The sequence below is a fragment of the Cupressus sempervirens genome, chromosome 1, assembly GCF_028749045.1.
Source record: "Cupressus sempervirens isolate cs-2001-9-10 chromosome 1, ASM2874904v1, whole genome shotgun sequence".
NCBI lineage: Eukaryota > Viridiplantae > Streptophyta > Pinopsida > Cupressales > Cupressaceae > Cupressus > Cupressus sempervirens.
This window is the reverse complement of record NC_143118.1, coordinates 117,977,137-118,049,225: the sequence shown is the minus strand read 5'-3', so window position 1 is coordinate 118,049,225 and position 72,089 is coordinate 117,977,137. Positions and strand designations below refer to the sequence as shown.

General features: G+C 30.6%; 1 protein-coding gene across 1 annotated transcript; it reads right to left on the bottom strand.

Annotated features, from left to right (window-relative positions):
* Window positions 1-28,321: 28,321 nt before the first annotated feature.
* LOC149576476 (uncharacterized) lies at window positions 28,322-28,774 on the bottom strand. Its single transcript, XM_089794487.1, has one exon. It carries the CDS (start codon window positions 28,772-28,774, stop codon window positions 28,322-28,324), a length of 453 nt encoding a protein of 150 aa, XP_089650613.1.
* Window positions 28,775-72,089: the final 43,315 nt, after the last annotated feature.

Sequence of the window (72,089 nt, the reverse complement as noted above, 5' to 3'; positions counted from 1 at the left end):
ATTTATCCTTGATGATGTCATGTTGTGACATGTTTGACTCAACCATTTTTAGAGTCTTCGATCAGTGTGTTTGAGATATATTTTGGTTATTGAGAACCATTGGATACTTTTGATTATCAATGATGCTTCAGTTGCCAATAGAGAGTTGTTGTGGTCATGATTTTCTATGGATGTTTGCTAATGGAGATTTGATTCTTTTGCATATTTGATGATTTTATTATGAATTATTTTTGTGATTTTGAGATTTATGATTCTATGAGCATTAGGGTAGGATATCTGCATGTAGTGACAGGAAGTGGCTTGCAATGGGGGTCGGGGCCCTAAGAGGCTGCCAGGGTAACTCATTATAAGTTGGATTAATAAGTGATAACATTCACACCTAATACTAACTGAATGAACCTAAGAAGATAAGATTTTTGGTTCTCGCCCATGCCTTGAGTGCTTGTATAGGCTAGGATGGGAGTAGTGAGAACGCATGGTTGTGACCTTGCATTTCATAGTATGCCTTGTCAGTATAAGAGGATACTAGTGGCCGCATGAGATAAGTATGGACCAGTGGAGTTTAGGTAAATGCCATGGTAACTTGTACGTGATAAATGTGATGACACTTTTCTGCTTGCATAGTAGGTTCCTACATGTCATTGTGTGCCTCTGGGAATTAGATGTCAAATTTTGTGTTTGGAACCTTTGAGTTAGTATATTTTTAGGATTCCTAGACTTATGGAGATTTGTGCTATGTGGTTTTGATAGCCTATTTTGGGACTTGAGATTATCTCCTCAGCACGGTGGGAGTGGACCACTTAGGTACCACACAGTCGGGTGGTAGTGTATTTTCCACTCTTATCATTGTGAGATTTATTGAGACATCATGGTTGATGCGTCTTTCATGATGGTGGATATGTATACTTTTTCATTAATGATTAGCATATGTTAGATGATTTTATCTTATGCTTTCATTACTTTCTACATATGATGATGTATCATATGTATCATGTGATTATCTTTACTTTGATGTATCATGGATTAGAATAGGATGATGTACCTTATTCTATGTATGTATATTCTTTTGAGGTCGTCATACCCTGTGACATGTACAAAGGATGATTGAGTATCTGGAATGTAATGTATAAACATTTCACTTATCATTATTATTTCCTGTGGATGTTGTACTAGATAGATTTATGTATGTAATTCAACATTAAGGGATTTTAAAGAATGTAATCTGTTATGTATGTTATGCTTACTTTCAGATGGACATTGCTATTACTTCCGTTATTGTGCATTGGTTATATGTGGTGTTTATTTTCATGTTTTAAAAAAAAAATGCTACCAAACTTAGTGAAATTCTAGGTTAATTCTTTGGATCCCTTGGCAGGGCATTACAAAATGTATGTAAAAATATGAGCAAATGTGAGTATGAATTCCAGCAGCGATTTGATGCAAATTTTTCAAATTCATCATCTCCTAAAATGAAGAGATGAGGGTCTCTTAAATACACTTTACAAGAATCCATCAACGGTTGAGATCAAATTCACTCAACGGTCAGGATTAAAGTTGAAGTTTAGTCATAAAGGGAGACTGTAAAATTAAAAGGAGTTAACAGATTTAATTTGAGTAAAATAAAGAGTTAACTGATTTAATTTGAGTAGAAAAAGGAGTTAACTCATTTAACTCATTTTTTATCAATAGTGAACTAAAAATTTCCCTTTTTGAACTGAAGAGAGATTTTGTTGAGATATTTAATTTAATAAAATGATATATGCTCTCATAATTACTTTTTCTATTTAATTAAATAGTATTTTAATTAATTAAAGACACTTTTCTTATTTAATTAAATAACTTCATTTAATTAATTAGGAATGGCTTCCTATTTAACTAAATAACTTTGTTGAATTAATTAGAAGTAAGTACTCCATTTAATTAAATAATTTCATTTAATTAATTAAAAATACCTTTCTCATTTAATTAAATAATTACATTTAATTAATCAAGATAGTCCTATTTATTAAATTTATCTAAAAATATGAGCAAATGTGAGTATGAATTCCAACAGCTATTGGATGCAAATTCTCCAAATTCATCCTCTCCTAAAATGAAGAGATGAAGGTCTCTTAAATAGACTTTTTTGGAATCCATCAACAATTGAGATCAAATTCAATCAACCATCAAGATTAAAGTTGAAGTTTAGTCATAAAGGGAGACTCCCAAATTAAAGGGAGTTAACAAATTTAATTTGAATAGAAAAAAGAGTTAACTCATTTAACTCATTTTTGGTCAATAGTGAACTGGAAATTTCCCTTCTTGAACTGAAGAGAGATTTTTTTGAGATATTTAATTTAAAAAAATGAGATATGCTCTCATAATTACTTTTTCTATTTAATTAAATAATCTTTTAATTAATTAGATACATTTTTCTTATTTAATTAAATAATTTCATTTAATTAATTAGGAATGGCTTCCTATTTAATTAAATAACTTTGTTTAATTAATTAGAAGTAAGTACTCCATTTAATTAAATAATTTTGTTTAATTAATTAGAAAGATCTTTCCTATTTAATTAATCAAGATAGGTGTATTTATCAAGTGTATGTAAAAATATGAGCAAATGTGAGTATGAATTCCAACAGCGATTCGATGCGAATTCTGCAAATTCATCCTCTCCTAAAATGAAAAGATGAAGGTCTCTTAAGTAGACTTTCTTGGAATCCATCAACGGTTGAGATTAAATTCAATCAACGGTAAGGATTAAAGTTGAAGTTCAGTAATAAAGGGAGACTCCCAAGTTAAAAAGAGTTGACAGATTTAATTTGAGTGACATAAGGAGTTAACTGATTTAATTTGAGTAGAAAAATGAGTTAACTGATTTAACTCATTTTTTATCAATAGTGAACTTAAAGTTTTCCTTTTTGAACTGAAGAGAGATTTTGTTGAGATATTTAATTTAATAAAATGAGATATGCTCTCATAATTACTTTTTTTATTTAATTAAATAATCTTTTAATTAATTGGAGACACTTTTCTTATTTAATTAAATAACTTGATTTAATTAATTAGGAATGGCTTCCTATTTAATTAAATAACTTTATTTAATTAATTAGAAGTAAGTACTCCATTTAATTAAATAATTTCATTTAATTAATTAGAAATACCTTCCCCATTTAATTAAATAATTACATTTAATTAATCAAGATAGGAGTATTTATGAAATGTATGTAAAAATATGAGCAAATGTGAGTATGAATTCCAGTAGCGATTTTATGCAAGTTCTCCAAATTCATCCTCTCCTAAAATGAATAGATGGGGGTCTTCTAAATAGACTTTCTTGGAATCCATCAATGGTTGAGATCAAATTCAATCAACGGTTAGGATTAAAGTTAAGTTCAGTCATAAAGGGAGATTCCCAAATTAAAGGGAGTTAATAGATTTAATTTAAGTAAAATAAGGAGTTAACTTATTTAATTTCAGTAGAAAAAGGAGTTAACTGATTTAACTCATTTTTGATCAATAGTGAACTAAAAATTTCCCTTTTTGAACTGAAGAGAGATTTTGTTGAAAAATTTAATTTAATAAAATTAGATATGCTCTCATAAGTACTTTTTCTATTTAATTAAATAATCTTTTAATTAATTAGAGACACTTTTCTTATTTAATTAAATAATTTCATTTAAGTAATTAATGAATCTTACATACATTTAATAAATACACCTATCTTGATTAATTAAATATACTTATTTAATTAAATGGGAAAAGTATTCCTAATTAATTAAAGAAAATTATTTAATTAAATGGAGTACTTACTTCTAACTAATTAAATAAAGTTATTTAATTAAATAGGAAGCCATTTTTAATTAATTAAATGAAGTTATTTAATTAAATAATTAATTAGAAATACCTTTCCCATTTAATTAAATAATTACTTTTAATTAATCAAGATATGCATATTTATTAAATGTATGTTAAAATATGAGCAAATGTGAGTATGAATTCCAACAGCGATTCGGTGCAAATTTTTTAAATTAATCCATACTTAAAATGAAGAGATGAGGGTCTCTTAAATAGACTCTCCTAAAATCCATCAACGGTTGAGATCAAATTCAATCAACAGTCAGGATTAATGTTGAAGTTCAGATTCCCAATTTAAAAAGAGTTAACAGATTTAATTTGAGTAAAATAAGGAGTTAACTAATTTAATTTGAGTAGAAAAAGGAGTTAACTAATTTAACTCATTTTTTCTCAATAGTGAACTAGAAATTTTTCTTTTTGAACTGAAGAGAGATTTTTTTGAGATATTTAATTTAATAAAATGAAATATGCCCTCATAATTACTTTTTCTATTTAATTAAATAATCTTTTAATTAATTAGAGACACTTTTCATTTTTAATTAATTAAGAATGGCTTCCTATTTAATTAAATAACTTTATTTAATTAATTAGAAGTATGTACTCTGTTTAATTAAATAATTTCATTTAATTAATTAGAAATATCTCTTCCATTTAATTAAATAATTATATTTAATTAATCAATATAGGCATATTTATTAAATGTATGTAAAAACATGAGAAAATATGAGTATGAATTCTAGCAATGATTCAATGCAAATTTTCCAAATTTATCCTCTCCTAAAATGAAGAGAAGAGAGTCTCTTAAATAGACTTTTCTGAAATCTATCAATGGTTGAGATCAAATTCAATCAACGGTCAGGATTAAAGTTGAAGTTCAATCATAAAAGGAGATTTCCAAATTAAAAAGAGTTGACAGATTTAATTTGAGTAAAATAAGGAGTTAAATGATTTAATTTGAGTAGAAAAAAGAGTTAACTCATTTAACTCATTTTTTATCAATAGTGAACTGGAAATTTTTTGTTTTGAACTGAAGAGAGATTTTGTTGAGATATTTAATTTAATAAAATGAGATATACTTTGATAATTACTTTTTCTATTTAATTAAATAATTATTTAATTAATTAGAGATACTTTTCTTATTTAATTAAATAACTTTATTTAATTAATTAGAAATGCCTTCCTATTTAATTAAATAACTTTTTTTAATTAATTAGAAGTAAGTACTCCATTTAATTAAATAATTTCCTTTAATTAATTAGAAATACCTTTTCCATTTAATTAAATAATTACATTTAATTAATCAAGATACGTGTATTTATTAAATGTATGTAAAAATATGATCAAATGTGAGTATGAATTCCATCAGCGATTCGATGCAAATTCTCTAAATTCATCCTCTCTTAAAATGAAGAGATGAGGGTCTCTTAAATAGACTTTCCTAGAATCCATCAATGGTTGAGACCAAATTCAATCAACGGTCAGAATTAAAGTTGAAGTTCAGTCATAAAGGGAGATTCCTAAATTAAAAGAAGTTAACAGATTTAATTTGAGTAAAATAAGGAGTTAATTGATTTAATTTGAGTGGAAAAAGGAGTTAACCGATTTAACTCATTTTTTATCAATAGTGAACCAGAACTTTTCTTTTTTGAACTGAAGAGAGATTTTGTTGAGATATTTAATTTAATAAAATGAGATGTGCTCTCATAATTACTTTTTCTATTTAATTAATTAATCATTTTAATTAATTTGAGATACTTTTATTATTTAATTAAATAACTTCATTTAATTAATTAGCAATGGCTTTCTATTGAATTAAATAACTTTGTTTAATTAAATTGACGTAAGTACTCTATTTAATTAAATAATTTCCTTTAATTAATTAGAAATACCTTTTCTATTTAATTAAATAATTACATTTAATTAATCAAGATAGGTGTATTTATTAAATGTATGTAAAAATATGAGCAAATGTGAGTATGAATTCCATCAGCGATTCGATGCAAATTCTCTAAATTCATCCTCTCTTAAAATGAAGAGATGAGGGTCTCTTAAATAGGCTTTCCTCGAATCCATCAATGGTCGAGATCAAATTCAATCAACAATCAGAATTAAAGTTGAAGTTCACTCATAAAGGGAGATTCCCAAATTAAATTGAGTTAACAGATTTAATTTGAGTAAAATAAGGAGTTAACCGATTTAATTTGAGTAGAAAAAAGAGTAAACTGATATAACTCATTTTTTATCAATAGTGAACTGAAACTTTTACTTTTTGAACTGAAGAGAGAATTTGATGAGATAATTAATTTAATAAAATGAGATATACTCTCATAATTACTTTTTCTATTTAATTAAATAATCTTTTAATTAATTAGAGACACTTTTCTTATTTAATTAAATAACTTCATTTAATTAATTAGGAATGGCTTCCTATTTAATTAAATAACTTTTTTTAATTAATTAGAAGTAAGTACTCCATTTAATTAAATAGATTTGTTTAATTAATTAGAAATACCTTTCCTATTTAATTAAATAATTACATTTAATTAATCAAGATAGTTGTGTTTATTAAATGTATGTAAAAATATGAGCAAATATGAGTATGAGTTCTGGCAGTGATTCGATGCAAATTCTCCAAATTCATCCTCTCGTAAAATGAATAGATGAGGGTCTCTTAAATAGACTTTTTGTAGTGCCTGGCCCTAGTTCGCATTTTTGCTAACATTGTTGAACTCTTTTACGAGCTAGTTTTATGTTGATGGTTAATAGCATTGTTATGAGATTATCAGATATTGTGCTATGGATTCAGTTTATTATGTGATGAGATTACTTAGACTCTACATTTCACGTATGTATGATGATTATTTTTAGTGTTCACAATTATTGATGATGATTATTACATTACTTTCAATTATTAATGATGATTAGTAAGATGATTTATTATTATATATGTTTTTATTATGGATACTTACCCCATACTTGCATGTGTATGGTGTGCGTGTTTGCTTTTGTATGGCGTGTCTGATGTGGTTAAGGAAGGGAGTCGTAGTCACCTGCTAGTCGAGATCTACACGATGCACCACTTTCTGTCATTGTCTATTTAGTTTAGTATATATTGTGTTTGTACATGCATGGTTTTTATGCAAGTTGCAGGTACTGAGTATCGACTTTCCTGAATTGCCAGGATGAGCGTACCTATTACATTATCTCAATGATAAGAGAGGGGAGATAAATTCTCAAGTCCAAATTCCAACCCTTTAAGCCATTTGTCCTAATTAAAAATTAGGACAAGTATCTGAGTTGAGTACCTTTTAAATACGTTGGATAACGTAATTCGTGATATTAACCCTTGGTTTGATTCTATATGTATTTTGGTTATGATGGATTTTCATATTTTTACCTTGAGAGTCTTTGATGTATTTTCTATTAATTAAACCTAATTAAAAGATTTAATTAATGGTTTAATTAAATTGAAAATTAATATGATATTTAAATATTTATTTTATTTAATTAAATAAAATAATTAAATTAGAAAATAAAAGTTTAAAGTTTAAATTTGGAATGTGACAATATTTATTTTAATAATAATATATTTGAAGCTCATTTTTAAATAAATGACTAAATAATAAAATTATTAAAGCTAATAAATATTTTAACAATTAAGTTTTGAAAAATAAAATTTAAAAGTGGAAAAATATATTTTCAATTATTAAAAAATTCTAGATTTCATGTGATTAAAATATAAATATATTAAGATTGAAAAGTGGAATTATTAAAGTAAGTGTATAAGATTTAATAAATAAATTAATTAAATTGGAAAGAGTAAATTAAATATTATATTAATGATTGTGCATTATTTTAATATTTAGAAGTTTGTAAATTTTTGAGAGTTGTCATGTAGACAACACAGAAGTTTGCACTCTAATAATTCACTAGTTGTCTACACTTAGGAGTTAGCATTTTATTTGAGCACATGCTGTCTACAACCTTAAGACTCATCTAGAAGGTTGGAGAAGACTCATGCTTGGTTGTCATGCTTATCTTCTAGTTGTTTTTAGAGACACTCTAGATGCATCTTAGAGGCCTTTAAATAGAGGCTCTCCTAGTGTGTTTGGACAAGCTGAATGGAATCTACAAGCTACAAGCTTCAAGCTTAAATGGAAGCCTCAAGCTTCAAGCTTACATGCATTGGAGAAGCTCACATGCTTATATGTTTCTACATGCTACTATGCTTCTTCTAGCACTTCTAGTCACTTAAAAGATTTGATTGGCTTGGATCCTTGGAGGAATTGTGAATGATGGAGAAGGAAAAAAATTTTTATGGACTTATGAGGCATGGCAAATTTAGCATCAGTGTCTAGGTGCACTCATGATATTCACATATTCTCTTTGCACTCTTTCTCTTCCTGTCTTCATCGTGTTTCTTATATGTGTCTAAATCTTCTCTATAATTGAATCTATAATATGAATTAGAATCTAGATATTTTATTTGGTTTAGAAGAAAATAATAGAAAAACTTTAGTTCCAAATGAGAAAAAAATTAGATCTTAATCGGGTTTGGGTTCAAATTTATATTGTGAAATTAGATAGACAAAAGTTGAAATAAAAATAAAAATTCTATGTTGAGAATTTGAATGGTTAGATGTAATCTTTCTATCAAATTATATTTTCAAATGCGTATGGACAAACCTATTCGATGGATGAATGGGTAAATTTAGAGAACAATTATCTTTTAGGAGAAATTCTTAATTCATCGCAAATTGTCCTGTCACTGCCCCTTGGATAGACTCGAACTCAATCATTCATAACTTTTTATTGTGATTGAATTTATTCGATCGCTCCAGTCTGAATTGGCGCAACTTGCCCCTCTCCAACATATTTCAATTTCAGCCTGATCCAACAGTTCATTAGGGAGATATGGCCATCATACTGAGACTATTTTATTCAAGGACATATATTTCTCCATTTCTCATAACCAAGAGTTCTTTATGCTTAAACTTCACAAAAATAATATATCAAAGCATGGAATGAATTAAAAATATTATTGCAATCTTTTTTTATTAGAATCTTATTAATATGCATTAATTTTATATGATTTATTATCTAATATAATTAAATCAAATTTAATTAAGACTAGTTAATAGTAGAAGAAGTGTAATTAATTATTAGTCAATCTAAGTAAATAGATTTTTTAATGAGAGAAAATTAAAAGAAAAGAGATTTTAATATAGTTTATATAGTGAACTTTTTATAATGTATATTGAATACTATTTAATATATATTAAACAATTTTAGAGTTGTTTAATGAAGATGATAATGTTAAGAATTTGAAGATTATTCATGTTAAAATCTACAATGAGTCTTATTGATTTGTGATAGGGATCTTTTTCAAACAATGTTTATATAGACAAAATATTATTAGAACAATTAGAAAATGGAGTCTAATGGTTGATTTTAATATTGATTTTATTTAATGTATATTAAATACTATTTAATATATATTAAATAATTGTAAGATGGTAATTTATATTATGTTGATTTAAATTTAGAAACTCTGAATGATATTGGATTAAGACTGAATTATTATGTTATTGGTTAATATGTTTGAATACCTTAATAGAGTTAAGAGTTAGCCAAATATTAACTAATGAGTTTATGGAGGCATTCTATAAATTGAGTATTTATAGTTTGAGAAGTTTATTATTTATTAATGTTTGTAAGGACTAGCAAACTATTAATAAATAATGGTTTAAATAGATATCAACAAATTTGATTAGAGTTAATCTAGTGGAGATTATTTATTGATTGAAGTTTTGTAAAAGATAATAATTTTTGAAATTGTATTATAATTGATTTTAATCAATTGATATTCATTGAGTTGTGATCTATTAATAAGATTTTCAATATATCATGTTATTAATATTAACAAATTATTATTATTGAATTATTAATGTGATCATTTGAGTATTGAATTATAGTTGACTTTTAACTTACAGAATTTTAATTAGTTATTAGTCAACTGATATTAATTGAAGCATTGCTATGGTTATGCAATTATTAATTAAATCTATTAATGAGAGTTAATTAGATTTAATTAATAATTAAGTTATGTAATAGAGATTTAATGGATATAATTCTTTTAATGAGATTGCAAGAAATATTGATATCAAGTTGATAAGTCTTATTCTTATGACTTGAATAACGACTTTAAATGTTTTAATGGTGAGACGTAGTAATATTGAATTGAAAACTATTAGAATGATAAGAGTCATAGAATTGTGTACCTATGTTAATTTATTGATTTAATTGATCATTTTAATAAAGTTATAATCTTCTTACTCGAAGATTGATAATTGGGTGTCTTATAATTTAATGAATAATGATCTTTGATTATGTTAAAAAGTTGAAGTAACATTAAAAAAGAGTTAATCAATTAGAATATGGATCATGGTTAAATATAGAGAACAATTTAATGATGATCAGTTTAGTGAACATATATCTTTGAGTTATTCGTAGAATGTAATTCTTAATAATGAAAGGATAATGCTATTGGGGAACAAATGGGTTGACTTGTAGGTCAAATAATGAAATTTAAGACATTTGAAAGTATACTTGCAAATAGAAAACTAGAAACCCCTACACATTATTCAACTATGAGATTTTAGCAAAACCAAAACATGTGTTTGCATCATGTATTTTATATGCTTCTTATTATGGATTTTGGGTTGACTAGTGTTGACCAGTCTTAGGTTGTTACCAGAAGCTCGGGAGTTATGAGATATGATGGCATGTTGATCTTATTTGGTCTTGATTTTTATAAGCCCAACCATGGTAATGTGATCGTATGCTCTATGAAATGTTTGTATTTACTGATTGTTATAGCTGAGATTCTTATGTATCTAAGACACTTGAGCTAATCATTTTTGAGTCATCGATCAGTTATCCTTAATTTATTTTTTAGTCATCATGATGGGACTGAAATGTTGATTTATTGATAATGTCATGTTGTGATATGTTTGACTCAACCATTTTCAAGTCTTTGATCAGTATGATATTGAGATATTCTTGGTTGCTTGTTGAGAACCAATGGATATTATAATTTATTTTGAGATATATTCTGGTTATTGAGAACCAATGGATACTTATGATTATCAGTGATGCTTTCAGTTGCCAATAGAGAACTGTTGTGGTCATGACTTTCTATGGATGCTTTTCAGATGCTCATGGAGATTTGATGATTCTTATCTTGGAGATTTGATTATTCTTATTATGGATATTTTATGCTTTTATCATGGTTATTTGATGATTCTTTTTATGGATTATCTTTTGAATTTTCTTTATAGTCACTTGTACAGGACTGTGGTGATTTTATGATTCTATGAGGTTAGGGTAGGTTATCTACTTGTAGTATCGAGAAGTGGCTTACAATGGGGGTCGGGGCCCTAAGTGGCTGCCAGGGTAACTCATTGTAAGTTTGGTTAATAAGTGATAACATTTACACACTAAATGGGGATTAAATGAACCTAAAAAGATAATTGTTTTGGTTCTTGCCAATGCCTTGAGTGCTTCTACAGGCTAGGATGGGAGTAGTGAGAATGCATGTGATGCAGGAGCATCCAGAGGTATAAGGGCAATCCTGTGTCACCCAAAAAAATGTACTTAGACTTAGTTTCTATTTCATGTCTTTTCATTTTTGGATACCCATTTGGGTCAAATAAAAGTTCCAACTCTCACAGTTCAACTATCAGTGTGCTAGAAAATCCCAAAAAAATAGGAGCATGCAGTTTGGCCATCATTTTGGTGACCTAGAAGGTGTGAATTGGCTAGATGAATGTAATTGTGATTTAGAGCATTCCATAAAAAGAATTAGGTCAAAAGATCTCACAGTTTGAAAGTTATTGCAATTTTTTGGATTTTGGAGACCTCCTAAGAATACTTCAAAGTCAGGTTAGGGGTATTAAATGACCTCGAAAAGGGCCAAAAATGGGGGATGAGTGAAGCTTGTCCATCAAAATATAGAGCTCTTCGAGAGCTTTTTGAAAATGTAAACAGTTCATCAATCGAAGCTACGGTTCAAAAGTTATGCCTCCCAGAAGTTCGGTTACCATTTCTGGATTCTTCTAGATTTGCATAGACTTCTAACACAGCTTTTGGAACCTTCTATTTTGTTGGTGGATGCTTACTAGCACTTTCTAGAATGTACTCCTAGTCCTTAACCCTTTGAGGTCTATTTAAGAAAATTTTTGGCATTGTAAAAGGCAGTTCGGAGTGGAGTTTGAGAGGAGGTACTGAAAGGAGAAATTATCTCTAGATTAATGCTATTGTAAGCCCTTAGGGCATGTTTCGAAGTTTATTTTCTTGTACTATTTGTACTAGCTTATTTTCTCAGTTAATATAATTTTCCCTTTCTATGGTGTCTATTTTGGTTCTTGGGTTGTGTCCCCATCAAGTGGTATCAGAGAGGGTTTTCCCGAGTGTGTAGACAGAGCGCCGACTGTGAGGTAGTTTGCACCAGGACTGTGTGGTTGTGGGTTCAAGTTAGAAGATGCCTCCACAAAGAGAGTGTGGTGGAAGGGCCAGAGCTATTAATCTTGAGGAGGTTAGAGCCCTCCAAAGGCAGGTATAGGCATTGCAAGAGGAGCAAATGTTGCTACAGGTGACAACAGTGAGGATGACAATGAAGAAGAAGTAATGGGACCAGAAGAAGAATTTGACAGGGAAGTTTTGAATCATGCAGAGGAAAGGCTTTTTATGGCCATTACTAAGTTTGGAAAAAGACCTACAATTGAGGTGGGTGTATTTTCAAGAAATTTGAAACCAAATGAGTTGATCGATTGGATCAATGAACTGGAAGAATACTTTGAGTATAAGGATATCAGGGACCCAGATAGGGTTAAGTTTGCAAAGGCCAAACTGAAAGGCCATGCCAAAATCTAGTGGCAAGAGGTTCAATTGGAAAGAAATAGAAGAGGAAAGGAGAAGATCACAAGATGGGATCGCATGGTGGACAAATTGAAGAAGCAGTTCATTCCTATGGACTACGAGCTTGATTTGTTTAAGAAGATGCATGGATTAAAGCAAGCAGGAAGATTAGTCCAAGAATATACAGAGAAATTTTATCGAATCTTGATTAGAGTGGGGCATGTAGAAGAAAATAAGGAGAAGGTTGCTCGTTATATCAGTGGGTTGCGACCTAGCATCCAGGAGGAATTAAGTCTGGTAAGAATGACCAGCGTTGAAGAGGCATACCAGTTTGCCCTACAAGTTGAAGAGAAGCTAAATAAAAGGTTTGAAGGAAGACAAAGAGGGCATGGTCAAGAAGGAAGGAGAAGTGGTAGGTCATCTGGAGGCTGCAATGAAACCCAAAAGAAAAATGAAGATGAGGGTACTAGCAGGAACTAGAGGAATGAGGGTTTCAACCACTCTCGTGATCAAGACTTTTGAAATCAAAGAGGAAGAGGTAGAGGATGTGGACAAGGAAGAGGAGGCTTCCATGGTACCTATTTCCATTGCAATGAAGAAGGTCATCGTGCCTTTGAATGCCCTTAATGACAAGGAAGGAGAGCTGAGGGCCAAGCTAGGGTTTCTCATGTGGATGAGGATGCACAATCATCACATTCAGAGGATGTAGAAAGAGGAGAGAACTTGGTAAATGAAAGAGCCCTACTAAGTGGTGAGATTGAACCAGGACAATGGAGGAGTTTTTTCCGTACCAGATGCAAGTGTGAGGATAAATGTTGTGACGTGATCATTGATGGTGGTAGCACTGATAACTTGGTATCAGAAGAGATGGTCTCTAAGCTAAAGCTCAAGAGGGAGAAACATCCCCAGCCCTGTCGGATTGCTTGGGTAAAAGATGATCATAAGGTCCTGGTAAGTGAACAATGTTTAGTGAAATTCAAAATTAGGAGTTGCCATGATGAAGTTCTCTGTGATATTATTTTGATGGATGTTTGCCATCTATTGTTGGGTAGACCATGGCAGTTTGATAGACATGCAGTACATGATGGACATGCAAACACATACTCTCTGACAAAGGATGGAGTTCGCCACAAATTGAAGCCCATGAAAAAGGAAGGTGAAAAGGTATGTAGTAGTGCTAGGATTTGTCTTGTTGATGGAAGGAAGTTTTTAGATGGGATGAAACATCAGCATATGTGCTATGCTTTGATTCCTAGGAAAGATAAAGAATGTAGTAGTGAAATACCACTTGAAGTTTCAGATTTACTAGGGGAGTTTGGAGATATTATCTCTGATAATGTTTCAGATGGATTGCCACCAATATGGCAAATTAGTCATCATATAGATTTGATTCCAGGAGCTAGTTTGCCTAACAAGGCAGCTCATAGGATGACTCCTACTAAAACAGAGGAGCTAAATAGACAGGTTCAGAAGTTGTTGAGGAAGGGCTTGATTCGAGAGAGCCTGAGTCCATGTGCAGTACCTACAGTACTTACACCAAAAAAAGATGGAGAATGGAGGATGTGTATAGATTCTCGAGCTATAAATAGGATCACCATCAAGTACCCATTTCCTTTGCCAAGGATGGATGATCTTATGGACTGCTTGAGTGGAGCTCAGTACTTCATAAAGATAGATCTGAAGAGTGGTTATCACCAGATATGGATTTGAGAAGGAGATGAGTGGAAAACAGCCTTCAAGACCAAGGAGGGTCTTTATGAGTGGTTAGTCATGCCCTTTGGATTGACGAATGCCCCAAGCACCTTCATGCAGCTCATGAATAAGGTACTTAAGAAGTTCTTGAGAAAATTTGTTATTGTCTATTTGGATGATATTTTAATTTTCAGCAAGATTTTGGAAGAACATTTACTACATATTTGTAGTGTCCTTGAAAGGCTAAGGGAAGAGAAACTATTAATTAATCTGAAGAAGTGTATCTTTGCAAAAAGGGAATTAGTCTATTTGGGGTTTGTTATATCACCCGAAGGTCTCAAAATGGATCCAGAGAAGGTAAAAGCCATCTTGGAATGGCCTACTCCAAGGTCTGCTACTGAGGTAGGATCATTTCATGGTCTGGTTAGTTTTTACAGAAATTTTATTAAGAATTTCAATGGAATATGTGCACCCTTAACTGATACAATAAGAGGGAATAGAAAAGAGTTCAAATGGACTACAGCAACTATGAGAAGTTTTGAATTGCTGAAGAAGAAGGTAACAGAATAGCCTATGTTGGCACTTCTAGATTTTAGAAAAGTTTTCTAGGTGGATTGTGATGCTAGTGACAGTGCTATTGGGGCTTTATTAAGCCAAGAAGGTAAGCCTATTGCATATTTTAGTGAAAAATTGAATGATGCAAAGAAGAAGTATTCTATTTATGATCAAGAGTTCTATGCAATAGTTCAGGCCTTAAAGAAATGGAGGCATTATTTATTGCCAAAGGAATTTATTTTGTATACTGACAATCATGCATTACAGTACCTAAATAGCCAAGGTAAATTGAATCAAAGGCATATGAAGTGGGTAGAGTTCTTGTAGAGTTATACATTTGTGTTGAAGCATAGAAGTGAAAAATTTAACAGGGTTGCAGATGTACTAAGTAGGAGACAGTTGTTGCTTATAGTAATGCAGGTTGAAGTAGTTGGTTTTGATGAACTCAAGAATTGGTACCCCGAGGATCCTGATTTTGCTGAAGCATGGAAAGCTTGTAAAGAACCTATTACTGTAGATAGAACCAAGTGGTTAGACTATTTGATTTAGGATGGCATATTGTTCAAAGGTAGTCAATTGTGCATTCCAAGGAGTTCCATGAGGGAAAATTTGATTAAGGAGAAACATAGTGGAGGGATGGCAGGACATTTTGGTCGAGATAAGACCATTGCCATTCTTAGAGAACATTATTTTTGGCCTCAAATTTCATAGGATGTGAAGAAGTTTGTACAGAGTTGTCAGGTTTGTCAAGTTGCCAAGGGGTTTAGTCACAATATTGGCCTATATCAGCCATTGCCTGTTCCATCAAGGCCATGGGAGGACATAAGTATAGATTTTGTTCTTGGATTGCCAAAGACACAAAGGGGTAATGACTCAGTATTCATGGTGGTTGATAGGTTCTCCAAAATGGCACATTTCATTCCATGCCATAAAACTCATGATGTTGTCCATATTGCAGACTTGTTTTTCAAAGAGGTGGTAAGACTACATGGTCTTCCAAAGAGCATAGTTTCTGACAGAGATACTAAATTTGTGGGGTATTTCTAGAGGACATTGAGAACCAACTTGAAATTTAGTTCCACACATCACCCACAAACTAATGGCCAAACAGAAGTGGTAAACAGAAGTCTGGGCAATTTGCTGAGATGTTTAGTTGGGGATAAGCCCAAGGGATGGGATTTGATTCTACCACAGGCAGAGTTTTCTTATAATAACTCCATAAATAGGAGTACTGGAAAATCACCATTCCAAATTGTATATGGAAATAGCCCAAGGACTGCATCAGAATTGAGGAAGATAGAGCAAGGGGAGAGGACAAGTGCTAAAGCGAAAGAATTTTCTGAACATATCAAGTGTCTACATGAGGAGGTTCAGGCACACATTACCAAGATGAATCAAGAGTATAAAGCTAGGGGTGATCAAAGGAGAAGACATAAGAAATTCCAAGTAGGGGATCTAGTCATGGTGCACTTACGAAAAGAAAGATTTCTAGCCGGTACTTATAACAAGCTGAAAATGAAAAAATTGGCCCCTGCAAAATTTTGAAAAAACATGACTCAGGAAATGCATATGAAGTGGAGCTGCCAGATGGTATTCACATTTCTCCCATTTTCAACATTGCAGATTTAATAGAGTATCATGATGATGGTGCAAATGAGGAGCTGGTGTTAGAGCCATGTCCAATTCCTGCTTCTAAGAAGGAGGAGATAGAAGACATTCTAGATCATCGTGTGGGTAGGAGTACCAAAAACAGGCAGTATGAAGAGTATTTGGTCAAATAGAAAGGACGACTGATCGAGGACTCAACTTGGATTTCAGCAGCTGAGGTTTCCCATTTGGGATTTCCTCTACCATCCATAAAGTGACAGGGTCACTTTTCAATCTACCCTGGGTGTCTGATGCAGGAGCATCCAGAGGTATAAGGGCAATCTTGTGTCACCCAAAAAAATGTGTTTAGACTTAGTTTCTGTTTCATGTCTTTTCATTTTTGGATACCCATTTGGGTCAAATAAAGGTTCCAACTCTCATAGTTCAACTATCAGTGTGCTAAAAAATCTCAAAAAAATAGGAGCATGCAATTTGGTCATCATTTTGGTGACCTAGAAGGTGTGAATTGGCTAGATAAATTTAATTGTAATTTAGAGCATTCCAAAAAAAGAATTAGGTCAAAAGGCCCCACGGTTTGAAAGTTATTGCAATTTTTTGAGTTTTGAAGACCTCCTAAGAATACTTCAAAGTCAAGTTAGGGGCATTAAATGACCTCAAAAAGAGCCAAAAAATGGGGGATGAGCAAAGATTTTCCATAAGACTATAGAGCGCTTTAAGACCTTTTCGAAAATGTAAATGGTTCATCAATCGGAGCTACGGTTCAAAAGTTATACCTCCCGGAAGTTCGGTTACCATTTCTAGATTCTTCTAGATTTGCACCAACTTCTAATGTAGCTTCTGGAACCTTCTATTTTGTCGATGGATGCCTACTAGCACTTTCTAAAATGTACTCCTAGTCCTTAACCCTCCGAGGTCTATTTAAAGAAATTTCTGGCATTATAAAAGGCAGTTCGGAGTGGAGTTTGAGAGGAGGTACTAAAAGGAGAAATTATCTCCAGATTTATGCTATTATAAGCCCTTAGGGCATGTTTCAAAGTTTATTTTCCTATACTATTTGTACTAGCTTATTTTCTTAGTTAATATAATTTTCTCTTTTTGTGGTGTCCATTTTGGTTCTTGGGTTGTGTCCCCATCAGCATGGTTGCGACCGTGCATTCCGTAGTATGCCTCATCAGTATGAGAGGATACTAGTGGCCCCATGAGATCAGTAAGGACCCGTGGAGTTTAGCTAACTGCCAGGGTAACTTGTACGTGATAAATGCAATGACACTTTCCTACTTGTAGAGTAGGTTTCCTACATGTCAATGTGTGCCTCTGGAAATTAGATATCATTTTGGTTATTTTCTTAGTTAATATAATTTTCTCTTTTTGTGGTGTCCATTTTGGTTCTTGGGTTGTGTCCCCATCAGCATGGTTGCGACTATGCATTCCGTAGTATGCCTCATCAGTATGAGAGGATACTAGTGGCCGCATGAGATTAGTAAGGACCCATGGAGTTTAGCTAACTGCCAGGGTAACTTGTATATGATAAATGCGATGACACTTTCCTACTTGCAGAGTAGGTTTCCTACATGTCAATGTGTGCCTCTAGAAATTAGATATCAATTTTGTGTGTGTTGAAACCTTTGAGTAGTATACTTTTAAGATTCCTAGACTTAGAGAGTACTTTGGTTGTGGTTTGATATCTTGTTTGGCACTTGAGATTATCTCCTCAGCACGGTGGGAGTGGACCACTTAAGTTCCACACGGTCAGGTGGTAGTGTTTTTCCACTCTTATCATTTGAGATCTGTCTAGAACACCGTGGCTGATGCTTTCTTGGTTGGTATTTATCTTCATTATGATCTTGGAGAATTATGATAGATGTTATACCTTATGATGGATGTATTTATTGGTATGTTTCTTATATTGATGATTTGCATATGTTAGATGATGGTATCCTATATTTTATTTTGCATGTTAGTAGGATGTTTTAGGAGTGACATTCCTACTATGATAATATCGATGATCTCTTCAGTGCTTTGGAATGTTACACACGGAAGGATGGCTAGGATCCACGATGGTCTAATGATGCTATTAACAGTTGGGAGGAACTGTGCACTTAGTATTTATGTTTGTGATATATGGTTATCTTTTATGATGGATGTTTATATCTTTATGGTGAAGATGTATCATATATGACATGTGGTTTTATTTACCTTAATTGCATCATGGATTAGTATTGGATGATGATGTTCTTTATTTACACAGATGTATGTTCTTTTAAGCTTTTCATACCTTGTAACATGTACAGTGGATGATTGAGCTAAACTAAAATGTAATTACAAAAAAAAAAGACACTTGTATACGGTTTAAGAATATTGGATGTATCATTGTTATTTCATAAGGATGTGATGTTAGATGAATAAGTTATGATTAGATGTGATTCAATGATAAGAAATCTTTAAAAAATGTAATCTGTTATGTGTACTTTTATTCGAATTGTTTCTATTGCTTCTGCAAGTGTTGTGAATGGTTTTACTTTCATATTTTAAAAAAAATAAAATTGTTTGGTAAACTTAGTGAAATTCTTTGGATCCCTTGGCAGGGAATTATACTTTTCTAAAATCCATCAACGATTGAGATCAAATTCAATCAACGGTCAGGATTAAAGTTGATGTTCAATCATAAAGGGAGACTCCCAAATTAAAAGGAGTTAACAGATTTAATTTGAGTAAAATAAGAAGTTAAATAATTTAATTTGAGTAGAAAAAGAAGTTAACTGATTTAACTCATTTTTTATCAATAGTGAACTAAAATTTTCTCTTTTTCAACTGAAGAAAGATTTTTTTGAGATATTTAATTTAATAAAATGAGATATGCTCTCATAATTACATTTTCTATTTAATTAAATAATCTTTTAATTAATTAAAGACACTTTTCTTATTTAGTTAAAAAATTTCATTTAATTAATTAGGAATGGCTTCCTATTTAATTAAATAACTTTGTTTAATTAATTAGAAGTAAGTACTCCATTTAATTAAATTATTTTGTTTAATTAATTCGAAGTACCTTTCCTATTTAATTAAATAATTACATTTAATTAATCAAAATAGGCGTATTTATTAAATGTATGTAAAAATATGAGCAAATGTGAGTACAAATTCCAGCAGCGATTCGATGCAAATTCTCCAAATTCATACTCTCCTAAAATGAAGAGATGAGGGTCTCTTAAATGGACTTTTATGAAATTCTTAAGTAGAAAAAGAAGTTAACTGAGTTAACTCATTTTTTATCAGTAGTGAATTGAAAATTTCTCTTTTTGAACTAAAGAGATATTTTGTAGAGATATTTAATTTAATAAAATGAGATATGCTCTCATAATTACTTTTTCTATTTAATTAAATAATCTTTTAATTAATTAGAGACACTTTTCTTATTTAATTAAATAACTTTATTTAATTAATTAGGAATGGCTCCCTATTTAATTAAATAAATTTGTTTAATTAATTAGAAGTGATTATTCTATTTAATTAAATAATTTTCTTTAATTAATTAGAAATATCTTTCTCATTTAATTAAATAATTACATTTAATTAATCAAGATAGGTGTATTTATTAAATATATGTAAAAATATGATCAAATGTGAGTATAAATTTTAGCAGCGATTCGATGCAAATTCTCCAAATTCATCCTCTCTTAAAATAAAGAGATGAGGGTCTCTTAAATAGACTTTCCTGAAATCCATCAACAGTTGAGATCAAATTCAATCAATGGTCAGGATTAAAGTTGAAGTTCAGTCATAAAGGGAGACTCCCAAATTAAACGGAGTTAACAAATTTAATTTGAGTAAAATAAGGAGTTAACTGGTTTAATTTGAGTACAAAAAGGAGTTAACTCATTTAACTCATTTTTTATCAATAGTGAACTGAAAATTTCTCTTTTTGAACTGAAGAGAGATTTTGTTGAGATATTTAATTTAATAAAATGAGATATGCTCTCATAATTACTTTTTTTATTTAATTAAATAATTTTTTAATTAATTAGAGACACCTTTCTTATTTAATTAAATAACTTAATTTAATTAATTAGGAATGGCTTCCTATTTAATTAAATAACTTTGTTTAATTCATTAGAAGTAAGTACTGCATTTAATTAAATAATTTTCTTTAATTAATTAGAAATACCTTTCCCATTAAATTAAATAATTATATTTAATTAATCAAGATAGGCGTATTTATTAAATGTATGTAAAAATATGAGAAAATGTGAGTATGAATTCCAGCAGTGATTCGATGCAAATTCTCCAAATTTATCCTCTTCTAAAATGAAGAGATAAGGGTCTCCTAAATTGACTTTCCTGAAATCTATCAATGGTTCAGATAAAATTCAATCAACGGTCAGGATTAAAGTTGAAGTTCAGTCATAAAGGGAGATTCCCAAATTAAAGAGAGTTAATAGATTTAATTTGAGTGAAATAAGGAGTTAACTAATTTAATTTGAGTAGAAAAAGGAGTTAACTGATTTAACTCATTTTTATCAATAGTGAACAAAAAATTTTCCTTTTTAAACTAAAGAGAGATTTTGTTGAGATATTTAATTTAATAAAATGAGATATGCTCTCATAATTACTTTTTATATTTAATTAAATAATTTTTTAATTAATTAGAGACACTTTTTTTAATTTAATTAAATAACTTCATTTAATTAATTAGGAATGGCTTTCTATTTAATTAAATAAATTTGTTTAATTAATTAGAAGCAAGTACTTTATTTAATTAAATAAATTCCTTTAATCAATTAGAAATACCTTTTCCATTTAATTAAATAATTACATTTAAGTAATCAAGATAGGCGTATTTATTAAATGTATGTAAAAATATGAGCAAATGTGATTATGAATTCCAAAAGCGATTCGATGCAAACTCTCCAAATTCATCCTCTCGTAAAATGAAAAGATGAGGGTCTCTTAAATAGACTTTTCGTAAATTCATCAACGGTTGAGATCAAATTCAATCAATGGTCAGGATTAAAGTTGAACTTCTATCATAAAGGGAGACTCTCAAATTAAAGGGAGTTAATAGATTTAATTTGAGTAGAATAAGGAGTTAACTGATTTAATTTGAGTAGAAAAAAGAGTTAACTAATTTAAGTCATTTTTGATTAATAGTGAACTGAAAATTTCCCTTTTTGAACTAAAGAGAGATTTTGTTGAGATATTTAATTTAATAAAATGAGATATGCTCTCATAATTAGTTTTTTTATTTAATTAAATAATCTTTTAATTAATTAGAGACACTTTTCTTATTTAATTAAATAACTTTATTTAATTAATTAGGAATGGCTTCCTATTTAATTATATAACTTTGTTTAATTAATTAGAAGTAAGTACTCCATTTAATTAAATAATTTCATTTAATAAATTAGAAATACCTTTTCCATTTAATTAAATAATTGCATTTAATTAATCAAGATAGTCGTATTGATTAAATGTATGTAAAAATATGAGCAAATGTGAGCATGAATTCTAGTAGTAATTCGATGCGAATTCTCCAAATTCAATCTCTCCTATAATAAACAGATGAAGGTCTCTTAAATAGACTTTTCTAGAATCCATCAAGGGTTGAGATCAAATTCAATTAACGATCAGGATTAAAGTTGAAGTTCAGTCATAAAGGGAGACTCTCAAATTAAAGAGAGTTAATAGATTTAATTTGAGTAAAATAAGAAGTTCACTAATTTAATTTGAGTAGAAAGAGGAGTCAACTGAGTTAACTCATTTTTGATCAATAGTGAACTGGAAATTTCTCTTTTTTAACTAAAGAGGGATTTTTTTGAGATATTTAATTTAATAAAATGAGATATGCTCTCATAATTAATTTTTCTATTTATTTAAACAATCTTTTAATTAATTAAAGACACTTTTCTTATTTAATTAAATAACTTCATTTAATTAATTATGAATGGCTTCTTATTTGATTAAATAATTTTGTTTAATTAATTAGAAATACCTTTCTCATTTAATTAAATAATTAAATTTAATTAATCAAGATAGGCGTATTTATTAAATATATGTAAAAATATGAGCAAATGTGAGTATGAATTCTAGCAGCGATTCGATGAAAATTCTCCAAATTCATACTCTCCTAAAATGAAGAGATGAGGGTCTCTTAAATAGACTTTTCTGAAATCTATCAACGGTTGAGATCAAATTCATTCAACGGTCAAGATTAAAGTTGAAGTTTAGTCATAAAGGGAGACTCCCAAATTAAAGGAAGTTAAAAGATTTAATTTGAGTAAAATAAGGAGTTAACTGATTTAATTTGAGTAGAAAAAGGAGTTAATTGATTTAACTCATTTTTTATCAATAGTGAACTAAAAATTTCTCTTTTTGAATTGAAGAGAGATTTTATTGAGATACTTAATTTAATAAAATGAGATATGCTCTCATAATTACATTTTTTATTTAATTGAATAATCTTTTAATTAATTATATAGACTTTTCTTATTTAATTAAATAACTTCATTTAATTAATTAGGAATGGCTTCGTATTTAATTAAATAACTTTGTTTAATTAATTAGAAGTAAGTACTCCATTTAATTAAATAATTACCTTTAATTAATTAGAAATACATTTCCCATTTAATTAAATAATTACATTTAATAAATAAAGATAGGCATATTTATCAAATTTATGTAAAAATATGAGCAAATGTGAGCATGAATTCCAACAGCTATTCGATGCAAATTCTCCAAATTTATCCTGTCCTAAAATGAATAGATGAGGGTCTCTTAAATAGACTCTCTTGGAATCCATCAATGATTGAGATCAAATTCAATCAACGGTACAGATTAAAGTTGAAGTTCAGTCATAAAGGGAGACTCCCAAATTAAAAGGAGTCAACAGATTTAATTTGAGTAAAATAAGGAGTTAACTGATTTAATTTGAATAGAAAAATGAGTTAACTGATTTAACTCATTCTTTATCAATAGTAAACTGAAATTTTTTCTATTTGAACTGAAGAGAGCTTTTGTTGAGATATTTAATTTAATAAAATCAGATATGCTCTCATAATTACTTTTTCTATTTAATTAAATAATCTTTTAATTAATTACAGACACTTTTCTTATTTAATTAAATAACTTCATTTAATTAATTAAGAATGGCTTCCTATTTAATTAAATAACTTTATTTAATTAATTAAAAGTAAGTACTCCATTTAATTAAATAATTTTGTTTAATTAATTAGAAATAACTGCTCCATTTAATTAAATAATTACATTTAATTAATCAAGATAGGCGTATTTATATAATGTATGTAAAAATATGAGCAAATGTGAGTATGAATTCTAGCAGCGATTCGATGCAAATTTTCCAAATTCATCCTCTTCTAAAATGAGGAAATGAGGGTCTCTTAAATAGACTTTCTTGGAATCCATCAACGGTTGAGATCAAATTCAATCAATGCTTAAGATTAAAGTTGAAGTTCAGTCATAAAGGGAGATTCCCAAATTAAAGGGAGTTAATAGATTTAATTTGAGTAAAATAAGGAGTTAACTAATTTAATTTGAGTAGAAAAATGAGTTAACTGATTTAACTCATTTTCGATCAATAGTGAACTGGAAATTTTCCTTTTTGAACTGAAGAGAGATTTTGTTGAGATATTTAATTTAATAAAATGAGATATGCTCTCATAATTACTTTTTCTATTTAATTAAATAATCTTTTAATTAATTAGAGACACTTTTCTTATTTAATTAAATAAATTCATTTAATTAATTAGGAATGGCTTCGTATTTAATTAAATAACTTTGTTTAATTAATTAGAAGTAAGTACTCCATTTAATTAAATAATTACCTTTAATTAATTAGAAATACCTTTCCCATTTAATTAAATAATTACATTTAATAAATCAAGATAGGCATATTTATCAAATTTATGTAAAAATATGAGCAAATGTGAGCATGAATTCCAACAGTGATTCGATGCAAATTCTCCAAATTCATCCTGTCCTAAAATGAATAGATGAGAGTCTCTTAAATAGACTCTCTTAAAATTCATCAATGATTGAGATCAAATTCAATCAACGGTACAGATTAAAGTTGAAGTTTAGTCATAAAGGGAGACTCCCAAATTAAAGGGAGTCAACAGATTTAATTTGAGTAAAATAAGGAGTTAACTGATTTAATTTGAGTAGAAAAATGAGTTAACTCATTTAACTCATTTTTTATCAATAGTAAACTGAAAATTTCTCTTTTTGAACTGAAGAGAGATTTTGTTGAGATATTTAATTTAATAAAATGAGATATGCTCTCATAATTACTTTTTTTATCTAATTAAATAATCTTTTAATTAATTAGAGACACTTTTCTTATTTAATTAAACAACTTCATTTAATTAATTAAGAATGGTTTCCTATTTAATTAAATAACTTTGTTTAATTAATTAGAAGTAAGTATTCCATTTAATTAAATAATTTTGTTTAATTAATTAGAAATATCTTTCCTATTTAATTAAATAATTACATTTAATTAATCTAGATAGGTGTATTTATCAAATGTATGTAAAAATATGAGCAAATGTGAGTATGAATTCTAGCAGCGATTCGATGCAAATTCTCCAAGTTCATCCTCTCTTAAAATGAAGAGATGAGGGTCTCTTAGATAAACTTTCCTGGAATCCATCAACGATTGAGATCAAATTCGATCAGTGGTCAGGATTAAAGTTGAAGTTCAGTGATAAAGGGAGACTCCCAAATTAAAGGAAGTTAACAGATTTAATTTGAGTAAAATAAGGAGTTAACTGATTTAATTTGCGTAGAAGAAGGAATTAACAAATTTAACTCATTTTTAATCAATAATGAACTAGAAATTTCTCTTTTTGAACTGAAGAGAGATTTTGTTAAGATATTTAATTTAGTAAAATTAGATATGCTCTCATAATTACTTTTTTAATTTAATTAAACAATCTTTTAATTCATTAGAGACACTTTTCTTATTTAATTAAATAACTTCATTTAATTAATTAGGAATAGCTTCTTGTCTAATTAAATAACTTTGTTTAATTAATTAGAAGTAAGTACTCCATTTAATTAAATAATTTCATTTAATTAATTAGAAATACCTTTCCCATTTAATTAAATAATTACATTTAATTAATCAAGATAGGCATATTTGCTAAATGTATGTAAAAATATGAGCAAATGTGAGTATGAATTCCAGCAGTGATTCGATACAAATTCTCCAAATTTGTCCTCTCCTAATATGAAGAGATGAGGGTCTCTTAAATAGTCTTTTCTGTAAATCCATCAATGGTTGAGATCAAATTCAGTCTACGGTTAGGATTAAAGTTGAAGTTCAGTCATAAAGGGAGACTCCCAAATTAAAGGGAGTTAACATATTTAATTTGAGTAAAATAAGGAGTTAACTGATTTAATTTGAGTAGAAAAAAGAGTTAACTGATTTAACTCATTTTTTATCAATAGTGAACTAAAAATTTCTTGTTTTGAACTGAAGAGAGATTTTGTTAAGATATTTAATTTAATAAAATGAGATATGCTCTCATAATTACTTTTTCTATTTAATTAAATAATCATTTAATTAATTAGAGACACTTTTCTTATTTAATTAAATAATTTCATTTAATTAATTCAGAATGGCTTCCTATTTAATTAAATAACTTTGTTTAATTAATTAGAAGTAAGTACTCTATTTAATTTTTAAAAAAAATTAATTAATTAAAAATACCTTTCTCATTTAATTAAATAATTACATTTAATTAATCAAAATAGGCGTATTTATTAAATATATGTAAAAATATGAGCAAATTTGAGTATGAATTCTAGCAGCGATTCGTTGCAAATTCTCCAAATTCATCCTTTCCTAAAATGAAGAGATGAGAGTCTCTTAAATAGACTTTCCTGGAATCCATCAACGGTTGAGATCAAATTCAATCAACAGTCCAGATTAAAGTTGAAATTCAGTCATAAAGGGAGATTCCCAAATTAAAGGGAGTTAACAGATTTAATTTGAGTAAAATAAGGAGTTAACTAATTTAATTTGAGTAGAGAAAGGAGTTAACTAATTTATCTCATTTTTTATCAATAGTGAACTGAAAATTTCCCTTTTTGAACTGAAGAGATATTTTGTTGACATATTTAATTTAATAAAATGAGATATGCTCTCATACTTACTTTTTCTATTTAATTAAATAATCTTTTAATTATTTAGAGACACTTTTCTTATTTAATTAAATAACTTCATTTAATTAATTAGGAAAGACTTCCTATTTAATTAAATAACTTTGTTTAATTAATTAAAAGTAAGTACTTCATTTTATTAAATAATTAGAGGAGCACCCCTTTTAAGGGTGTCCCAAATAAAGGACCCCTTACCATCAAGCTCAAGTCTGGGAATATCCTGAACCTCCACTCCTAGAAAATACTTATGGGTCAAAATCTTGGCCCAATCTCAGTCTTGATTCTTGCACCATCTCCAGTATAACTTTGCAGCAAGAGCTTTGACACTGGGAGCCATACATTTAAGGCCCAGACCCCCAGCAAACTTTGGCAAGAAAATAGTGTCCCAGTTGACTAAGCTCCATTTAGAGGATTGAAGGTTTCTTGACCAAAAGAATTTTTGTGACAAAGCATCAAAATCTTTCATAACTCCCACAGGAGGGGTTTGCACTAAGCACCTGTAAATAGGGAGGGCCTAAATCACAGTCTTGAGTAGGGTAACCCTCCCAGCTAATGAGAGCCACCTATGTGTCCAATGCCTCACTTTGCTATGAAATTTATCAATAAGACCTTGCCAATATTCTTTCCATTGAGTGCCCAAAGCTAAAGGAACTTCGAGATAGATCAAAGGGGGGGATCCAACTTGAAACTTGAGAATTCTAGCAATCCTGAGCTGAATCGATTGAGGAGTATTAAAGAAATAAGTAGAAGATTTCCCTTCATTAATTTTCTGTCCAGAAGCTTTTAAATAAATATCCAAAATCTTTCTAAAGTTCCTTGCCTCGTTGGCAGTAGCCAGGCCCATCAAGCCAGTATCATCCACAAATTGGAGGTGCATGTATGAAGGAATATCATTACCCCACTTCCACCCTTGAATAAGTCCCAGTTGTGCTTGAGATTTTTCAAATCTACCTAAGCCCTCTTCCATAATAATAAATAGATAAGGAGAGATAGGATCCCCCTGGAAAAGTCCTCAAGAAGTAGAGAAAAGGTTAGTAGGTTCTCCATTGATAAGAACCGAAAAGGATGGGGAAGACACATAGCTGAGAACCCAATCCACCCATTCTGTAGTAAATCCAAAAGCTAGAAGCACACAACCCAAAAAATCCCTACTAACTTGGTCAAACACTTTAGCTAAGTCTAGCTTAATAAAGCTAGCCTTTTCCTTGGACGAGGCCATAAAATGAATAGCTTCTGTAGCAATAACCACCCCATCAAGAATCTATCTCCCATTGAAAAAACCTCCCTGTTCCTCAGAAATCAGAGTGGTAAGGAAAGGCTTGAACCTTTCAGCAATTAATTTGGTGATGATTTTGTACATGACATTACATAGAGCAATGGGTCTGAACTGGTCCAACCTGTTAGCGCCATCAATCTTGGGAATGAGAGCCAAAAAAGTAGCACTCATAGACTTGAGCATTTGTTTATTTTGATATGACTCCTAGACCACATCTAGAAGATCAAATTCAATAATCTCCCAAAAATCCTAAAAAAATTCAATGGGAAACCCATCTGGGCCTAGGGCTTTACCTTTCAGCATACCAAAAACCACTTTCTCCAATTCCTCAATCATAATAGGTTTTAAAAAATCTTTGTTCATACTGTTGGAAACAAGATGAGGAATGCAGTCTAAAATAGACCTAGTCTCCTCCAAGGAAGCAGGATCTTCCTTAGAGAAGAGTTGAAAAAAGTATCTGATGGCCTCTAAAGCAATCGCCTCCTTGAAACATAGCTGATCACCAAAAGTAGAGACAAGAGAAGTAATAGAATTCCCAAACCTGTGGGCCTTGACAGTGTTGTGGAAGAAAGCTGTGTTTCTATCTCCCTCCTGCAACCAGTCCACTTGAGACTTTTGTTTCCAAAATATTTCCTCTCGAAGCTCCCATTCTTCAACTTCCTTTAGAGCTAGGGATTCTTGAGACATCAAATCTGGAGTCATGCCTAGGTCCCTGATTTGGCGAGTGACATTATTCAGCCTAGCTTGAGCATCACTCAAATGCTCTTGTAGGTTTCAAAAACACTATTTGTTCCACTTCTTCAACCTGAACTTAACATGCTAAAGTCTCTTCTCAAAGGTGTACATAGAAGTTCCATGTGAAGGCTTACCCTCATACCACTAGGCAATCATAAGCTCCTATAGGGAGTGATCCCTCAACCACATCAGCTGAAACATGAAAGAGGGATTCTTGGAGGTCTTGAAAGGGGTGATAGAGAGCCTAATAGGCCAGTGATTAGAGCCTCTCCAATCAAGAATTTTTGAACTGGTAGTCCATCTACTATGCATCCAATAGAAGGATACTAGGAATCTATTGAGCCTTTCAGAGATAGCCTTTGTCCCACTCCTTCTATTGTTCCAGGTGAATATACCAGAGTTGGGTTTAACATCAATAAGATTCAAAGAACCAATATTATTACTAAGCATATTAGAAGAAGGACCCAGACAGAAATGTCAGCCCCTCTTCTCCTCTGGACTCGTAACAGCATTAAAATCTCCAGCCACAATCCATGGAAGAAATGGGTCCAGAGAATAGAGAAACATAATATGGGACCACATATGAGATTTACCAACCAAGTCACTAGGAGCATAAATATTAGAAAATAAGCACCTTTCACCTATCTCAAAATGAGAAGCCAGGAAGGAGATAGAAGACCTGCTCGCAATCCACCACAAAGGAGTCACCTTCGTAGGATTCCAAAGAGAAGCAAGGCCTCCCGAGTTCCCATGAGCACTTACTCCCTGCCAGCAACCTTGGGGCCAAATATTTGGTCTACAGTTATTCAATTCATCAACTGAAAGCTTAGTTTCCTGAATGAACAAAACATCTGGAGAATGAGACTCTATCAATCTAAAAATAGCCTTTTGTCTAGGGATTCTGCTCAACCCCCTCACATTCCAAGATAGAATAATCATTTAGAGGACTGAGAGAAATGGGAGTCAATGGGCATCACTAACCTTGCCTCAACCTGTAATGCCTCGCCAAGGTATCCAAAGAATTACACTAAGTTTTCCAAACAAATTTTATTTTTTTAAATATGAAAGTAAAACCATTTACAACTTACGCATAGTAACAGAAGCAATAGCAACAATTCATATGAAAGTAAATATAACGTAACATAATAGATTACAAACTTTAAGGATCCCTTAACGTTGAATTATATCTAATCTTAACCATTCATCTAACATCACATCCTTATGAAATAAAAATGATACATCAAACATTCTTAACCCATATACAAGTTTCCTTTTAGTAATTATATTTTAATTTAGTTCAATCATTCACTGTTCATGTCATAGAGTATGAAAAGGCTTAAAATAATATTCATCCATGTAAATAAAGTACATCATCATCCAATATTAATCCATGATGCAATAACATAAATGAAACCACATATCATACATGATACAACATCACAAAAGATATAAACATCCATCATAAAAGATAACCATATAACACAAATATAAATAACTAAGTGCACGGTTTTTCCCAACCATGAATAGCATCATTAGACCATCATGGATCCTAGTCATCTCTCTATGCGTAACATTCCAAAGCACTGAAGAGATCATCGGTATTATCATAGTAGGAATGTCACTCCTAAAATATCCTACTAACATGCAAAGTAAAGCATAAGATATCATCAACTAACATATGTAAATCATCAATGTAAGGAACATACTAGTAAATACATCCATCATAAGGTATATCATCTATCATAATGATCCAAGAATAGAATGAAGATAAATACCAACCAAGAATGCTCCAACTACGGTGTCTCAGATGGATCTCAAATGATAAGAGTGGAAAAACACTACCACCCGACCACATGAAACCTAAGTGGTCCACTCCCACCATGCTGAGGAGATAATCTCAAATCCCAAATAGGCTATCCAAAACACAAAGCATAAATCTCTATAAGTCTAGGAATCCTAAAAGTATACTAACTCAAAGGTTTCATTCACACAAAACCAACATCTAATTCCCAAAGGCACACAATGACATGTAGGAAACCTACTCTGCAAGTGGAAAAGTGTCATCGCATTTATCACGTACAAGTTACCCTAGCAGTTAGCTAAACTCCATGGGTCCATACAAATCTCATGCAGCCACTAGTGTCCTCTTATACTTACGAAGCATACTACGGAATGCAAGGTCACAACCATGCGTTCTCACTACTCCCATCCTAGCCTATACAAGCGCTCAAGGCATGGGTGAGAACCAAAAAAATTATCTTTTTAGGTTCATTTAATCCCCATTTAGTGTGTAAATGTTATCACTTATTAACAAAACTTACAATGAGTTACCCTGGCAGCCACTTAGGGCTCCGCCCCCATTGCAAGCCACTTCCCGACACTACAAGTAGATTACCTACCCTAAGCTCATGGAATCATAAAATCACCACAGTCCTATACAAGTGATTATAAAGAAAATCCAAAAGATAATATAAAAAGAATCATCAAATATCCATGATAAAAGCATCAAATATCCATAAGAAGAATCATCAAATCTCTAAAATAAGAATCATCAAATCTCCATGAGCATCCAAAAAGCATCCATAGAAAATCATGACCACAACAGTTCTCTATTGGAAACTGAAGGCATTACTAATAATCATAAGTATCAATTGGTTCTCAATAACCAAAATCTATCTCAAGATAAATCATAATATCCATTGGTTCTCAACAAGCAACCAATAATATCTCAAAATCATACTGATCGAAGACTCCAAAATGGTTGAGTCAAACATGTCACACATGACATCATCAAGAAATAAATCAACATTTCAGTCCCATCATGGTGACTAGAAAATAAACCAAGGATAATTGATCGATGACTCAAAAATGATTAGCTCAAGTGTCTCATACACATACATATCAGCTTCACACATGAAGATTGATGAACAAATATAAACATTTCATAGAGCATATGATCACATTACCATGGTTGGGCTTATAAAGATTGAGACCAAATAATATCAACATACTATCACATCTCATAACCTCCGAGCCTCTGGTATCAACCTAGGACTGGTCAACACTAGTCAACCCAAAATCCAAAACAAGAAGCATAAAGAATACACAATGCAAACACATGTTTTGGTTTTGCTATAATCTCATAGTTGAATAATGTGTAGGGGTTTCCAGTTTTCTGTTTGCAAGTATATTTTCAAGTGTCTTAAGTTTCATCATTTGACCTACAAGTCAACCCATTTGTTCCCCGATAGCATTATCCTTCCATTATTAAGAATTACATTCTAAGAATAACTTAAGGATAAATATTTACTAAACTGATCATCATTGACCTTTAAATAAATTGTTCTCTATACTTAACCATGATCCTTATTTTATTTGATTAACCTTTCAACTTTTATAGGATCATTATTCATTATATTATAAGAGGACCAATTATCATTCTTTGAATAAGAGATTATAACTTTATTAGAATGATCAATTAATATTAGTTTACAATCCTTGACCTTTTATCATTCTAATAATTCTCAATTATATATTACTAAGTCTTCACCATTAAAATATCTAAAGTCGTTATTCAAATCATCAGAATAAGACCTATCAACTTTGATATCAGTATTTCTACAATCTCATTAAAAGAATTATATCAATTAAATCTCCATTACATAACTTAATTATTAATTAAATTTAATTAACTCTAATTAATTAATTAAATTAATAATTGCATAATCATAGCAATGTTTCAATTAATATCAGTTGACTAATAACTAACTAGAATTCTATAAGTTAAAAGTCAACTATAATTCAATACTCAAAAAATCATATTAATAATTCAATAATAATAACTTGTAAATATTAATAACAAGCTATATTAAAAATCTTAATAATAATTCCGTATGACCACATTCGTCATCTTTCAAAGAATACCAACATTCTCTTGATTAATTCGTATTAATGATAGTCATTTTAAGATAAATCTTAATCGCATAATATAATTATATTGACAACTCAATAAATATTAATTTATTAAGAATCAATCATATTCAAACCAAAAACTAATATCTTTTTACAAAACTTTAATCATTAAATAATCTCCACTAGATTAACTCTAATCAAATTTGTTGATATCTATTTAAACTATTATTTATTAATAGTTTGCTAGTCCTTAAAAATATTAATAAATAATAAACTCCTCAAACTATAAATACTCGATCTATAGAATCCTTCCATATACTCATTAGTTAATATTTGACTAACTCTTAACACCATTAAGGTAAATTGACAAGTTATCTAATAATACATAACATAACAATTCTACTTATAGTAATGTTATAATAATAACTCTATGTCAATTAATCCATTAACATTACATTCTCTTCATTTAAAATTATCATTTTTAAAATTATTTAATATATATTAAATAATATTTAATATACATTAAATAATTAATATTAAAAGTCATCCATTTTCTATTGAATTCAATATCTCTATCCATCAGCTCTATCTACAAAATTTCCATTAAAAATTTTCATTAATTCACTTAGAACATTCTTATTATTCTTTAAACTAATTAAATAATTATTAAATTCTAATTATATTGCTTTGATATATTATTTTTGTGAATTTTAAGCATAAAGAACTCTTGGTTATGGGAAATGGAGAAATATCTGTCTTTGAATAAAACAGTTCCAGTACGACAGTCATATCTCCCTAATGAACTATTGGATTAGGCTGAAATTTAAATATGTTGGAGAGGGTCAAGTTGCGCCACTTTTGACTAGAGCGATCGAATAAATTCGATCATGATAAAAATTTATGAATGACTGAGTTTGGGTCTATCCAAGGGGCAGCAACAGGGCAGTTTGTGATGAATTAAATTTTTTTCCTAAAAGGTAATTGTTCTCTAAATTTATCCAATAATCCATCCAATAGGTTTAACTATAAATTTGAAATTATCTTTCTCAATTTAATTCTAATTCGAACCCAAACCCGTTTAGATCTAATTTCTCTTTAATTGGATCTAGGGTTTTCTAATATTTTCTTTGCAACTCTACATATCTAAATTCTAATTTAATTGTAGATTCATTCACAAGGAGTATTCAGACACATATAACAGTCATGATGAAGAAAAGAAGAAAAATAGTGCAAAGAGAATGTGCGAATATCACGAGTGCACCTGGACACTGATGCTAATTCGTCATGCCTCAGAAGTCCATAGAAAATCCCTTCCTTCTCCATCATACACAATTTCTCCAAGATCCAGGCCAACCAAAAATCTCCAAGTGACTAGAAGTGCTAGAAGAAGCATAAAAGCAAGTAAAAAATATATGAGCATATGAATTTTCTCCAATGCATGTAAGCTTGAAGCTTCCATTTTAGCTTGAAGCTTGTAGCTCTCATTAAGCGTGTAGTTTGTAGCTTCCATTCAGCTTTCCAAAACACACTAGGAGAGCCTCTATTTAAAGGCCTCTAAGATGCATCTAGAGTGTCTCTAGAAACAACTAAAAGATAAGCATGACAACCAAGCATGGGTCTTCTCTAACCTTCTAGATGAGTCTTAAGGTTATAGACACCATGTGCTCAAATAAAATGCTAACCTCTAAGTGTAGACAACTTGTGCATTCTTAGAGCGCAAACCCCAGTGTTGTCTACATGACAACTCTCGAGAATTTGCTAACTCCTATGTGAGCAAATATTAATATAATATTTAATTTACTCTTTCTAATTTGATTTATTTATTTATTAAATCTCATGCACTAACTTTAATAATTTCACTTTTCAATCTTAATATATTTATATTTTAATCACATGAAATCTAGAATCTTTTAATAATTTTAAATATATTTTCCACTTTTAAATATCTTTTTCCAAAACTTAATTGCTAAAATATTTATTAGCTTTAATAATATTATTATTTAGTCGTTTATTTAAAAATGAGCTCCAAATATATTATTATTAAAATAAATATTGTCACATTCCACATTTAAACTTTAAACTTTTATTTTCAAATTTAATTATTTTATTTATTAAATTCTCCAATTAATTAAATAAAATAAATATTAAAATATCATATTAATTTTCCATTTAATTAAACCATTAATTAAATTTTTTAATTAGGCTTTATTAATAGAAAATACATCAAAGACTCACAAGGGTAAAATATGAAAATCCATCATAGCCAAAATACATACAAAATCAAACGAAAGGTTTAAATCACGAATTATGTCATCTGACACATTCGGAGGGTACTCAACTCAGATACTTGTCCTAATTTTTCAATTAGAACAAATGGCTTAAAGGGTTGGGATTTGGACTTGAGAATTTATCTCCCCTCTCTTATCATTGAAATAGTGTGATAGGGTACGCTCATCCTGGCAATTAAGAAAAGTCGATACCCAGTACCTGCAACCTGCATAAAAACCATGCATGTACAAGCACAATGTATACTAAACTAAACAGGTAATGGCAAGAAGTGGTGCATCATGTAGATCCCAACTAGCAGGTGACTATGACTCCCTTCCTTAACCACATCAGACACGCCATACAAAAGCAAACACGCAAAGAAAACACACACACCATACACATGCAAGTATGGAGTAAGTATCTATAAGAAAATGCATATGATAAATCATCTTAATAATCATCATTAATAACTGAAAGCAATGCAATAATCATCATCAATAATTGCAAACACTAAAAATAATCATCATACATACAAGAAATGTAGAGTTTAAGTAATCTAATCACATAATAAACTAAATTCATAGCACAATATCTGTTAATCTCAACACAATGTTGCTAACCAACAACATAAAACTAGCTCTAAAAGAGTTGACAATGATAACAAAAATGCAAACTAGGGGCAGGCACTACTCAACCAAAGTCTCGCCCATCATTTTGACCTTCTCCTGATCCATCTTCCTTCCACTCTTAGCAGACTTCTCTGCAGTCCCCTTTTTAAAAGGTTTCTATTGCAAACCTAAAGTGGAAGTAGTTTTAGCACTTTTTGTATTATCAGGCACCCCTTTTTTTCTAGGAAGATTTGCACTTGCGATACCTGGAGCTTCACTAGGATGCAACCCTCTAGGAATATCACAACTAATCTCCTAAACCACTCCATCTAATCCAACTGGCTGGCCTTGTTCTTTCTCAACAACCTGGACTAGAACCCCATCCTCTTGGAGTTGGAGAGCAAAAAAGGACCCATCACCCAGAGGTAACTCCATAGGGATTCCTTCCTCTTGAATCAAATTCTCTAGAACATTAAACCTATTAAAAGTACCATCATTTTGTCTATCTGTCCAAGCTCTCTTCTGCCCCTTTCCTTTATTACGTAGCTTAACTAGGATAAAACCTTCCTTATCCGCAGAGGGACCATTTGGCATCTGGGCCTTACCCTTGTCTTCCTTAGGAGATGAAACAATGACCGTAGTTGACTGAGAAGATTTATACCTAGGGCATTTGTGCTATAGGTGCCCATACTCATGACAAATCCTACATCTGAAGGGTAAAGTCTCATAGTCCAACTGCTAAACCCATAAAGAAGTGCTCATACAAATTTCCATAGAGTCAGGAAGTGGATTATTTAGATCCACTTCCACACAAATTTGAGCATATGAAATTACTTTTTGATCTTGGGTTAGTGTGGCCAACCCAACCGGTTTCCCCAGCAGAAGCAATATCAAATGAAGGATGTCCTCTCTCCAAAATTCTAGAGGCAATCGAGGAAGCCTAACCCACACAGGGACCCGAGACGGGATCTCCTCAAAGGAGTTAAATCCAATGTGCCATGGTTTCAAGAAAAGCCCAACCTAGTTAAAGAAATATGGGCCTCCCTCAAAGACCTTGTTCCTGTCTAACATACTTGAAAAAATGACCAAAAAATAGTTGTTGGCCGCTAGAATAATTTTCATATCCCCTTCTGAGTTCCATATTCGATGCGGCCATGATTCCAACACAGGAAGCGAGAGCCAGAGACCCAAAAACTTACAAATGAGCGCATGCTTGACCCGATACTCCACATCCTTTGAAATCTATTCTGGTTGAATGATTAACATCGGTCGATCATCAGATTTCTCCAAACATCCATTCTTCTTCTTGATACGAACATAATCTTTCGATGATGATGCATGCATCCCAGATGGAGTATTGAAATCCTTACTTTCAGGCCCTCCCCACAATAAAGGAGAGGACTCAGCCATCACCAAATCCTTAGAGAAAATTTGAGATGGGACCTCTGATTGCCCCATGAGCAAGGACCAAAATCCAAACCCAATCAATAAAAGAAGCCACAAAAACCCACCCCTAGTTGTATGCCCCACATTGGCTGCCCCAGAATAAGAAGGCAATGGACGCAGGCCCACCCCTGCCGGCCTCACCACCACCCGAGCAAGCAAACCCATTCTTCAATCAAAAAATGGTGTGGCATGCACAGTCTGCCCCTGTGGCCAAAATGTTGCACGATCACCACCACTGACGGACATCCAACACTGCGCCTAGGGCACACAGGCCCTTGCGCCTGCAAATCTCACAACGGTCTCCATCGACACTAGTAGTAAGTACTCCATTTAATTAAATAATTTCATTTAATTAATTAGAAATACCTTTTCCATTTAATTAAATAATTAAATTAAATTAATCAAGATAGGAATATTTATTAAATGTATGTAAAAATATGAGCAAATGTGAGTATGAATTCCAGTAGTGATTCGATACAAATTCTCCAAATTCATCCTCTCTTAAAATGAAGAGATGAGGGTCCCTTAAATAGACTTTCCTGAAATGCATCAACGGTTGAGATCAAATTCAATCAACGATCAGGATTAAAGTTGAAGTTCAGTCATAAAGGGAGATTCCCAAATTAAAGGGAGTTAACAGATTTAATTTGAGTAAAATAAGGAGTTAATTGATTTAATTTGAGTAGAAAAAGGAGTTAACTCATTTAACTCATTTTTTATCAATAGCAAAATGGAAATTTCCTTTTTTGAACTGAAGAGAGATAATTACTTTTTCTATTTAATTAAATAATTTTTTAATTAATTAGAGACACTTTTCTTTTTAATTTGTAATGCCCTGCCAAGGGATCCAAAGAATTAATCTAGAACTTCACTAAGTTTAGTAGCATTTTTTTTTCTTCATGAAAGTAAACACCATGTATAACTTATGCACAATAACGGAAGCAATAGAAATGTCCATCTAAAATTAAACATAACATACACAACATGTTACATTCTTTAAAATCCCTTAACATTGAATTACATACATAAATCCATCTAGTACAACATCCACATGAAATAATAATGATAAGTCTAATATTTATACATTACATTTTAAATACTCAATCATCCATTGTACATGTCACAGGGTATGACAAGCTCAAAAGAATATATATACATAGAATAAGGTACATCTTCCTATTCTAATCCATGATACATCAAAGTAAAGATACTCATATGATACATTATCATTGAAGACATATACATCCATCATAAGGATCAAAGATAATAAACTAAGTGCATGGTTTCTCCCAACCGTTAATAGCATCATTAGACCATTGTGGATCCTAGCCATCCCTCCGTGCATAACATTCCAAATCACTGAAGAGATCATCGGTACTAACATAGTAGGAATGTCACTCCTAACATATATAACATCATATGTAGAAAGTAATCTAACATGCAAATAAAATCATAAGATAACATCATCTAACATATGCTAATCATAAATAAAAAGGATACATATGCATCATCATGAAGGACACATCAGCCACGATGTCTCAATGAATCTCAAAATGATAAGAGTGTAAAATACACTACCACCCGACGGCGTGGTACCTAAGTGGTCCACTCCCACCGTGCTGAGGAGATAATCTCAAGTCCCAAACAGGCTATCCAAAATCACATAGCACAAATCTCTATAAGTTCAATAATCCTAAAAGTATACTAACTCAAAGGTTCCAAACACAAAATCTGACATCTAATCTCTAGAGGCACACAATGACATGTAGGAACCTACTATGCAAGCAGGAAAGTGTCATCACAATTCTCACGTACAAGTTACCCTAGCAGTTAGCTAAACTCCATGGGTCCATATTGATTTCATGTGGCCACTAGTATCCTCTCATACTGACCAGGAATACTACGGAATGCAAGGTTGCAACCATGTGTCTCACTACTCCCATCCTAGCCTGTACAACCACTCAAGGCATGGGTAAGAACAAAAATCTTCTCTTCCTAGGTTCATTCAGTTAGTATTAGGTGTGAATGTTATCACTTATTAATCCAACTTACAATGAGTTACCCTAGCAGCCTCTTAGGGCCCCGACCCCCATTGCAAGCCACTTCCTGTCACTACATGCAGATATCCTACCCTAATGCTCATGGAATCATAAATCTCAAAATCAAAAAAGATAATCCATAATCAAATCATCAAATATGCATAAAAGCATCAAATCTCCATGAGCTAACATCCATAGAAAATCATGAACACAACAGCTCTCTATTGGCAACTGAAGTATCGCTGATAATCAAAGTATCTAATGGTTCTCAATAACCAAAATATATCTCAATCAAACTGATCGAAGACTCCAAAAATGGTTGAGTCAAACATGTCACATCATGACATCATCAAGAATAAATCTACATTTTAGTCCCATCATGGCGACTAGAAAATAACCAAGGTTAACTAATCGATGACAAAAAATAATGGTTAAGTCAATTATCTCATACATAAGAATCTCAACAAACAATACATAGAGCATTCCATCACATAACCATGGTTGGATTTATAAAGATCGAGATTAAAACATCATCATAACATCACAATCACATAACTCCCAAGCCTCTGGTAGACGTCTTATAACTGGTCAACACTAGTCAACCCAAAACTCAAAACAATAACATAAGAATACACAATGTAAACACATGTTTTGGTTTTGCTAAAATTACATACTTGAATTAAATGTGGAGGCTTCTAGTTTACATTTTCCAACTTAGATATCAAGTGGAGAAATTTCATTTTTTACCTAACCCATGTATTTGTTTAATAGATAAAAGTTTCTCCCCCAAAACCACTAGACTCAATTCTAATTTATCTAATAGTATTTTTTTTGAAAATAACATTTCCAATGAAATCAACATATTTCAAAACTTTGATTTATAACACGTTCTAATAATCAACCTTAATTAAACTAAGTTTAATTCAGTTAATTATTAATATCTCTTCATTTTAATAATAATTGATAAATTATTATTCATATTTTTTAAATCATTTACCTTTACAAATTGATCCATCTATACAAATCATTTTAATTAAAATAATTAGTTATAATTAATAATATATATACATATATACTTATATATATATATACACACACACACACACACACATACATAAATACATATATATATAATAATAACATATAACAATATTTAATAATGAAAATACTTAATAACATTATATGTAAGACCGAATAAGGAAAATTGTTATACAAAAGTGATATCTCATCGCTATCTCCCGTACCCTGTGCTTGAATGTATTTGGCACGGGTGTTGGGTCTGTACTACCCATGGTCGCAATAAACACCTGCAACGGCTGTCGCTGAGCCGTATATAGGTCACAACGTCAGTCATGTCAGCCGCGATAGCCCCTCCATTAATAACAATAGTGGAAAGGGAGGGAGTACGGGGTATAACCCGCCCCTCCAAATGAACTTTTATATATATATTTTTTTCAATTACAATTTCAAGAACGTTTTGAATAAATATTTTTCCACTATCATTCGATTTTTAACAAATATATAAATAGATTATATATATACATATGTATGTATATGTGTGTATATATATATATATAAAGGTATATGTATATATATATATGTATGTATATATATATATGAATATATACAGAATTAAAAATATCATAGTACATGAACATATATACATACATATATGTGTGTGTGTGTGTGTGTGTGTGTGTGTGTGTGTGTGTGTGTGTGTATAATTGCATATATATATAGATAAGCAAATTGACAATATATGAATACAAACTTGAATTTTCAGAATTCCTCCATAGACCTTTGATCTCCAAAATTTCCAATAATTAATCTAATGGGTTTGACTATGAATTTCAAACTTAGCCCCATGTTCTTTTCAAATCTATGCATATAAAATTCTCAAATAAATTAATCACAGTAAATTATGAAATTCCTCAGAAGACATATGGAAGACACGAAGAAGATAGGAAATGCATGATACGGAAATAGCATAAGTAAAATCACAAGAATCTACCTAGATTATGATGCTAAATCACTCTTCCTCAGAAAACCCACAGAGCAAGCTCCCTTCTTCAAAATTCTCGAATCCTTCAATGCTCCAAATTGCACTCCAAATGCTATGTCTAGGCTTCTAAGAATGCCTAAATATAAAGAGCTCTTCGAAAACATCTAGAATGCCTCTAGAAATAGCTAGAAAGTGTCACCAACTAAGCATGGGTCCTTTACAACCTTTTTGATGAGCCATAGGGTTGTAGACACCATGTGCTTAATTGATGCACTAACCTCCGTGTTGTTGACACTTGAAAAATAGAAAAGTGCATTAATTCTCGTGCAAGCTTATAACTCCAATTCACTCTTTATATAATTTCTATTTAAATATTTATAACTTTTATTTTAATTTTTATAACTTTTATTATTATTATTTATTTATTACTTTATTATTATTTTATAATTATTATTAATTTTAATTTTCTAATTTTCTTTATTTAATTATAATCAAAATATCAAATAATATGATATTTTATATTAATTTTCTCAAATAATTAATTTATTAATTAAATCTATTTATTAAGACTTAGTTAATAGAAAATTCACCATAGACCTTCAAGATAAAATATGAAAACTCATCATAGAGAAAATCACTCAAGATCAGTCTAAGGGGTTAAAAATCATGAATTATGTCATCCGACACATTCGATGGGTAAAATATCCAGATACTTGTCCTACCTCACTAGGACAATTGGCTTAAAGGTTTAGGATTTGGACTTGAAAATTTATCTCCCTTCTCTTATCATTGAGATAGTATAATAGGGTACGCTCATCCTAGCAATTCAGGGAAGTCAATACTCAGGACCTACAACCTGCAGAAAAACCATGCATGTACATACAATATATAATGCTAAGCTAAATAGACAATGACAGGAAGTGATGCATCATGTAGATCCCGACTATGCAGGTGACTACGACTCACTTCCTTAACCACATCAGAAATGCCATACAATAAGAAAACACACACACCATACACATGCAAGTATGGGGTAAGTATCCATAATAAAACACATGAGATAATAAACCATCTAACTAATCATCAACAATAACTAAAAACAATATAATGATCATCATGTATGCATGAAATATAATGTCTAAATGATCTCATCACATAACCTCTGAATTCATAACATAATGTCTGATAGTGTCAAAACAATACCACTAATCCATCAACATAAAACTAGTCCATCATAGTCTGATAATAATAGCAAAAATATGTCCAGAAAATATGTGAATGAGGGTAGGCACTACATCCACCCCCCTTGGGTTAGGCTAACTCCTGGAAGCCTACAAACAAGCAGGGATATAACTCCCTCAATCTAGCTGCATCCTCCCAAGTAGCTGAAGAATCATCAGTAGGGTCCCATTGGACCCTTACCTGCTCAATGGTTTGACCCCTGAGGGTCAACTCCCGCTGCTCTAGAATATGAATAGGCTCCAAAGCCAACTGCCCATCCTCTACCTGCAATGCATTCCAATCAAGAACATGTACAATATCAGGTATATACTGCCAAAGTACTGAAACATGGAAAACATCATGAATGTGAGATAGGCTGGGCGGTAGAGCAAGGTGGTAAGCAACTAGGCCAATCCTCTCTAAAATCTCAAATGGTTTGACAAAGTGAGGTGCTAGCTTAGAACCCTTTCCATACCAGATTAGACTCTTTTGCAGACACACTCTCAAGAAAACCTTATCTCCCACAGCAAACTTCTTATCAGTCCTATGAGCATTGGCATATTTCTTCTGCCTATCCTGTGCCGTAGTCAAATGCTCATAGATATGCACCACCTATTGCTCCATATCACAAAGCATCTCAGGACCCAATAGGATGCAATCCTCAAGATTGTCCCAACTCAATGGTGTATGACAAGGACGTCCATATAATGCCTAAAATGGTGCCATACCAATAGAACTATGATAACCGTTGTTGTAAGAAAACTCCACCAGGTAGAGATAATCCTCCCAATGTGTCTACCTATCCATCACATACATCCGTAACATATCCTCCAAAACTTGATTCACCCTCTCTATCTGACCATCAGTCTCTGGATGATATGCCAAACTAAAGTTTAACTATGCTCCAAGCTCATGCTGCAGCAACATCCAGAATGCAGATGTGAATATAGGATCCCTGTCAGAAATGATCTTTCTAGGAATACCATGTAATCTCACAATGTCACGCATGAAGACATTAGCTATAGAAACTGCTATGTAGGAAGACTTGATGGGTGAGAAATGCGCCACCTTAGTTAATCGATCAACGGTAACCATGATAGCATCATGATGCTGAACTGTCATAGGTAATCCTACTATAAAATCCATGGAGATGATATCCCACTTCCAAGAAGGAATGAGATTAGGCTGCAAAAGTCCAACCAGGTGCTGATGTTTTTCCTTAACTCTCTGACACTCAAAGCACCTAGCCACAAAATCAGCAATATCTCACTTCATCCTAGACCAAAAGAAAAAATGTCTCAAATCAGCATGCATCTTCTTGACACCTGGATGTGCTAAGTAAGGTGTACGATGGACTTTTTCTAGTATCAAGGTGCGAACCTCATCCGAAAATGGCACATAAATCCTCCCCAAATGTCTCAAAAGACCATCTAATTCTTGAATGTAACCTGCAAAATTACCTTCCAAAGGTCTTCCTAAATCTATCTCTCTGCACACTTCCTGATACCATGAATCCGTAGGAAGTGCCTGAAGAATCTGACTCCTCAAATCCACTCTAAGAGTCATCGATGATACCACATGTCTCCTGCAACTCAAAGCATCCACCACCACATTCTCCTTACCTTGAATGTACTTAACCTCAAAATCATACTCACATAGAAACTCCATCCATCGCCTCTGGTGAGCATTCAAATTAGGCTGAGTAAAAATGTACTGAAGACTACGATGATCATTGTGTAGCTCAAATTTGTGCCCCAACAAGAAATGTCTCCATCTAGTCAAAGCATGAACTACTGCTCCTAACTCAAGATCATGCATAGGATAATTTAACTCATGATCCTTGAGCTTACATGATTTATACACAATCACCCGTCCTTTTTGCATCAACACTGCCCCAATCCCTTCAAGAGAAGCATCTATACATACCATAAAATCACCTTTTGGATCAGGTACAGCTAAAATTAGTGCATTGGTCAAAAGATCCTTGAGCTTTTGGAAAGCTTCCTCACATTTCTCTGTCCATACAAACTTCTTTCCTTTCCTCTGAAGAGAAGTGATAGGATGTGCTATCCTAGAGAAGTTCTGGACAAATCTGCGATAATAACTGGCTAAACTCATGAAACTACAAATCTCTGACACATTAGTCGATGTAGCCAATCTATTATTGCCTAAATCTTTGCAAGATCCATTGAAATACCATCACCTAAAATAACATGCCCTAAATACTGAATCTCCAACTTGAAGAATTCACACTTAGCTGCATTAGCATAAAGCTAATTGTCTCTCAAACACTGCAATACCAATGGCAAGTGTTCTTCATGATCCTTCTGAGTCTTTGAATATATCAATATGTCATCAAAAAATATGAGTACAAACCTGTCCAGATAAGATCGAAACACACCATTCATCAAACTCATGAAAATTGATGGAGCGTTAGTCAATCCAAATGGTACCACTGTGAAATCATAATGCCCATAGTGAGTACAAAAAGTGGTCTTGTGAATATCTACTTCCTTAATGCGAAGCTAGTGGTATCCTGACTTAAGATCAATCTTGGAGAATACTGTAGCTCCCTTGATCTGATCAAATAAGTCATCAATCCTAGGTAAAGGATACCTATTCTTAATAGTCACCTTATTCAATAGTCTATAGTCAATACAAAGGCACAAAGAACTATCTTTCTTCTTCACAAAGAGCACTGGAGCTCCCCATGGTGATACACTACGTTGAATGCTCCCTTTGGCAAGAATTTCCTCTAGCTAAAGACGTAGCTCATCCAATTCCTGTGTCGTCATGCGATAAGGAGCTTTAGAGATAGGCTCCACTCTAGGAATCAGATCAATACTAAAGACAATGTCCCTCTTTGGAGGCATGCCTGGAACCTCACTTGGAAAAACATTTATGTACTCCTGCAAAATCAGGTGATCTAAAGTCTCCCTCATAGGATCTTCCTCATCAAGATCATTTACCATAATAGAAAATATCTGACATCCCTTACGAAAAATTCACCTCAATTGCATAGAAAAAATCATCCACAGAGATATAGGCCTTGGTATCCCAACTATCAGCACATCATTCCCTTAGTCATCTTGGCACAAAATGATCTTCTTTCTACAATCTATACTAGCTCTATGAAATCCTAGCTAGTCCATGACCAAAACCACATCATAGGAACCAAGGGGTATGACTCGAAGATCCATTGTAGTATCAAAGCTGCCTAAGCTAAGCCCACACTTATGAACTACAAAGTCTGTGGAGACCTTAATGCCTGAGGCTAGTTCCACTTGCCAACCATGATCTTGCTTTACCACATCTAGCTTACACTTAGAAACTATAGATAGTGAAATAAATGAATCTGTAGCTCCTGAATCAAGAAATACTGAAAGAGATATACCTCTAATAGAACCTGTGGTCTCAACCACTATTCCTTGATGATCTGTCTAACGTTGATCAACTGCTGCAAAGACTCTATGAGCACTACCTGCATCACCAACTGTAGGCTCTAAAACGGTAGGTCTAGGTCCTAAAAATTGAGGTGCTCATTGAGGACACTGAGCTGCATGATGTCCAATCTAACCACATGAAAAACATTCTATATTTCTGCCAAAACCTCTTCCCATAGGTGGTACATTTGATTGCTGAAGACTGTTCCTGCTCACAAAAGACTGGCTACTCTGAGCTAGCTGATTGGACTGATTCTATTTATTGCATTGAGCATTGTAGTTGTTCTTGGTGTTAGAACCTTTTCCACCACCTTGAACCTGAGAATTCGATCCCTTCTGTTACTGTGTCTGTTGAGACTGTTGCTGATACTGTTTCCCCTTAGAGAAAGAAAACTTCTTGTTACCACCTGAATTGTAGTTGCTTTTAGATCCTGGTGTTGCTGGCACTCCTACAAAACCACCTTGACCAAGGTTGACACTTTGCTCAACAAGGATAGCTTGATGTACCGCATCCTTGAGGGTTTTTGGCTCAAATGCCTTAACTCCCCCAATAATATGGTTATTCAAACCCCTATTAAAATGTTGTTTCAATTGAGCTGAATTTTCACTGAACCCTAAAAAAGACATGAGCTCATAAAACTTATGCTCATACTCAGTCACTGACAAAGTGTACTATCTAAGATTATGAAATTCATCAACCCTTTTCTGTTTCTATTCCTTTGGTAGTAATCATTCACGAAAACTCTCTAGGAATAACTCCCATGTAACACTGCTCAAATCAATTCCCAACTTCTTCTCCTCTATTGTCCACCAAGTGGCCCCAAAATTCTCTAGATTATTGATCACAAATCTTGCCTTAACATTGATGTTGAACTCCTGCATGGCAAAAATCTTGTCGAGAGAAATAAGCCACTACTTGACCACATAACCAGAACCTTGCCCATTGAAAGGCTTAACCTTGGATATTGAAAGATCCTTCATCTAAGTGGACACAATGGACCTCTGACGATCCTTCTGAGGACTTTTAGATCTGGGTCTATGCTCTTGTTTTATCTGATGCACTTTGGGCTACTCTTGAACAGGAGGTAGATGTTCTAGAATAGTCTGCATCATCTGCCTCAAACCAACCTCTTCAGACTTAGCTTGGTCCTCTCTATGGCTCTCTTCTTGCTACCTACTAGAGTGCTCTTCCCTGCTCTCTACATGAGTCGATCCCTCATGGGTAGACTCATGGATACTGATAGCTCTACCATGACCACGGCCTCTTCCATGGCCTCTACCATGGCCTCTAACAGAATACCTAGTCCCAGATACCATCCTACAATAGTACAAGGTACTAAGTTCTATTCTATGTTTAGGTTTAAGTTAAAATTTCCAATTTTGAAACTTAGTGTTGAAGTATGAAAAATATTCAAGTAACAGTTTGAGTTCTATTTTGTTTTAGTTCACCTAGTTCAAGTTCTAAAAGTTACACTTAATAGTTCAAAGTTTTAGTTGTTCCAAAATACCCAGAGCTCCCAATGTAGAAACTCGGGCTCTGATACCAAATGTAATGCCCCACCAAGGGATCCAAAGAATTAAGCTAGAACTTCACTAAGTTTAGTAGCATTTTTTTTTCCATGAAAGTAAACACCACGTATAACTTATGCACAATAACGGAAGCAATAGCAATGTCCATCTGAAATTAAACATAACATACATAACATGTTACATTCTTTAAGATCCCTTAATGTTGAATTACATACATAAATCTATCTAGTACAACATCAACATGAAATAATAATGATAAGTCCAATGTTTATACATTACATTTTAAATACTCAATCATCCACTGTACATGTCATAGGGTATGACAAGCTCAAAAGAATATACATACATAGAATAAGGTACATCTTCCTATTCTAATCCATGATACATCAAAGTAAAGATACTCATATGATACATCATCATAGAAGACATATACATCCATCATAAAGATCAAACATAATAAACTAAGTGCAAGGTTCCTCCCAACCGTTAATAGCATCATTAGACCATCGTGGATCCTAGCCATCCCTCCGTGCGTAACATTCCAAATCACCAAAGAGATCATCGGTACTAACATAGTAGGAATGTCACTCCTAACATATATAACATCATATGTAGAAAGTAATCTAACATGCAAATAAAAGCATAAGATAACATCATCTAACATATGCTAATCATCAATAAAAAGGATACATATCCATCATCATGAAGGATGCATCAGCCATGATGTCTCAATGAATCTCAAAATGATAAGAGTGGAAAATACACTACCACTCGACCGCGTGGTACCTAAGTGGTCCACTCCCACCGTGCTGAGGAGATAATCTCAAGTCCCAAATAGGCTATCCAAAATCACATAGTAAAAATCTCTATAAGTTCAAGAATCCTAAAAGTATACTAACTCAAAGGTTCCAAACACAAAATCTGACATCTAATCTCTAGAGGCACACAATGACATGTAGGAACCTACTATGCAAGTGGGAAAGTGTCATCACAATTATCACATACAAGTTATCCTGGCAGTTAGCTAATCTCCATAGGTCCATACTAATTTCATGCGACCACTAGTATCCTCTCATACTGATGAGGTATACTATGGAATGCAAGGTCGCAACCATGCATCTCACTACTCCCATCCTAGCCTATACAAGCACTCAAGGCATGAGTGAGAATAAAATTCTTATATTCTTAGATTCATTCAGTTAGTATTAGGTGTGAATGTTATCACTTATTAATCTAACTTACAATGAGTTACCTTGGCAGCCTCTTAGGGCCCTAACCCTCATTTCAAGCCACTTCCCATCACTACATGTAGATATCCTACCCTAATGCTCATGGAATCATAAATTTCAAAATCACAAAAGACAATCCATAATCAAATCATCAAATATGCATAAAAGCATCAAATCTCCATGAGCTAACATCCATAGAAAATCATGAACACAACAACTCTCTATTGACAACTGAAGTATCACTGATAATCAAAGTATCCAATGGTTCTCAATAACCAAAATATATCTCAATCAAACTGATCGAAGACTCCAAAAATGGTTGAGTCAAACATGTCACATCATGACATCATCAAGAATAAATCTACATTTCAGTCCCATCATGGTGACTAGAAAATAACCAAGGTTAACTGATCGATGACAAAAAATAATGGTTAAGTCAAGTATCTCATACATAAGAATCTCAACAAACAATACATAGAGCATTCCATCATATAACCATGGTTGGGTTTATAAAGATCAAGATTAAAACATCATCATGACATCACAATCACATAACTCCCAAGCCTCTGGTAGACGTCCTATAACTGGTCAACACTAGTCAACCCAAAACTCAAAACAATAGCATAAAAATACACAATGTAAACACATGTTTTGGTTTTGCTAAAATTACATACTTGAATTAAATGTGGAGGTTTCTAGTTTACGTTTTCCAACTTAGATATCAAGTGGAGAAATTTCATGTTTTACCTAACCCATGTATTTGTTTAATAGATAAAAGTTTCACCCCAAAACCACTAGACTCAATTCTAATTTATGTAATAGTATTTTTTTGAAAATAACATTTCCAATGAAATCAACATATTTCAAAACTTTGATTTATAACATGTTCTAATAATCAACCTTAATTAAACTAAGTTTAATTCAGTTAATTATTAATATCTCTTCATTCTAATAATAATTGATAAATTATTATTCATATTTTTTAAATCATTTATCTTTACAAATTGATCCATCTATACAAATCATTTTAAATAAAATAATTAGTTATAATTAATAATATATATACATATATACTTATATATATATATATATACATATATAAATACATATATACTTATATATACATATATATATATACATATATATATATATATACATATATATATATATACATATATATATATATACATAAATAAATACATATATATATAATAATAACATATAACAATATTTAATAATGAAAATACTTAATAACATTATATGTAAGACCGAATAAGGAAAATTGTTATACAAAAGCGATATCTCATCGCTATCGCTCGTACCCTGTGCTTGAATATTTGGCACGGGTGTCGGGTCTGTACTACCCACGGCCACAGTAATCACCTGCAACTGTTGTCACTGAGCCGTATATAGGTCATGACGTCAGTCGTGTCAGCCGCAACAGTCCCTCCATTAATAACAACAGTGGAAAGGGAGGGAGTAGGAGGTATAACCTGCCCCTCCAAATGAACTTTTATATATATTTCTTTTTCAATTGCAATTTCAAGAATGTTTTGAATAAACATTTTTCCACTGTCATTCAATTTTTAACAAATATATATATACATATGTATGTATATATATATATATATATAAAGGTATAGGTATATATATGTATGTATATATATATATATATATATATATGAATATATACAAAATTAAAAATATCATAGTACATGAACATATATACATATATATATATATATATATATATATATAATTGCATATATATATATATGTATGTATGTATGTATGTATGTATGTATAAGCAAATTGACAATATATGAATACAAACTTCAATTTTCAGAATTCCTCCATAGACTTCTGATGTCCAAAATTTTCAATAATTAATCTAATGGGTTTGACTATGAATTTCAACCCTAGCCCTGTGTTCTTTTCAAATTTATGCATATAAATTTTTTTAAATAAATTAATCACAGTAAATTATGAAATTCCTCAGAAGACATATGGAAGACATGAAGAAGATAGGAAATGCATGATGCAGAAATAGCATAAGTAAAATCACAAAAATCTACCCAGATTCTGATGCTAAATCACTCTTCCTTAGAAAACCTGCAAAGCAAGCTCCCTTCTTCTGAATTCTCGAATCTTCCAATGCTCCAAATTGCACTCCGAACGCTATGTCTAGGCTTCTAAGAATGCCTGAATATAAAGAGCTCTCGGGAAACATCTAGAATGCCTCTAGAAACAACTAGAAGGTGTCACCAACTAAGCATGGGTCATTTCTAACCTTTTTGATGAGCCATAGGGTTGTAGACACCATGTGCTTAATTGATGCACTAACCTCTGTGTTGTTGACACTTGAGAAATAGAAAAGTGTGTTAATTCTCGTGCAAGCTTATAACTCCAATTCACTCTTTATATAATTTCTATTTAAATATCTATAACTTTTATTTTAATTTTTATAACTTTTATTATTATTATTTATTTATTAGTTTGTTATTATTTTATAATTATTATTAATTTTAATTTTCTAATTTTCTTTATGTAATTATTTTTCCTTAATTATTCTCATTTAATCAATTATAATCAAAATATCAAATAACATGATATTTTATATTAATTTTTTCAAATAATTAATTTATTAATTAAATCAATTTATTAAGACTTAATTAATAGAAAATTCACCATAGACCTCCAAGATAAAATATGAAAACCCATCATAAAGAAAATCACTCAAAATCAGTCTAAAGGGTTAAAAATCATGAATTATATCACCTAACACATTTGGTGGGTAAAATATCTGGATACTTGTCCTACCTCACTAGGAAAATTGGCTTAAAAGTTTGGGATTTGGACTTAAAAATTTATCTCCCTTCTCTTATCATTGAGATAGTATAATAGGGTACGCTCATCCTTGCAATTCAAGAAAGTCGATACCCGGTACCTGCAACCTGCAAAAAAACCATGCATGTACATACAATATATAATGCTAAGTTAAATAGACAATGGCAAGAAGTGGTGCATCATGTAGATCCTGACTATGCAGGTGATTACGACTCCCTTCCTTAACCACATCAGAAACGCCATACAATAAGAAAACACACACACTATACACATGCAAGTATGGGGTAAGTATCCATAATAAAACACATGAGCTAATAAACCATCTAACTAATCATCAACAATAACTGAAAATCATATAATGATCATCATGTATGCTTGAAAAGTAATGTCTAAATGATCTCATCACATAACGTCTAAATCCAAAACATAATGTCTGATAGTGTCAAAACAATACCACTAATCCATCAACATAAAACTAGTCCATCATAGTCTGAAAATAATAGCAACAATATGTCTAGAAAAGATGGGAATGAGGGTAGGCACTACATAATTAAATAACTTCATTTAATTAATTAGGAATGGCTTCCTATTTAATTAAATAACTTTATTCTATTAATTAGAACTAAGTACTCCATTTAATTAAATAATTACATTTAATTAATCAAGATAGGCATATTTATTAAATGTATGTAAAAATATGAGCAAATGTGAGTATGAATTCTAATAGTGATTCGATGAAAATTCTTCAAATTCATCCTCTCCTAAAATGAAGAGATGAGGGTCTCTTAAATAGACTTTCTTGGAATCCATCAACGGTTGAGATCAAATTCAATCAACGGTCAGGATTAAAGTTGAAGTTCAGTCATCAAGGGAAATTTTCAAATTAAAGGGAGTTAACAGATTTAATTTGAGTAAAATAAGGAGTTAACTAATTTAATTTGAGTAGAAAAAAGATTTAATTTGAGTAAAAAAAGGAGTTAACTCATTTAACTCATTTTTTATCAATAGTAAACTGGAAATTTCCTTTTTTGAACTGATGAGAGATTTTGTTGAGATATTTAATTTAATAAAATGAGATATGCTCTCATAATTTCTTTTTCTATTTAATCAAATAATATTTTAATTAATTAGAGACACTTTTCTTATTTAATTAAATAACTTTGTTTAATTAATTAGAAGTAAGTACTCCATTTAATTAAATAATTTCATTTAATTAATTAGAAATACCTTTCCCATTTAATTAAATAATTACATTTAATTAATCAAGATAGGCTTATTTATTAAATGTATGTAAAAATATGAGCAAATGTGATTATCAATTCCAGCAGCGATTTGATGCAAATTCTCCAAATTCATCCTCTTCTAAAATGAATAAATGAGGGTCTCTTAAAGAGACTTTCTTGGAATCCATCAACGGTTGAGATCAAATTCAATCAACGGTCAGGATTAAAGTTGAAGTTCAGTCATAAAGGAAGACTCCCAAATTAAAGGCAGTTAAAAGATTTAATTTGAGTAAAATAAGGAGTTAACTGATTTAATTTGAGTAGAAAAATGAGTTAACTGATATAACTCATTTTTGATCAATATTGAACTGAAAATTTCTCTTTTTGAACTGAAGAGAGATTTTGTTGAGATATTTAATTTAATAAAATGAGATATGCTCTCATAATGACTTTTTCTATTTAATTAAATAATCTTTTAATTAATTAGAAACACTTTTCTTATTTAATTAAATAACTTCATTTAATTAATTAGAAATGGCTTCCAATTCAATTAAATAACTTTGTTTAGTTAATTACAAGTAAGTACTCCATTTAATTAAAAAAATTTCTTTAATTAATTAGAAATACCTTTTCTATTTAATTAAATAATTAGATTTAATTAATCAAGATAGGCGTATTTATTAAATAGATGTAAAAATATGAGCAAATGTGAGTATGAATTCCAATAGCAATTCAATGCAAATTCTCCAAATTCATCCTCTTCTAAAATGAAGAGATTAGGGTCTCTTAAATAGACTTTCATAGAATCCATCAACGGTTGAGATCAAATTCAATCAACGGTCAAGATTAAAGTTGACGTTCATTTATAAAGGGAGATTCCCAAATTAAAGGGAGTTAATAGATTTATTTTGGGTAAAATAAGGAGTTAACTGATTTAATTTGAGTAGAAAAAGGAGTTAACTGATTTAACTCATTTTTTATCAATAGTAAACAGAAATTTTCCCTTTTTGAACTGAAGACAGAATTTTTTTGAGATATTTAATTGAATAAAATGAGATATGCTCTCATAATTACTTTTTCTATTTAATTAAATAATCTTTTAATTAATTAGAGACACTATTCTTATTTAATTAAATAACTTCGTTTAATTAATTAGGAATGACTTCCTATTTAATTAAATAATTACATTTAATTAATCAAGATAGACATATTTATTAAATGTATGTAAAAATATGAGCAAATATGAGAATGAATTTCAGCAGCGATTCGATGCAAATTCTCCAAATTCATCCTCTCCTAAAATGAAGAGAAGAGGGTCTCTTAAATAGACTTTCCTGGAATTCATCAACGGTTGAGATCAAATTCAATCAACAGTCAGGATTAAAGTTGAAGTTTAGTCATAAAGGGAGATTCCCAAATTAAAGGGAGTTAACAGATTTAATTTGAGTAAAATAAGGAGTTAACTGATTTAATTTGAGTAGAAAAAGGAGTTAACTCATTTAACTCATTTTTTATCAATAGTGAACTGGAAATTTCTCTTTTTGAATTGAAGAGAGATTTTGTTGAGATATTTAATTTAATAAAATGAGATATGCTCTCATAATTACTTTTTTCTATTTAATTAAATAATCTTTTAATTAATTAGATACACTTTTCTTATTTAATTAAATAACTTCATTTAATTAATTAGGAATGGCTTCCTATTTAGTTAAACAACTTTGTTTAATTACTTAGAAGTAAGTACTCCATTTAATTAAATAATTTTCTTTAATTAATTAGAAATACCTTTCCCATTTAATTAAATAATTATATTTAATTAATCAAGATAGGCATATTTATTAAATGTATGTAAAAATATGAACAAATGTGAGTATGAATTCCAACAATGATTCGATGCAAATTCTCCAAATTCATCCTCTCCTAAAATGAAGAGATGAGGGTCTCTAAAGTACACTTTCCTCGAATCCATCAACGATTGAGATCAAATTTTATCAATGGTCAGGATTAAAGTTGAACTTTAGTCATAAAGGGAGATTCCAAAATTGAAGGGAGTTAATAGATTTAATTTGAGTAAAATAAAGAGTGAACTAATTTAATTTGAGTAGAAAAAGGAGTTAACTGATTTAATTCATTTTTGATCAATAGTGAACTGGAAATTTCCCTTTTCGAACTGAAGAGAAATTTTTTTGAGATATATAATTTAATAAAATGATATATACTCTCATAATTACTTTTTCTATTTAATTAAATAATCTTTTAATTAATTAGAGACACTTTTCTTATTTAATTAAACAACTTTAATTAATTAATTAGGAATGACTTTCTATTTAATTAAATAACTTTGTTTAATTAATTAAAAGTAAGTACTCCATTTAATCAAATAATTTTTTTTAATTAATTAGAAATACCTTTACCATTTAATTAAATAATTACATTTAATTAATCAAGATAGGCATATTTATTAAATAGATGTAAAAATATGAGCAAATGTGAGTATGAATTCCAGCAGCGATTTGATGCAAATTCTCCAAATTCATCCTCTCCTAAAATGAAGAGTTGAGGGTCTCTTAAATAGACTTTCGTGGAATCCATCAATGGTTCAGATCAGATTCAATCAATGGTTAGGATTAAAGTTGAAGTTCAGTCATAAAGGTAGATTCCCAAATTAAATGGAGTTAGCAAATTTAATTTGAGTGAAATAAGGAGTTAACTGATTTAATTAGAATAGAAAAATGAGTTAACTCATTTAACTCATTTTTTATCAATAGTGAATCAAAAAATTTCCTTTTTGAACTGAAGAGAGATTTTGTTGAGATATTTAATTTAATATAATGAGATATGCTCTCATAATTACTTTTTAGATTTAATTAATTAATTAGAGACACTTTTTTTATTTAATCAAATAACTTCATTTAATTAATTAGGAATGGCTTCGTATTTAATTAAATAACTTTGTTTAATTAATTAGAAGCAAGTTCTTCATTTAATTAAATAATTTTTTTTAATTAATTAGAAATACCTTTCTCATTTAATTAAATAATTACATTTAATTAATCAAGATAGGCATATTTATTAAATGTATGTAAAAATATGAGAAAATGTGAGAATGAATTCCAACAGCGATTCGATGCAAATTCTCCAAGTTCATCCTCTCCTAAAATGAAGAGATGAGGGTCTCTTAAATAGACTTTCCAGTAATCCATCAACAGTTCAGATCAAATTCAATCAACGGTCAGGATTAAAGTTGAAATTCAGTAATAAAGGGAGATTCCCAAATTAAAGGGAGTTAACAGATTTAATTTGAGTAAAATAAGGAGTTAACTGATTTAATTTTAGTAGAAAAAAGAGTTAATTGATTTAACTCATTTTTGATCAATAGCGAACTGGAAATTTCCCTTTTCGAACTGAGGAGAGATTTTCTTGAGATATTTTATTTAATAAAATGAGATATGCTATCATAATTAATTTTTCTATTTAATTAAATAATCTTTTAATTAATTAGAGACACTTTTCTTATTTAATTAAATAACTTCATTTCAATTTTTTAAGAATGGATTCCTATTTAATCAAATAACTTTGTTTAATTAATTAGAAGTAAGTAAACCATTTAATTAAATAAATTTTTTTAATTAATTAGAAATACCTTTTCCATTGAATTAAATAATTATATTTAATTACTCAAGATAGGCATATTTATTAAATGTATGTAAAAATTTGAGCAAATGTGAGTATGAATTCCAGAAGCGATTCAATGCAAATTCACCAAATTCATCCTCTCCTAAAATGAAGAGATGAGAGTCTCTTAAATAGACTTTCCTGGAATCCATCAACGGTTGAGATCAAATTCAATCAACGGTCAACATTAAAGTTGAAGTTCAGTCATAAAAGGAGATTCCCAAATTAAAGGGAGTTAATAGATTTAATTTGAGTAAAACAAGGAGTTAACTAATTTAATTTGAGTAAAAAAAGGAGTTAAATGATTTAACTCATTTTTGATCAATAGTGAACTAGAAATTTACCTTTTCGAACTGAAGAGAAATTTTGTTGAGATATTTATTTTAATAAAATGAGATATGCCCTCATTATTACTTTTTATATTTAATTAAATAATCTTTTAATTAATTAGAGACACTTTTCTTATTTAATTAAATAAATTCATTTAATTAATTAAGAATGGCTTCCTACTTAATTAAATAACTTTGTTTAATTAATTAGAAGTAAGTACTCTATTTAATTAAATAATTTTCTTTAATTAATTAGAAATACCTTTCCCATTTAATTAAATAATTAAATTTAATTAATCAAGATAGGCGTATTTATTAAATGTATGTAAAAATATGAGCAAATGTGAGTATGAATTCCAGCAGCGATTCGATGCAAATTCTCCATATCATCCTCTCCTAAAATGAAGAGATGAGGGTATCTTAAATAGACTTTCCTGGAATCCATAAATGCTGGAGATCAAATTCAATCAACTATCACGATTAAAGTTGAAGTTCAGTCATAAAGAGAGATTTCCAAATTAAAGGGAGTTAATAGATTTAATTTGAGTAAAATAAGGAGTTAACTGATTTAATTTGAGTAGAAAAAGGAGTTAACTGATTTAACTCATTTTTGATAAGTATTGAATTGGAAATTTCCCTTTTTGAACTGAAGAGAGATTTTTTTGAGATATTTAATTTAATAAAATGAGATATGCTGTCATAATTACTTTTTCTATTTAATTAAATAATCGTTTAATTAATTAGAGACACTTTTCTTATTTAATTAAATAACTTCATTTAATCAATTAGGAATGGCTTCCTATTTAATTAAATAACTTTGTTTAATTAATTAGAAGTAAGTACTCCATTTAATTAAATAATTTCATTTAATTAATTAGAAATACCTTTCTCATTTAATCAAATACTTATATTTAATTAATCAAGATAGGCGTATATGTTAAATGTATGTAAAAATATGAACAAATGTTAGTATGAATTCCAAAAGCGACTTGATGCAACTTCTCCAAGTTCATCCTCTCCTAAAATGAAGAGATGAGGGTCACCTAAATAGACTTTCCAGTAATCCATCAATAGTTCAGATCAAATTCAATCAACGGTCAGGATTAAAGTTGAAATTCAGTCATAAAGGGAGATTCCCAAATTAAAGGGACTTAACAGATTTAATTTGAGTAAAACAATGAGTTAACTGATTTAATTTGAGTAAACAAAGAAGTTAACTGATTTACCTCATTTTTTATTAATAGTGAACTGGAAATTTCCCTTTTCGAACTAAAGAGAGATTTTGTTGAGATATTTAATTTAATAAAATGAGATATTCTCTCATAATTACTTTTTCTATTTAATTAAATAATCTTTTAATTAATTAGAGACACTTTTCTTATTTAATTAAATAACTTCATTTAATTAATTAAAAATGGCTTCCTATTTAATTAAATAACTTTGTTTAATTAATTAGAAGTAAGTATTCCATTTAATTAAATAATTTTCTTTAATTAATTAGAAATACTTTTCCCATTTAATTAAATAATTACATTTAATTAATCAAGATAGGCGTATTTATTAAGTGTACATAAAAATATGAGAAAATGTGAGTATGAATTCCAATAGCAATTCGATGCAAATTCTCCAAATTCATCCTCTCCTAAAATGAAGAGATGAGAGTCTCTTAAATAGACTTTCCTGGAATCCATCAACGGTTGAGATCAAATTCAATCAACGGTCAGGATTAAAGTTGAAGTTTAGTCATAAAAGGAGATTCCCAAATTAAAGAGATTTAATAGATTTAAGTTGAGTAGAATAAGGAGTTAACTGATTCAATTTAATTAGAAAAGAAGTTAACTGATTTAACTCATTTTTTATCAATAGTGAACTGGAAATTTTCCTTTTCGAACTGAAGAGAAATTTTATTGAGATATTTTGTTTAATTAATTAGAAGTAAGTATTCCATTCAATTAAATAATTTTCTATAATTAATTGGAAATACCTTTCCCATTTAATTTGAGTAAAATAAGGAGTTAACTAATTTAATTTGAGTAAAAAAAGGAGTTAACTCATTTAACTCATTTTTTATCAATAGTGAACTGGAAATTTTCCCATTTGAACTGAAAAGAGATTTTAATGAGATATTTAATTTAATAAAATGAGATATGCTCGTATAATTAATTTTTCTAATTAATTAAATAACCTTTTAATTAATTAGAGAAACTTGTCTTATTTAATTAAATAACTTCATTTAATTAATTAAGAATGGCTTCCTATTTAATTAAATAACTTTGTTTAATTAATTAGAAGTACTCCATTTAATAAAATAATTTTATTTAATTAATTAGAAATACCTTTGCTATTTAATTAAATAATTACATTTAATTTATCAAGATAGGCATATTTATTAAATGTATGTAAAAATATGAGCAAATGTGAGTAGCAATTCCAACAGTGATTCGATGCAAATTCTCCAAATTTATCTTCTTCTAAAATGAAGAGATGAGGGTCTCTTAAATAGACTTTCCTAGAATTCATCAACGGTTGAGATCAAATTCAATCAACGGTCAGGATTAAAGTTGAAGTTCAGTCATAAAAGAAGATTCTCAAATTAAAGCGAGTTAACAGATTTAGTTTGAGTAAAATAATGAGTTAACTGATTTAATTTGAGTAGAAAAAGGAGTTAACTGATTTAACTCATTTTTGATCAATAGTGAACTAGAAATTTCCCTTTTTGAACTGAAGAGAGATTTTGTTGAGATATTTAATTTAATAAAATGAGATGTGCTCTCATAATTACTTTTTCTATTTATTTAAACAATCTTTTAATTAATTAGAGACACTTTTCTTATTTAATTAAATAACTTCATTTAATTGATTAGAAATGGCTTCCAATTTAATTAAATGACTTTGTTTAGTTAATTACAAGTAAGTACTCCATTTAATTTAAAAAAATTCTTTAATTAATTAGAAATACATTTTCTATTTAATTAAATAATTACATTTAATTAATCAAGATAGGCGTATTTATTAAATAGATGTAAAAATAGGAGCAAATGTGAGTATGAATTCCAACAGCAATTCAATGCAAATTCTCCAAATTCATCCTCTTCTAAAATGAAGAGATTAGGGTCTCATAAATAGACTTTCATAGAATCCATCAATGGTTGAGATCAAATTCAATCAACGGATATAGCCATCCTAGGAGTCATGCTAGAATAACACACTCGATCCCTCATTACATATCCAGAAGAGGTCATCCTTGATGAGAGGAGCACCTCTTTTAAGAGTGTCCCAAATAAAGGATCCCTTACCATTTAGTTCTAGTCTAGGAATATCCTAAAAATCCTCTCCTGGGAAGTACTTATTGGCTAGAATTTTAGCCCAATCTTGATCTTGATTCTTGCACCATCTCCAATATAACTTAGCCGCCAGAGCTTTGACACTAAGAGCCATAGATTTAAGGCCTAATCCCCCAAAAATCTTAGGCTAGAAAATAGTGTTCCAGTTGACCAAGCTCCATCTAGAAGAGAGGAGAGTGCCTAACTAAAGAAATTGTCACAAAAAAGCATCAAAATCTCTCATAACTCCAATGGGAGGAGTTTGGACAAGACACCTATAAATGGGAAGAGCCTGAATCACAGTCCTGAGGAGGGTGACCCTTCCAGCTGAGGAGAGCCATCTATGAGTCCAATGACTCACTTTGCTCTAAAATTTGTCCAACAGACCTTGCCAATAATCTTTCAGCTGAGTTCCCAGGGCCAGTGGCACTCCAAGATAAATCAAAGGAAGGGAAGTAACCTAAAACTTGAGAATTCTAGCAATCCTAACCTAAATTTACTGAGGAGTATTAAAGAAATAAATAGATGATTTACCTTCATTAATCTACTATCTAGAAGCTTTTAAATAAGTATCAAAAATCACTTTGAAGTTCTTTGCTTCATTTATGGTAGCCAATCACATTAATGCAGTATCATCCACAAATTGGAGGTGCGTGTATGTTGGAATGTCATTGTGCCACTTCCACCCTTGAACCAGCCCCTTTCCTACTTGAGATTTTATAAATTTTCCCAAAGCCTCTGCCATAATGATAAATAGATATGGAGAGATAGGATCCCTATGCCGAAGTCCCCGAGAAGCAAAGAAAAGATGAATAGGCTCTCCATTAATAAGGACTGAATGAATAGCCTTTTCCTTGGAAGTGGCCATAGAATGAATAGCTTCCGAAGCTATAACCACTCGATCAAGGATTTGTCTACCTCCAACATAACCTCCTTGTTCCTTGGAAATCAAAGAGGCAAGAAAAGGCTTAAGCCTTTCAAAAATTAATTTTGTGATAATTTTGTATGTGACATTGCATAAAGCAATAGGTCTGAATTGATCCAACTTGTTAGCTCCCTCAATCTTGGGGACAAGAGTCAGGAAAGTAGCATTCAAGGACTTGAGCATTTTTTTATTTTGATATGATTCCCGAAAAACTTCTAGAAGATCAAATTTAATAATCTCCCAAAATTCTTGGAAAAATTCAATGGGAAATCCATCTAGGCCCGAGGCTTTACCTTTCTTCATACCAAAAACCACCTTCTCCATCTCTTCGAGCATAACAGGTTTTGACAGATCCCTATTCATACTGTCAGACACAAGATGAGGAATGCAATCTAAAATAGCTCTTGTCTCCACCAAAGAAACAGGTTCCTCTTTAGAGAAGAGCTGAGAGAAGTAATTAGTGGCCTCTAAAGAAATTGCCTCCTTGGAAGAGAGATGATCTCCAGAAGAAGATACAAGAGAAGTAATAGAATTTCCAAAGCTGCGAGCTTGAACAGTGTTGTGGAAGAAAGCAGTGTTTCTATCTCCTTCCAGCAACCAATCCACCCGAGACTTTTGTTTCTAGAATATTTCCTCCCGAAGCTCCCATTCTTCAAGCTCCCTCAAAGCTAAGGATTCTTCAAACATTAAATCAGGAGACATTCCTTGGTCCCTGATCTGGCGAGTGACACTGTCAAGCCTAGCCTAGGCCCCCCTTAAATGCTTTTGAAGGTTTCCAAAACTCTATTTATTCCACTATTTCAACCTGAACTTCACATGCTGAAGCCTCTTCTCAAAGGTGTACATGGAAGTTCCATGAGGGGGCCTACCCTCATACCACCAGGATAACATAAGATCATGAAGGGAAGGATCTCTCAACCACATCAGCTAAAACTTGAAAGAGAGATTCTTAGAAGTCTTGAAAGGAGTGACAAAGAGCATGATAGGCCAGTGATCAGAGCCTCTCTAATCAAGAATTTCTGAACTAGTAGCCCATTTAATATTCATCTAAGAAAAAGATACCAAGAACCTATCAAGCCTTTCAAAGATTGCCTCCATCCCACTCCTTCTGTTGTTCCAGGTGAATAAGCCAGAAGTGGGTTTAACATCAATAAGGTTCAAAGCACTAATGTTGTCTCTAAGCATACTAGAAGAGGGACCCAATCGAGAAATTCCTCCCCTCTTTTCCTCAAGATTAGTAACATCATTAAAATCTCTCGCAACAATCCAAGGAAGGAAAGGGTCTAAAGATCGGACAAATTTAATATGTGACCACATAAGAGATTTGCCAACTAAATCAATAGGAGCATAAACATTGGAAAACAAACACCTTTCATCTATCTCAAAGTGAGAAGCCATAAATGAGATGGAGGATCTGCTCATAACCCACCACAGGGGAGTTACCTTCTTAGGATTCTAGAGACAAGAAAGACCACTTGAGCTTCCTTGAGCACCTATAGCCTGCCAGCTACCATGGGGCCATAACTTTGGTCCATAACTATTTAATTCATCAACTGAAAGTTTAGTTTCGTGTATGAAAAAAACATTTGGAGAGTGAGAATCTATCAATCTGTGAACAACCTTTTTTCTAGGGATGTTGTTCAACCCCCTAACATTCCATGAAATAACAATCATTTAGAATATTGTGAGAAGTGGGAATCAATGGGCTTCACAAACCCCGCTTCAACTAAAGTCTCACCCATCATCTTAACTTTCTCTTGATCCATTTTCCTTCCACTCTTAGTAGATTTTTCTGAGGTCCCTTTTTTAAAGGGCTTTTGCTGTAAACCCAATATGGATGTAGCTTTAGAGCCTTTTGTGTTGTCGATCACTCCTTTCTTGCCAAAGTAGGTAGAGGCTATGATATTTGGACAATCACAGGGATGTGAGCTACCAAGAATATCACAACATGACTTCTGAATCAATCCATCCGAGCCAACAGTCTGGCCTTGTACTTCCTTAGAAATTTGGACTAGATTCTCAACTTCCTCTAGCTAGGGTTCCAAAAGAGAGTTATCACTTGGGGGTGTCTCAACAGGTATACCTTCCTCCTGTATTAAGTTCTCGAGCACATTAAACCTATTGAAGGTGTCATCACTTTGTCTATTCATCCAAGTTCTCTTCTGCCCCTTTCCTTTATTACGTGGCTTCACTAGGATAAAACCCTCCTTATCTCTAGAGGGACCAACTAGCATCAAGGTTTTTCCTTTGTCATCCTTAGGGGTCAGCATCGTAGTTGCTAATGATTGAAAAAATTTATTTCGGGGGCATTTTCATTGCAAGTGCCCATACTCATGACAAATCCTGCATCTGAAGGGTAAAGTCTCATAGTTCAACTATTGAATCCATGAACAAGAGCCTAAACAAATTTCCATAGAATCTGGCAAGGGATTAGTAAGATCAACCTCCACACAAATACGTGTATATGAAATTACCTTTCGATCCTGGGTCTGGGTGGTCGGCTCAATTAGTTTCCCAAGCAAAAGAGATATCGAATGAAGAATATCCTCTCTCCAAAATTCCAGTGGCAAACATGGAAGCCGAATCCACACAGGGACTTGAGACAGGATCTCCTCAGTGGAATTGAATCTAGTGTACCAGGGTTTGATGAATAGCCCAACCTAGTTAAAGAAGTATGGGCCTCCTTCAAATACTTTGCTCCTATCTGACATGCTTGAGAAAATAACCATGAAATAGTTGTTAGCCACCAGTAGAATTTCCATATCCCCTTCTAGATTCCAAACTTGATGAGCCCATGATTCCAACACAGGTAGAGGGAGTCGGAGACCCAAAAATTTGCATATGAGCGCATGCTTGCCCCAATATTTTACATCTTCTAAAATTTTCATCGGTTGAATAACCAGCATTGGTCGATCATCAGATCTCTCCAAACACCCATTCATCTTCTTAATATGAATAGAAACTTTTGATGAGGCCATGTTCTCTCTAACTGGGATATTGCCCATCTGGCCATTAGCCCCTCCTTGCATCTAAAAAGATGTATCAGGCATGTCTTGATCCTTAGTCAAAATCTGAGCCTCGGGGGCCACCGATTGCCCCATGTTCAAATTGAAAGGCATTTCTTTCAAGCCAAACACTAAAACCAGACTCACCAGAATCCAAAAGAGTTCTCCACACCACAAAGGGAAGAAAGCCCTATCGAAGCAGCAAAATTTGGCTGGCCCCAACTCCACAAAAACTCTCAAAGCTCTCCCCACAGCACCCCACTTCTTCTATGTAGATGTATCCCCCAACACATAGCCTGAAGTGATAAACAAAAGCTCCCAACCGTAGCAGACACCAAGAGCAACAGGCTTAGGGCACGCAAGCCCTAGCCATGCAAAAGGCAGATCTGCAGCACAAGGTTAATCGCATGGAGTCCATCTGTTTCTCAAAATAAATTTAGTTTAAATAATTAGAAATAACTTTCCCATTTAATTAAATAATTAAATTTAATTAATCAATATAGGCATATTTATTAAATGTATGTAAAAATATGAGCAAATGTGAGTATGAATTTCAGCAGCGATTCGATGCCAAATTCATTCTCTCCTAAAATGTAGAGATGGGGGTCTCTTAAAAAGACTTTCCTAGAATCCATCAACGGTTGAGATCAAATTAAATCAATGGTCAAGATTAAAGTTGAAGTTCAGTCATAAAGGGAGATTCCCAAATTAAAGGGAGTTAACAGATTTAATTTGAGTAAAATAAGGAGTTAACTGATTTAATTTGAGTAGAAAAAAGACATAACTGATTTAACTCATTTTTTACCAATAATGAACTAAAAATTTCCCTTTTTGAACTGAAGAGAGATTTTGTTGAGATATTTAATTTAATAAAATGAGATATGCTCTCATAACTACTTTTTCTATTTATTTAAATAATCTTTTACTTAATTAGAGACAATTTTCTTATTTAATTAAATAACTTCATTTAATTAATTAGAAATGGCTTCCTATTTAATTAAATAACTTTGTTTAATTAATTAGAAGTAAGTACTTCATTTAATTAAATAATTTTGTTTAATTAATTAGAAATACCTTTCCCATTTAATTAAATAATTACATTTAATTAATCAAGATAGGTGTATTTATTAAATGTATGTAAAAATATGAGCAAATGTGAGTATGAATTCTAGCAGCAATTCGATGCAAATTCTGCAAATTCATCCTCTCCTATAATGAAGAAATGACGGTCTCTTAAATAGACTTTCCTGGAATCCATCAACGGTTGAGATTATATTCAATCAACGGTCAGGATTAAAGTTGAAGTTTAGTCATAAAGGGAGATTCCCAAATTAAACGGAGTTAACAGATTTAATTTGAGTAAAAGAAGGAGTTAACTGATTTAATTTGAGTAGAAAAAAGAGTTAATGAATTTAACTCATTTTTTATCAACAGTGAACTGAAAATTTCCCTTTTTGAACTGAAGAGAGATTTTGTTGAGATATTTAATTTAATAAAATGAGATATGCTCTCATAATTAATTAATTTATTTAATTAAATAATCTTTTAATTAATAAGAGACACTATTCTTATTTAATTAAATAACTTCATTTAATTAATTAGGAATGGCTTCCTATTTAATTAAATAACTTTGTTTAATTAATTAAAAGTAATTACTCCATTTAATTAAATAATTTCATTTAATTAATTAGAAATACATTGATCATTTAATTAAATAATTACATTTAAGTAATCAAGATAGGCATATTTATTAAATGTATGTAAAAATATGAGCAACTGTGAGTATGAATTCCAGCAGCGATTCGATGCAAATTCTTCAAATTCATCCTCTCCTAAAATGAAGAGATGAGGGTCTCTTAAATAGACTTTCCTAGAATCCATCAACTGTTGAAATCAAATTCAATCAACAGTCGGGATTAAAGTTGAAGTTCAGTCATAAAGGGAGATTCCCACATTAAAGGGAGTTAACAAATTTAATTTGAGTAAAATAAGAAGTTAACTGATTTAATTTGAGTAGAAAAAGGAGTTAACTGATTTAACTCATTTTTTATCAATAGTGAACTGAAAATTTCCCTTTTTGAACTGAAGAGAGATTTTGTTGAAATATTTAATTTAATAAAATGAGATATGCTCTCATAATTACTTTTTCTATTTAATTAAATAATCTTTTAATTAATTAGAGACACTTTTCTTATTTATTTAAATAACTTTATTTAATTAATTAGGAATGGCTTCCTATTTAATTGAATAACTTTGTTTAATTAATTAGAAATAAGTACTCTATTTAATTAAATAATTTCATTTAATTAGTTAGAAATAACTTTCCCATTTAATTAAATAATTATATTTAATTAACCAAGATAGGCATATTTATTAAATGTATGTAAAAGTATGAGCAAATGTGAGTATGAGTTCTAGCAGCAATTCGATGCACATTCTCCAAATTCATCCTCTCTTAAGATGAAGAGATGAGTGTCTCTAAAATAGACTTTCTTGGAATCCATCAACAGTCGAGATCAAATTCAATCAACGGTCAGGATTAAAGTTGAAGTTCAGTCATAAAGGGAGGTTCCCAAATTAAAGGGAGTTAATAGATTTAATTTGAGTAAAATAAGGAGTTAAATAATTTAATTTGAGTAAAAAAAGGAGTTAACTGATTTAACTCATTTTTTATCAATAGTGAACTGAAAATTTCCCTTTTTGAACTGAAGAGAGATTTTGTTGAGATATTTAATTTAATAAAATGAGATATGCTGTCATAATTATTTTTTCTATTTAATTAAATAATCTTTTAATTAATTAGAGACACTTTTCTTATTTAATTAAATAACTTCATTTAATTAATTAGAAATGGCTTCTTATTTAATTAAATAACTTTGTTTAATTAATTAGAAGTAAGTACTTCATTTAATTAAACAATTTCATTTAATTAATTAAAAATGCCTTTCCCATTTAAGTAATTAAGATAGGTGTATTTATTAAATGTATGTAAAAATATGAGCAAATGTGAGTATGAATTCCAGTAGCAATTCGATGCAAATTCTCCAAATTCATCCTCTCCTAAAATGAAGATATGAGGGTCTCTTAAATAAACTTTCCTTGAATCCATCAACGATTAAGATCAAATTCAATCAACGATCAGGACTAAAGTTGAAGATCAGTCATAAAGGGAGATTCTAAAATTCAAGGGAGTTAACAGACTTAATTTGAGTAAAATAAAGAGTTAACTAATTTAATTTGAGTAGAAAAAGAATTGACAGATTTAACTCATTTTTTATCAATAGTGAACTGAAAATTTCCCTTTTTGAACTAAAGAGAGATTTTGCTGAGATATTTAATTTAATAAAATGAGATATGCTCTCATAATTACTTTTTCTATTTAATTAAATGATCTTTTAACTAATTAGAGACACTTTTCTTATTTAATTAAATAACTTCATTTAATTAATTACGAAAGGCTTCCTATTTAATTAAATAACTTTTTTTAATTAATTAGAAGTAAGTGCTCCATTTAATTAAATAATTTCGTTTCATTAAGTAGAAATACCTTTCCCATTTAATTAAATAATTACATTTAATTAATCAAGATAGGCATATTTATTAAATCTATGTAAAAATATGGGCAAATGTGAGTATGAATTCTAGCAGTGATTCTATACAAATTATCCAAATTCGCACTCTCCTAAAATGAAGAGATGAGGGTCTCTTAAATAATCATTCCTGGAATCCATCAACGGTTGAAATCAAATTCAATCAACGATCAGGATTATAGTTGAAGTTCAGTCATACAGGGAGATTCCCAAATTAAAGGGAGTTAACAGATTTAATTTGAGTAAAATAAGGAGTTAACTGATTTAATTTGAGTAGAAAAAGGAGTTAACTAATTTAAGTCATTTTTTATCAATAGTGAACTGAAAATTTCTCTTTTTGAACTGAAGAGAGATTTTGTTGAGATATTTAATGTAATAAAATGAGATATGCTCTCATAATTACTTTTTCTATTTAATTAAATAACTTCATTTAATTAATTAGGAATGACTACTTATTTAATTAAATAACCTTGTTTTATTAATTAGAAGTAAGTACTTCTCTTAATTAAATAATTTCATTTAATTAATTAGAAATATCTCTCCTATTTAATTAAATAATTACATTTAATTAATCATGATAGGCATATTTATTAAATGTATATAAAAATATGAACAAATGTGAGTATGAATTCCAGCAGCGATTCGATGCACATTCTCCAAATTTATCCTCTCTTAAAATGAAGAGATGAGGGTCTCTAAAATAGACATTCTTGGAATCCATCAACTGTTGAGATCAAACTCAATCAACGGTCAGTGTTAAAGTTGAAGTTCAGTCATAAAGGGAGATTCCCAAGTAAAAGGGAGTTAAGAGATTTAATTTGAGTAAAATACAGAGTTAACTGATTTAATTTGAGTAGAAAAAGGAGTTAACTCATTTATCTCATTTTTTATCAATAGTGAACGGAAAATTTCCCTTGTTGATCTGAAGAGAGATTTTGTTGAGATACTTAATTTAATAAAATGAGATATGTTCTCATAATTACTTTTTCTATTTAATTAAATAATCTTTTAATTAATTAGAGGCAATTTTTTTAATTAATTAAATAACTTCATTTAATTAATTAGGAATGGCTTCCTATTTAATTGAATAACTTTGTTTAATTAATTAGAAGTAAGCACTCCATTTAATTAAATAATTATGTTTAATTAATTAGAAATACCTTTCTCATTTAATTAAATAATTACATTTAATTAATAAAGATAGGCATATTTATTAAATGTATGTAAAAATATGAGCAAATGTTAGTATGAATTCCAATAGCGATTCGATGCAAATTCTCCAAATTCATCCTCTCCTAAAATGAATAGATGAGTGTCTCTTAAATAGACTTTGCCAGAATCCATGAATGGTTGAGATCAAATTCAATCAACGGTCAAGATTAAAGTTGAAGTTCAGTCATCAAGGGAGATTCCCAAATTAAAGGGATTTAACAGATTTAATTTGACTAAAATAAGGAGTTAACTAATTTAATTTGAGTAGAAAAAGGATTTAATTGATTTAACTCATTTTTTGTCAGTAGTGAACTGAAACTTTTCCTTTTTGAACTGAAAAAAGATTTTGTTGAGATATTTAATTTAATAAAATGAGATATGCTCTCATAATTACTTTTTCTATTTAATTATATAATCTTTTAATTAATTAGAGACACTTCTTTTATTTAAATAAATAACTTCATTTAATTAATTAGAAATGGCTTCCTATTTAATTAAATAACTTTTTTTAATTAATTAGAAGTAAGTACTCCATTTAATTAATAATTTCATTTAATTAATTAGAAATATCTTTCACATTTAATTAAATAATTACATGCCAATAGTGGCATGTTGTGATGGTCAAGTTGTTGTGTTGTTATCATTGCCATCAAGGTTCAAATCTCATGGGGATGAAGTCCCCCGTTTGTGGCCTCACTAGTTCATTGCTCCAAGTCAAAGCGTTTACCCCTCTTAATAAAAATAATTAAATAATTACATTTAATTAATCAAGGTAGGCATATTTATTAAATGTATGTAAAAATATGAGTAAATGTGAGTATGAATTCTAGTAGCAATTCGATGTAAATTCTCCAAATTCATCTTCTCTTAAAATGAAGAGATGAGGGTCTCTTAAATAGACTTTCCTGGAATCCATCAATAGTTGAGATCAAATTCAATCAACGGTCAAAGTTAAAGTTGAAGTTCAGTCATAAAGGGAGATTATCAAATTAAAAGGAGTTAACAGATTTAATTTGAGTAAAATAAGGAGTTAACTGATTTAATTTGAGTAGGAAAAGGAGTTAACTGATTTAACTCATTTTTTATCAATAGTGAACTGAAAATTTCCTTTCTTAAACTGAAGACAGATTTTGTTGAGATATTTAATTTAATAAAATGAGATATGCTCTCATAATTACTTTTTCTATTTAATTAAATAATTTTTTAATTAATTAGAGACACTTTTCTTATTTAATTAAATAGCTTCATTTAATTAATTAGAAATGGCTTCCAATTTAATTAAATAACTTTGTTTAATTAATTATAAGTAAGTACTCCATTTAACTAAATAATTACATTTAATTAATCAAGATAGGCATATTTCTTAAATGTATGTAAAAATATAAGCAAATGTGAGTATGAATTCCAGCAGCCATTCGATGCAAATTCTTCAAATTCATCCTCTCCTAAAATGAAGAGATGAGGGTCTCTTAAATAGACTTTCCTAGAATCCATCAACGGTTGAGATCATATTAAATCAACGGTCAAGATTGAAGTTGAAGTTCAGTCATAAAGGGAGATTCGCAAATTAAAGGGAGTTAATAGATTTAATTTGAGTAAAAATAAGGAGTTAACTGATTTAATTTGAGTAGAAAAAAGAGTTAACTGATTTAAATCATTTTTTATCAATAGTGAACTGAAAATTTCCCTTTTTGAACTGAACAGATATTTTGTTGAGATATTTAATTTAATAAAATGAGATATGCTCTCATAATTTCTTTCTCTATTTAATTAAATAATCTTTTAATTAATTAGAGACACTATTCTTATTTAATTAAATACCTTCATTTAATTAATTAGGAATGGCTTCCTATTTAATTAAATAACTTTGTTTAATTAATTAGAAGTAAGTACTCCATTTAATTAAATAATTTCATTTAATTAATTAGAAATACCTTCTCCATTTAATTAAATAATTACATTTAAGTAATCAAGATAGGCATATTTATTAAATGTGTATAAAAATATGAGCAAATGTGAGTATGAATTCCAATAGCAATTCGATGCAAATTCTTCAAATTCATCCTCTCCTAAAATGAAGAGATGAGGGTCTCTCAAATAGACTTTCTTGAAATCCATCAACGGTTGAAATCAAATTCAATCAACGGTCAAGATTAAAGTTGAAGTTTAGTCATAAAGGGAGATTCTCACATTAAAGGGAGTTAACAAATTTAATTTGAGTGAAATAAGAAGTTAACTGATTTAATTTGAGTAGAAAAAGGAGTTAACTGATTTAAGTCATTTTTTATAAATAGTGAACTAAAAATTTCCCTTTTTGATCTAAAGAGAGATTTTGTTGAGATATTTAATTGAATAAAATGAGATATGCTCTCATAATTACTTTTTCTATTTAATTAAATAATCTTTTAATTAATTAGAGACACTTTTCTTATTTAATTAAATAATTTCATTTAATTAATTAGGAATGGCTTCTTATTTAATTGAACAACTTTGTTTAATTAATTAGAAGTAAGTACTCCATTTAATTAAATAATTTTGTTAAATTAATTATAAATACCTTTCCCATTTAATTAAATAATTACATTTAATTAATCAAGATAGGCGTATTAATGAAATGCATGTAAAAATATAAGCAAAACTGAGTATGAATTCGAGCAGCGATTCGATGCAAATTCTGCAAATTCATCCTCTCCTAAAATGGAGAGATGAGGGTCTCTTAAATAGACTTTCCTAGAATCCATCAACGGTTGAGATCATATTCAATCAACAGTCAGGATTAAAGTTGAAGTTTAGTCATAAAAGGAGATTCCCAAATTAAAAGGAGTTAACATATTTAATTTGAGTGAAATAAGGAGTTAACTGATTTAATTTGAGTAGAAGAAAGAGTTAACTGATTTAACTCATATTTTATGAATAGTGAACTAAAAATTTCTCTTTTCAAACTGAAGAGAGATTTTGCTGAGATATTTAATTTAATAAAATGAGATATGATCTCATAATTACTTTTTCTATTTAATTAAATAATATTTTAATTAATTAGAGACACTATTCTTATGTAATTAATTAACTTCATTTAATTAATCAGGAATGGCTTCCTATTTAATTGAATAAATTTTTTTAATTAATTATAAGTAAGTACTCCATTTAATTAAATAATTTCAATTAATTAATTAGAAATACCTTTTCCATTTAATTAAATAATTACATTTACGTAATCAAGATAGGCATATTTATTAAATGTATGTGAAAATATGAGCAAATGTGACTATGAATTCCAACAGCGTTTCGATACAAATTTTTAAAATTCATCATCTCCTAAAATGAAGAGATGAGGGTCTCTCAAATAGAATTTCTTGGAATCCATCAACGGTTGAAATCAAATTCATTCAATGGTCAAGAGTAAAGTTGAAGTTCAGTCATAAAGGGAGATTCCCACCTTAAAGGGAGTTAACAGA

Coding starts and splice junctions, on each gene's coding strand:
- LOC149576476 (XM_089794487.1), bottom strand. CDS start 28,774: ATGACTCCAGATTTGATGTCTCAAGAATCCCTAGCTCTAAAGGAAGTT.